This window comes from Microcebus murinus, chromosome 8 (assembly GCF_040939455.1).
Source record: "Microcebus murinus isolate Inina chromosome 8, M.murinus_Inina_mat1.0, whole genome shotgun sequence".
In the NCBI taxonomy this organism is placed as follows: domain Eukaryota; kingdom Metazoa; phylum Chordata; class Mammalia; order Primates; family Cheirogaleidae; genus Microcebus; species Microcebus murinus.
The window spans coordinates 54764490-54825437 of NC_134111.1; the positions used below are offsets into that span (position 1 = coordinate 54764490).

A 60948-nucleotide genomic window follows, 5' to 3' on the forward strand; every position below is an offset into this window, starting at 1 on the left:
ACCACTAATGAGGTTTTGATCCTTTTGAAAGTTCTGAATATTTTCAAAAATTTTGGTTTATCAAATGCTTCTCTAGCAGAGCTAGGACTACAATTAGAAATTCAGTATTTACATTTGAGTGAGTGAAAATAGAGAAGAAAAAGATATACATAGAAACAGGCACATAGTTTAAGAAAGTGATAGTCTATTTCCCAGCTCTATCCAGACTGCAACATTGCGCCTACAAAGTGTTTATTTTAAGCTCTTGCCATAAAATCTAGCTAACCTAAGATAAAATGTCAGGGAGTATAAAAATGTAGCAATTGTTACTATTTGTTTCCTGTTTGTTCTGCTTTTATCTTTCATCTTCTTTGTTGTTGATAAACAAGATTGATTTTTAACATCTGGGAGCCTTACTCAGACAACTGAGGTAAAACTAATCCATCGATTGGCTCTCCTGCATCAAATCATATTCATATTCTCTCTCTTCCTCTTCCCCTACCCCCTCTCAATGATTTTAAACAGATAAAGCCTGAAGATAGTTATGCTAAAAAGTCATATAGATTTGAAGTCTGCCATGTTGGGCACAGTGCCTCAATCTGCCAGTTACGTGAAAAAGGAAAATGGAGTAAATGTGCTAAGAGAAAGGAAAAGGAGATACCAGTTGAACCAAGTGAGGATGGAAAAAGGGAGATTCCTTGGTCGCTGACAGCTTCACAGTTTACAGCCTCATTTCCCATGAAGTCTGAATATATTTTATTTTATTTTTTTATTTATTTACAGACAGAGTCTTGCTCTGTCGCCTGGGCTAGAGTGAAGTGGTGTCATCATAGCTCACTGCAACCTCAAACTCCTGGGCTCAAAGGATCCTCCTGCCTCAGCCTCCTGAGTAGCCAGGGCTACACAGGTGTGGGCCACCACCCCTGGCTAACTTTTCTATTTTTAGTAGAAACGGGGTCTCACTTTTGCTCAGGCTGGTCTAGAACCCCTGACCTTAAGCAATCCTCTTACCTTGGCCTCCCAGAGTGCTAGGATTATATGCGTGAGGTACCTCACCTGATTTTATGAGATCTTTATTATCTATTATCCTCATCCCCTTTATTTGAACTAATTTGGGTAGATTTCTGTTCCTCACTAACAAAAAGAGCTGACACTAAAATGGCTGGGAATATACTCCAGGGACTGTCTGTAGAGCTGGAATGATCTATGACAGCCAGTGAGGTCCTTTCAAGCAGAACTTGGAAGGACTTCATGGAAATGTCTAAGTTCTTGGTTCACAATGCTCTATGTTGCTAGTTTACTGGAAACAATAAAATGAGTGCCTAACCTGTACTTAACTGACCTAAAATGCTTTCTGAGAGATACACTGGAAACTGAGGGAGACTGGGGGGTCTAATTCAGTGGAGCAGTGGGTACCCACTGGACATGTGCTCACCCGTCCTTATCAGCCATACCTTATAACTCTATTTTACCTTTCAGTAAATAGCAGCACTCATTGAAAGAAAGTCAGTTTTCTAAATTTTAGAAACTTTTAGAAATCTGATACAGTTCTAATTTTAGCAGTTAAATCAGAATGTGGCCACTTTATTACTTATTAGCACTGGATTAAGGAATGTATAATTTCAAAATTGAGAAATCAAGATCATTTTTTAGCCAAAAAAAGAAAAAAATCAAAATTATTTCAAATTTGGGAATCAAAATTTGAAACAACTCTCACTGAGATACATCGGATCAAATGTTTTGAATGTTTTGAACGTGGTAGCACACGTTTGAGGGAGTTGATGCTAAATGATTTTTTATTAGGATGTGTGGGTCCCTGCCTAGGTGTATTTAAACCTCTCTTCTCCCTGCTCCCCAACAAAAAGCAATTTTATTGCTCTATTATTTAATAATAATACTTTAAGCTTTTGAAATTGACTTGTACCTAATACTAATGGTTAATACTTAAATTCAAATTTCAAATAATATTAAAGAAGTAATATATACATTTTACTTTCAGAGCTAACTCAAACTGCTTTAAATCTAACCTATTGCACATTAGAATATTTATAATTATTCTTTTCACATGGTTCATATGACATCATCTGATTTAAGGGACACTTCAGCAATAAATAATTAATTTGCTAGAAAAGGGTATAATAGGAATATAATAATATGTAGATAATTAAAATAATAAAAATTGAAGAAATCTGAGATAGCAACTGAAAAGAATCTGGTTTTACTTGAATACTACATCTTTAATAGACCATGGTAGTATTTGGACTGAACAGAATTCACAGTTGATATTGTAAGCTTGAAGTAAACACACAGAATATGCTCGTTAGTGTGGACTGAACAAGCTACAGGAAGTAACAAGGCCAGAAATGTATTCTCATTGTAAGTTCAACATGGTTAATCCTACCAAATGGAGATTGCTGCCTGCATCTTTCAAAAACTAAAAAAAAAAAAAAAAAAGAGAGTTCAGAGTTCTATCTACTTTGCCTCTCTTATTACCTAAGATTTCTTACTTGTGATGCAGTGATCCTGCTCTGGTCTCATAGGTTTACTCACAAGAACAATCTGAATTGCACTTTGTTTTTTACTTGCCATTTTGTGACTGTCATAATTGTTATAAGGGACTAACGCAAAGCATAGCTCTGTTATATAAACAACAAAATAACATTGTTGGATTTAATATTGCTCAACTGTGAAAATAATTCATTAACTCAGTCTTCACCCCATTTGTGTCTGTCATTTCCTACAAATTGAAGGTTATTTCCATTGCATGAACTGGTAACACAACTGAAAGCCAGGCATATTTATTTATCCATTACCTTTTGAAAGGATTATAGATAATCATCAACTACATCATGCTACACCTACACCTACAAAGAATTAATAAATGCCTATTTTCTGAACCTAAGTAGAGTCTTTTATAGTTCCATTTTTTTCAGCCACTTTGTCCACTTTGTTCTGAGTCATAATAATAATGTTCATACATAATAGCTAACTTTGAGTTTTAAAGTTTTTCATTTTTTAAGTTTTGAGTTTTTAATTAATATGATTAATTTAATATTTATAAGAACCTTATAAAAACTTTGTGAAAAAACAAAATAGAACCACTAGTTAGAAATCTGACATAAGAGAGATACAATATACAGGTCTGTAGGGACAAAGTAGACAGAATGCCAAATGTCTTTTTTTTTTTAAAGACTGGGACAATTTCATTTGGTAGGACCAACCATGTTGACTTTTACAATGATAAGATATTTCTGGTCTTGTTTATATTGTGTAGTTGTACAGTATAAGGGAGCTACTAGTAGTATCTCTTTTCATATATAATGACTAAGTAACTTGTTCCAAGTTACAGAGGTATCAAGGGATAGTGCTAAGGTTCAAATCTGGGCAGTCTGGCTCCCAAATCCTTGCTGTAAACCACTGTTATGTAGCTCCTGTGCCCATATGGCATAAATTAAAGGCCAGAGCAAAGTAGAGTCCTCTCTAAAACTGAGAGCAGCAGAGCTGTGTATATCCACAAGTGCACACCTTCATCTGCTGCTATTCACCAGAGCCACATCCTTCAGCAGGCGACAGGTCCAGGTCCCTTATTAGAGGGTCTGGTTAAGGGCTTTTCTGACTCCCCATAGCCCTACCCTCTGACTCTTCAGGCAATGTGATGAATACAGACACCCATTAAGGCTCCCTTTTCCTTTGGGTCTCATTTTCTGAAGGAAGAAGTCCATTTCCTACATAGTCTATGGTAAAGATAGGACAGGACTAGTCTTAGCCAACATTATAGGATGGAGAACATTTCTTTGTTACTTTCTCAGCTAGCAAAAGCCATTTCTCAGCCTCTTGATGTACTCAGAACCTAACCTCCTATTGACACTCGATACCTCACATTGAGCTGCCTTTGGGCTGTCCACTGTGGCCTTCCACACAGTACTGCCCTCTATCTTCAGCTCGTTCTCCAAATTGCCTTTCTTTCTGTGGAAGAAAGTGCTAGTTATTTTGTATGCCCTATCTTCCATAACAATAGAACACCCATTTGCTGGCAACCTTGTAGTTGGTCATTGCCATGTGACTAAGTTTTACCCAATGGGATATAAACATATTGATGGGGTTCAGGACACACTTCCCCAAAATATAGCACCATGACATTTGAGGAAAAAGCAGAAAGGTCACTCTCACCATTTCCTGTCCTTCTTCCCTGAAGTAGGCCATAGGATCCTCTTTGAGAGGTACCCTCCAATGTTCAGAGAAAAGGGAACGCTCTTATCTCTGAAGACACAGAGACACAGAGAAGAATCTGAATGAACAAACCTTGCTAAGTTTCCCCCAGATTATCACCACCACTAGATCATACTGTCTTTGTCCAATCATAATTCTATAATTATTCACCTCTTTATCAAACCTAAGCATTAAAAAAACCTACCAGTTTATCTGTTTCTTTTGTCTTCACTTTCTTCTGAGGTCTCCTCTGTCACATAACACATATATTGAATAAATGTGGATGCTTTTCTCTTGTTGATCAATCTTTTGTTATGGAAGCCTCAGCCATGAACCTAGCAACAGGTGAGGAAAAAAATATTTTCTCCCCTACAATATATTGTATGTATAATTTACTGGAAATGTCCTTAAAGGAAGGTAATGTACCCTTCCTTCCCCCATCCTCTTTCCTGCTGGCTGGAATGTAGATTTAATTTCTGGTATGAAACACAGCAGATAGCAAGACACGAGGAGCCTAAGTCTCTAAACATCATGGAATGCCACACCAGACTCAGACTGACAACCTATCTCATAGACTAAAATGACTTCCGGAATATGACAGAGAGACAAACTCCTACCTTGTTTAAGCTACTATTATATGGATATTTTTGTTACTTACAAGCAAATTTAACCTAACTATTCCCTCCTTCTACTACTGATCAGCAAAACTTGTGACTTTGCTGAAACAATAACTAGCATATTTTGTTTTCTTAGCTGAATAGCTATAAATAAAAGCACTTTACTTGGTACATGGTTTTTTCCATTTATATTTAATGATTTGGGGGCTGGAGAAGTAATTTCTTAGCAGCTCATAGGAAGATTCCTCTTACACAGAGGGAGTGTTTACTTGATCAGAGCTCTATAAAAAAAATTTGGGGTATGGAATGGATATTAGATATTAGAAAAATATTAATTTTCTCAGGTGTGATAGTGATAATGTGATTATATAAGAGAATGTTCTTATTTTTAGGTTATGCTGGCTAAAGTATTAAGGTAAAAGTGTCATGATGTTTGCAATGTGTTTCCATAAAGATAGATAAAGTGTATATGCCACAATGTCAATTGTTGAATCTAGTTGGAGGGTATAAAGGTGATTTCTATATAATTCTTTCAGCTTTTCTGAAATTTAAAAATACTTCTGTATTTTATTTTATTTTATTTTATTTTGAGATAGAGTTTCTCTCTGTTGCCCGGGCCGTGGCATCAGGCTAGCTCACAGCAACCTCAAACTCCTGGGCTCAAACAATCCTTCTGCCTCAGCCTCTCGAGTAGCTGGGACTACAGGCATGCGCCACCATGCCTGGCTAATTTTTTCTATATATTTTCAGTTGTCCAATTAATTTATTTCTATTTTTAGTAGAGACAGGGGTCTCACTCTTGCTCAGGCTGGTTTGGAACTCGTGACCTTGAGCAGTCCTCCCGCCTCAGCCTCCCAGAGAGCTAGGATTAAAAGTGTGAGCCATCGCGCTAGATGTGTATTTTAAAAATATTCTATAATAAAAATATAGGGAAGAATATCCCTAATAGGATGAAAGACCTCTTAGTCAATTCAGATGTTAGTCTCATTTATTTCAATCAGACTACTTTCTTCCTTATGTAGGGGTTGAAAGGTGTGATACCTTTTCCTCACCCTGTTATAGGAGTGTTGTCTGTAAAGGTCACAGCTGACACTCCTATAACAAAAGACAAATTAGTAAGAGAAAAGCATAACTAATTTATATAATTAAAGTTTTACATGGAAGTCATTTGTAAAGGACCTAATAAAAAGATTTTAGCCTTTTCAGACTTCCATATTGAGATTTGTCTGAAAGAGAGTGTAATCATTGTGAATGATTCACCAATACTTCTTTTTTTTTTTTTTTTTTTTTTTTGAGACAGAGTCTCGCTTTGTTGCCCAGGTTAGAGTGAGTGCCATGGCGTCAGCCTAGCTCACAGCAACCTCAAACTCCTGGGCTCAAGCAATCCTTCTGCCTCAGCCTCCCGAGTAGCTGGGACTACAGGCATGCGCCACCATGCCCGGCTAATTTTTTCTATATATTAGTTGGCCAATTAATTTCTTTCTATGTATAGTAGAGACGGGGTCTCACTCTTGCTCAGGCTGGTTTTGAACTCCTGACCTCGAGCAATCCGCCTGCCTCGGCCTCCCAGAGTGCTAGGATTACAGGCGTGAGCCACCGCACCCGGCCTCCAATACTTCTTGAATCAAATTACTTCCTTAAGCTCTAAATCGCCCACCCATGGGGTGTGTGTGTTGGGTGGTGGGAGTGATACATCTCATAATCTCAACACACTAATCAGACTTGATCATGACTTTAGACTCCTGGGAGGCATGTACAAATTCCCCAGGAAAAGTGGCCACTCCTCAGAGAACAATGGGTTTGTTTCACAAAGTCCCTCAGGAGGTTCCATACCTTATATTACAAAAACTTATGGAAACAGAGGGGAGAGGAAATAAAAGAGGGAAGGATCCAGAAGGAAGCAGAAACAGCACTGAAGGGAAGAATCAACATCCTTAATAAAGACAAAAGAGGAAAAGGTCAAAAAGGAGGGATAAGCAGTAATGTGAATCCTTGGTTTAGGTAGGATTAGCGTTGAGAATAGGAAAATTAACTTGATAGTTAAATAAACACTTGTGATATTGGAGAAAGAATTTCCATAACCTGTAGCAGAAACTAGATTACGAACACACAAGAAAGAGTGGCTGATGATGAAGTGGAGGTAAATCACAAGATGGCAAATGCATAAATTTCTCCAAAGAGACCAAGAGCCTGGTCTAGACAGGGCACTACACTGAACACCAGCTGGCTTCATGAGTACATGACCTCTGCATTCACACAGGACCCTGCACTCAGAAGTTTCCTGGGTTGGCTTAATGCTCTGATGTTCCTGTCTTGAAATTCTTAATTATTTTTGAACACGGAGTCCTGCTCTTCATTTTGCAATAAGCCCCACAAATTATGCAGTAGGTCTATAGGGCACTGAAGAGGACACAAAATATTTCATTCAAAAATAAATAAATGAATCGCCTACTACAGAGGCAGGCACTATTGTAGTCCCTGGAAATACAATTAAAAATGTTGTGAACAAGGCCATGCGTGGTGGCTCACGCCTGTAATCCTAGCACTTTGGGAGGCCGAGGCGGGCGGATTGCTCAAGATCAGGAGTTCGAAACCAGCCTGAGCGAGACCCCCATCTCTACCAAAAATAGAAATAAATTAATTGACCAACTAAAAATATATATACAAAAAATTAGCCGGCATGGTGGTGCATGCCTGTGGTCCCAGCTACTCGGGAGGCTGAGGCAGTAGGATCGCTGAGCCCCGGAGATTGAGGTTGCTGTGAGCTAGGCTGACGCCATGGCACTCACTCTAGCCTGGGCAACAAAGTGAGACTCTGTCTAAAAAAAATAAATAAATAAAAATAAAAATAAAAATGTTGTGAACAAAACAGATATGTGATAGAAAATCTTTTAAAAAAGGTTGTTACCCTCAAGAATATTAAATGTAAATACAGCTATGACATTACACTTCAGCACCTTAGTCATAGGACCTATATCATATTGGTCAATTTATTCAACTTACCTAAGCCTTAGGCTATTTATCTAAAAAATAATAATAATAATAATAGAACCTCCTACCTAAGGTAGTTAGGGGAATTAAATGAGATCAGAAACATAAGGTAGTTAGCCCAGTACAAGGTACCTGGTAAGTATTCAATAATGTGACTATGATGAATTTCCAACACCTAGCATTGCCTGGCACATATTAAATAGTAAGAGTTCAATAAATGCCTTTGTTAAGTAGGGGGAAAAGGAAATTTCAGATTAGTTAGTTAGAAATATGCTTGCAGGCTGGGTGTAGTGGCTCATGCCTGTAATCCTAGCACTCTGGGAGGCCAAGGTGGGCGGGCGGATTGCTCGAGGTCAGGAGTTCGAAACCAGCCTAAGCAAGAGCGAGACCCGTCTCTACTATAAATAGAAAGAAATTAATTGACCAACTAATATATATAGAAAAAATTAGCCAGGCATGGTGGCGCATGCCTGTAGTCCCAGCTACTCAGGAGGCTGAGGCAGAAGGATTGTTTGAGCCCAGGAGTTTGAGGTTGCTGTGAGCTAGGCTGATGCCATGGCACTCACTCTAGCCTGGGCAACAAAGCGAGACTCTGTCTCAAAAAAAAAAAGAAATACACTCGCAAAAGTTAAATAACTATGCTTGTTTCATATATAATTAAAGAATTGATTAGGCCAAGAAGAAAATGTAAAAGGATAAATACTAAGTTGTTGACTTTGGTCAAATCTGTATAACAGGATTGGGGGGGCGGATTTTTATTTTGTCTTGTGTTTTCCTTTACATACTTATTTAAAAACTTAAGATTTTAGAAAATAAAGCTATTGGCATATTCTGAATAAAGTAGCAGATAACAAAGCTTATAATTTATTATAATTCCTCACTCCTAAGGATTACCTTCTTCCAGTCCAAAATATTTTCATTCAATTTCCATTCTCTTTCTTTCAGTTCTAACTCTGCCATAATTTGCTTAATCTTGGAAAAGTCAATTCCTAACTCTGCAAAACAGCTTTCTTATTGATATAATGAAGCACACAATCCAGACAGTGCTTCCCAATGGCCAACCTAGGAATGCTGGTATCCTGAATAGCAGTGAGAAATTGACCTTTTCTGTATTGGGACAGTTAAGAGGAGGTAGGGCAGCCAGAGCCCTTTGGGCCAGTAAATCTTTTTTTTTTTTTTTTTGCAACAGAGTTTCACTTTGTTGCCCAGGCTAGAGCGAGTGCCTTGGCATCAGCCTAGCTCACAGCAACCTCAAACTCTTGGGCGCAAGCGATCCTCCTGCCTCAGCCTCCCGAATAGCTAGGACTACAGACATGTGCCACCAGGCCCGGCTAATTTTTTCTATGTATTTTTAGTTGGCCAATTAATTTCTTTCTATTTTTAGTAGAGACGGAGTCTCGCTCTTGCTCAGGCTGGTTTCGAACTCCTGACCTTGAGCGATCCTCCTGCCTCAACCTCCCAGAGTGCTAGGATTACAGGCGTGAGCCACCTTGCCTGGCCTGGGCCAGTAAATATTGTCATGAGCAGCCTATTAGGGTTCCTCAGGCAGCCTATGCAGAGTGGTCTGAAGTGTATGCCAAACAAGCAGCAAGCACATAACAGTTGTGCCGTCTGTGCAAAGCCAAATACAAGCCTGCCATGTGGGCAATTACATGCAAAGTACCCCACTGCCTATAAAGAACCAGAGACCCTGGAGCCAAAGCATGAGTTTGTGATCCAGGTGCCCAAGGCATACAGCACACGACCTCTGGGGTAGTCTGTTAAGGAGTGACAGAGGAAACTGGGCAGAATGGGGTTTCTGGTGAGCTCAGCTCCATGCAGTACCCTTAATATCTGTCTTAACATACAGCCATTGTTACCATTCCTTTGCAGCCAGTGCCCTTTAATGGCATCCAGGCTAGCTGTTGACAGTACATGTTCCAAAAGCTAGAGTTTCAATGTGGAAATCTTGATATAAAAATGTATTATTGGGTTTGAAATCTATTTGCATTATCACATGAAATTACAACATTACATTTGTCAATAAAAGAAAAAGAAGAGTTGTTAGATTCTTTAAACATAATTACAATGTAAATTTTGAATGGTTGTATAAAATGGTTTTAAATATTTTATCACCCACTTATGTGAATCAGAGTCCCTCAGTGATAATGACTATTCAGAACATGAGGAGTTCACCATTAAAAAGTCTAGATCAGAAACTGCATAAAGCCATTTCAACCATAAAACCTAATATCAAAATATATTCACAGGAATAAGTTCAAGTCGATCATTAAAAAACATGGAACATTTTTAAAGTTTTATGCAAATTTAATGTTTAACATCTTCCCTAATACTTTGTAGTTTTATTTTTATCAAAATTATGTACTTTAGAAAATGTTACGAATTTTTTAACCATCATTTAGATGCCTCCAAATCTCTTCTAGTTTACCCTAGTGGGATGCACAAAAATTATTATTTTCTGTATGTTATGACATGAAAGAAGTTGAGCCTGATATAGATTATAAAGTCTGTCTGTCACCCATCCCCCTACCCCCTTTCTCTCCTCCCCACCCCCCATATATACTCCTCTTGTTTCAAAAAGACAGTCAGGGATACAAGTGTAGATAGCAGCCCATGCTCAAGTCTATGTCCTACAAGGTCAAGGACTGGAGTGGGGATGTTATTAATAGTATGAGGTACCATAAGGCCACAGAGCTGGAGGGTAAACTTAGACAAAAGCATAAAAAATAACTCACGTCTAAAAACCACATATAGTCGGTAAGAACAACAAATCTGGATCAATCCAAAGGGAGGAATCCACATTTTATTGAAAGACAAAAAGATTTGAATGAAGGGACCGATGTATCATGTGCCTGAAGGAAGGACTTAGTATCCCATCCGATGCTATTTCTCAAATTAACATAAAAATTTAATATAATTCAAAGAAGAAAGAATAAGGCCAAAAGTTATGGATTATAATAACTTGTTTAGAAAACACCTAGACAAACATGCTCCAAAGTGAAGCCAGGTGATCATTCTTCATCACACTTGCAAGGTTTCATACAGTACCTTTGTGTGAATACCATTTTTCTAAAGTCTTCCTCCCCTCAAAGTCTTGGCTGGGCACAGTGGCTCACACCTGTAATCCTAGCTCTTTGGGAGGCCGACCAGGCGGATCACTCAAGGTCAGGAGTTTGAAACCAGCTCTGAGCAAGAGCAAGACCCCGTCGCTACTGAAAAAATAGAAAGAAATTAATTGGCCAACTAAAATTATATAGAAAAAATTAGCCAAGCATGGTGGCGCATGCCTGTAGTCCCAGCTACTTGGGAGGCTGAGGCAGGAGGATCGCTTGAGCCCAGGAGTGTGAGGTTGCTGTGAGCTAGGCTGATGCCACAGCACTCTAGCTCGAGCAACAGTGGGACTGTCTCAAAAAAAAAAAGAGTAAAGTCTTTAACTTTGTATTTTTATATGTACCCAGAATTGATCAAGTTTGTCAGGACTATATCATAGTTATCAGATTCACAAAAAAATCTTGATATTAAGAAGACACTAAGGCTATAAATTTTTCTAATGTCTCAAGTCTGTTGTTGGCTATCAGGAGTACCTGATAAGCAGAATCCATAAATAAAAGTTTGCTTGTGATAATGGAATCAGCAACAAGAGGAGGCTAGTTTGAACATTATCTCAACCAAATTACCTTAAGGCCTGGTAACTGGTTTCTGCCTCACAACAGAGTATCCTTTGTTCATGTTTCCAAAATTTCCTCCTTGGACAATGGTAGATAAATATCAACAAATTATTTTTTAAGGCTTAATTCACTTTATCTTTCTTGTATAAAAACCCTACCTAACAAATTCTTACTCTTTGTACTCCCGTTTTCCAAACTCCAAGATGACTACTCCCCATTTGTTAACACAAACTTTTTTCAAACAATTTACTATATAACTGATAGGATTTCTAATCTTTTCAAGAGAGGGCGAGTTCAATTCTAAAGGAGTTGGTCAAATGGATTGCTAAAGAAAATATAAAGCATTTCCTAGCAGTGAAGGTAGACCTGTCAATTGAGGTTATTTTTATAACTTTGTTTAAATATGGGTCCACAGATTATGTATTGCTGTCATGGGTGTTGGAAGATCACCCAATACTATCCCTATTTTCATTTAAAAAACTAAAACTAAAGCCCAGTAAAGTCAAATGATTTCAAATCACTTGACTAGGCTGAGAAAGGATTAGATCTCTAGTTTTTAACTCTGATTCATTCCGTTCATTATACTTCGCAACACAATTGGACACAGGTGATCACATTAAAGTAAAAGTCACTAGGGAACAGGCAGAAATAATCTGGCGACCCCACTTTTTGAAAAAAAAAAATTTTTTAGACTAGTCAAATGCAGTAGCGAGAAAGGGGGGAAAGTAGAACAAGGAGTTCAATCTGTAACTGTGTATAATCAAGTGAGATAACTATCTTCAGAAAAGCCGGCGACCCCACTTTTTAAAAGCACATACAAATCACTCAATTCCTTAAATTCTGTCCGCCAAACAGATGTTGCAGCTTTCCACGCTAACAAGAAAGAAGAGCATTAGAAAATAGTCCCGATATGTAATATTTATTTCTGGAGATCAGTGAGTACCTAATGAACTGACCTCCACCAGTCCCGCCTCAGGTTGTTAAGGGTAACAATTCAGTGTGTCAGCCGCGTTTTGAGGCCCAAGGTGCCCACGATTCACACTAGTCGGTGTCGCAGGGATTTCCAGTACGTGCCCTCTCAGATGGGCGCCAGTCAGACACCGGTCCCTGGCATTTGGGAACGAGAGAGGTGATCCGAGGGGCCTAGAGGGCTTTCTTGCAACCTTAAATTACAAGAAGGGACAGTGTGGTTTTATTTTAAACACCGGAATGGAATGAATTCGTAAATGGAGACCTTGAGGCCTGCGTGGCGGAGGGGAATAGGCGAGAGAAGAAAGGGAAAAGCCTTTCTCTCCGGTGACGCGCGGTCACGAGGCGTTTTCCCGACGTGGGCGCTCACCATTGGTCCAGCCCAAGTCGGCGTCGCGTCAGCCACCCTGGCGCGAACGGCGGCAAGGGCGGTGCTGCACTGGAAGTTGGCGAGACGCGCGCGCTCCCGCAGCCTGCCGCGCCTCCGCCTCCGCCCGCCAACCTGCTGCTCGTCCAGTCTCTCTTCGCGCCCGCTGGGCCCCGCCCCTTTCCCAACTCGCCCCTCCCCCACCACGCCGGCGGCGCGCGGAAAGCGCGTCACGTGACGAGTGGCCCCGCCTCTTCCTCTCGGTCCCATATTGAACTCGAGTTGGAAGAGGCGAGTCCGGTCTCAAAATGGAGGTAAAACCGCCGTCCGGTCGCCCCCAGCCCGACTCCGGCCGTCGCCGCCGCCGCCGGGGGGAGGAGGTATTAGGGGGAGAGTGGGGGGTTGATGGGTAGTGGCCGGCGTGGGGGGCCTGGCTCGGTGGGAGCGGGGAGGCCGGGTGGACTGGGTTGGCCGTCCCGCGCTCTGCGTTCAGACGGGCGGTGGGGGGGAGGGGGAGCGGGCCTCGGAGGCCTCCTCGGGGTCCCTCGCCCGTCTCGCCTTCACCTTCGGCTGCCCAGGTGGCCCCTCGGAGGCGCGGCGTGGCTGGGGAGGCCTCGAGAGGGGAGCTGGCCCGCCGGTTGCGCGGTCTCGGAAGCGAGGCCGAGGGCGGCATGGCGGGCCTCGGCGGGAGCGGTTGGGAGGAGGCGGTGGGGGAGGGGAGGGGACGAGCAGGCACATCCGGGCGAGCGAGCAGGCGGGCGGCGGCCACATTGACATTGATCCGCTGCCGCGTTACGAAATGGCGCATTGGTCCGCAATGGCCGCCGCCTCGCTCCGCCGCCGGGAGATGCCTGGGATTGGAGGGAAGAGGGAGGAGGCGGCCCAGCAGAAAATGCTGCAAATGGCCTCGAAGCCCGGAGCGTTGAAGTTCTGCCGGCGGGTTTCTAAGCCTTTACACATCTCTTCAGCGACGAGAATTCATTAATTCTCTGGCCTATTCTTTTTTCCTCAGCATCCAGTTGGAAATGCAAGATTTTTCAAAAGTTTGTTGCTTTAAAATACTTTATTATCTGTTATTCTTGCTAAAGTACTTAGAATTATACTTCTCAAATCAGCATGTGAGTGAGGTACTTTAGTATTTCAGAATTTGAGTGTAGGAACTTAAATTTTTTTGATCTGTTTTCCCACCCTTTGGGTCGGCTCTGGTTGTAGTTTTCTGGATTTTTTGCTTTAGAGGAGTGCAACCACAGTTTGTGGATTGTCAATCAAATGACTATCCAATACTTTAAAAGATGAGACTAAATGATTTAATGCTTTAGGCTATTAATCATTTAACATTTTTTTTTTAGCTTGTGACAGTCTCTTCACTTTAAATGCCTTAACATCTCTACTTCTAGAAGATACAGGAAAACATTACAATGTAAATGTGAGACCCTTTGTCTAAGGACTTTGGATGAGCCAAATCTTAATGCATGCATTAAATGACAGTTCATGAAATTTGTTAAAAAGCTTTTGACTAAAGTATAAAACATTTTCAGGCCACATTTTATTTTTTTTTAAATCTCAATTTGTTTTATTGTGCTCTGTTCCTTTCTGGTCAGGCAATATATGCTATACCTAATGTAGGTCCTGCTTGCCAAATTGTAACTCTAAAAATGTGTTGGTTTTGTAGCACATAACAAACATCGGTTACAGAAGGCTAATAAATGGTGGGCTTTTTTTTTCTTTTTGCGGTAGGGAAGGATGCTTTAGCTTAGGACTATTTTAACATTAATTTTCTTGAAACTGGTAGCTTTCTCTGAATTTGCCACTTGAAACTTTTAAGTTGTATTTCATCACAGTTTTGTGATTTTAAAATTCAACATTTTTGGGGATGTAGAATGAGAAGACTTGAAATAGCATGGATGGAACATTGCTTCTCCAACACTTTAGCAACTTCTGAAATCTACACTTTTAGTTACAGCTTAAAAATGAAGGGATTTTTGATTATGGAGTTGTCTTGTACTTCAGTGTAGCTGAAGTGACATTGGCATTTGAGAGGCTGCTTATAGGTTTCCTTGGCACCATTTAGTTGATTTAATGTAACAGTCCATTTGTCTAGTTAAATTTTTTTTAACTGGACAAAGTGTTAAAGTTACAGAAATTTGATGAAAAACTCTTTGTGATAGGTTAAGGTTTGTGGGTCTTTTCTTAGAGATTCATCCACTATAAGAAATAACTAAAATGTATTGGGTCTTTTTCTCAGGGCCATGATCCAAAGGAACCAGAGCAGTTGAGAAAACTGTTTATTGGTGGTCTGAGCTTTGAAACTACAGATGATAGCTTAAGAGAACATTTTGAGAAATGGGGCACACTCACAGATTGTGTGGTAAGTTACTAAGGGAACAAAAAATTTCTTAGGAAGGGGCTGTAGAGGACCTGTGGAAGTGTTTCAGTGCTTTAAAATTTTTATCTTGTAGGTAATGAGAGACCCCCAAACAAAACGTTCTAGGGGCTTTGGTTTTGTGACTTACTCTTGTGTTGAAGAGGTGGATGCAGCAATGTGTGCTCGACCACACAAGGTTGATGGGCGTGTTGTGGAACCAAAGAGAGCTGTTTCTAGAGAGGTATTTTGATTATATGTTGTGTAATATGTGAAACTGTTGTGAAAGTTTGGGGGGGGGATTTTTTTGACTCCTAATGTATTTTATTTGCAGGATTCTGTAAAGCCTGGTGCCCATCTAACAGTGAAGAAAATTTTTGTTGGTGGTATTAAAGAAGATACAGAAGAATATAATTTGAGAGACTACTTTGAAAAGTATGGAAAGATTGAAACCATAGAAGTTATGGAAGACAGGCAGAGTGGAAAAAAGAGAGGATTTGCTTTTGTAACTTTCGATGATCATGATACTGTTGATAAAATTGTTGGTAAGTAGCAATTGTGAATGAGAAAGCAGAGGTGGTTCTCTGTTTTCATCAAAATTTGCTTAACTGCTTATAATTTTGTGTTGTGCCTAATAGAATATAAAATGTACAGTTATTTTCATAAAGTGTCTTCACTTATTTAACTAGCATTCAGTTCAAGAAATAAACATCCCAGAACACTCACTCATCCCCACTCACAGTCACTACCTTGATAACATTTTAAAGAGTTACGTAATGACAAAGGATTTCATTTATATATGCTTTTCCAAACATAAAATAACTGTTTGTTTGTTTGTTTGATTAAAAAAAATTTAGTTCAGAAATACCACACTATTAATGGGCATAATTGTGAAGTGAAAAAGGCCCTTTCAAAACAAGAGATGCAGTCTGCTGGATCGCAAAGAGGTGAGTAGGACCATACACATATACACAATAGATGTGAGTAGTGTTTGTAAAATTCTTTAAAATTTTCCTTGCCTGTCTTAAAGGTCGGGGAGGTGGATCTGGCAACTTTATGGGTCGTGGAGGAAACTTTGGAGGTGGTGGAGGTAATTTTGGCCGTGGTGGAAACTTTGGTGGAAGAGGTAGGATGTTTATCTTATTTCTGAGTATGTGAGTACCTAAAATTTAATTATAAGTTGAATAAATAATTTTAATTCATATCTTCTCTTCAGGAGGCTATGGTGGTGGAGGTGGTGGCAGCAGAGGTAGTTATGGAGGAGGTGATGGTGGATACAATGGATTTGGAGGTGATGGTAGGTGGTTTTTGTTTTAATTGATATTTGGTACTTTGTTTCTTTAACTTACTGAAAATTATTTGTTATATTTTTCTAATTTCAGTCAAAGCTTGAATGGCTTGATGATTAAAGTATACTTCCAAAGTAGTACCATAGATAAGTAGGCCTCTTCTCCCCTAAAGATTGAACATTAGCTAATCATTTTGGGCCAGTAAAGTTTGTTGGACTAGCAGTTGAGCTAGAATGAAGTCTGAGACTATTTAGTAAATTTAAAAAAAAAAACGAAAACAATGATTTTTTTCCATTTTGATATTAAGTGATGTTTAAGCATTTATCTTAATTCTTAGTAGCCCAGATTCTTGCTGTTCTGTTAACCCGATATTACCAGTTTCAAAGTATTAAAATTAACTTACTGGCTTATTTGCCAGTGACTTATGTTAATAAAAACTTAGAATTCAATAATTTGATCCTCTGTATACCTATGATTTTGTGTGGCCTCTTTTTTTTATTTGTTTGTTTGGGTTTTTTTAGGTGGCAACTATGGCGGTGGTCCTGGTTATAGTAGTAGAGGGGGCTATGGTGGTGGACCAGGATATGGAAACCAAGGTGGTGGATATGGCGGTGGTGGAGGAGGATATGATGGTTACAATGAAGGAGGAAATTTTGGAGGTGGTAAGCTTTTACTCGTTCTATTTAAATGTTAAATAATTCAGTGTTGCTAAGAATTTCATTATAGATGTTCGAAAAAGTGTTAAAAGTTAGTATTTGATCAAATTTTATCTTCTATAATATTTAAGTGGTAGGTAATAAAACTGAATTTTCTTAGCTTTACTGGCTTTTTATTTTTAGTAAATTGATAAAAATGTACTCAAATATTTATTATATATAGTTAAGATGGGAATTATCCAGTATACATATAAAGGATCAGTAATGTTTTTATCGCGAGAATTTTACTTAACTCTTAAGCACTCCCCCCCCTTTTCTTTTTTGAGACACTGTTTTTACTCTGTTGCCTGGGCTAGAGTGTGGTGGAGGGATCGCATCTTAACTTGCAACCTCAAACTCCTGGGCTCCTTCTCCGTTGGTATTTTTTTGGATTTGTGTGGTTTTTGAGACTGTTTCAGCTTTGTCACCCAGGGTGCAGTGGTGTCATCGTAGCTCACTGCAACCTAAACTGCTTAGGTTCAAGTGATCCTCCTGCCTCAGCCTCCCAGAAAGTAGCTGGGACTACAGACACAAGTTATCACAACTGGCTAATTCTTTGTGTTTTAAACGTTATACTGCATCAGAATCATAATGAATGAAACATTGACAATTTTGATGGTGTTAATGGTAGGAAGGAAGGAACATGTGCATACAGGGCATAGCATTTAAATAGACAATACTGATGTTTATTCTTTTTGTTTTGTTTTGAGACAGACTTTCACTCTGTTGCCCAGGCTTTTGAGTGAGTGCCATGGCGTCAGCCTGGCTCACAGCAACCTCAAACTCCTGGGCTCAAGCAGTCCTGCTTCAGTCTCAGCCTCCTGAGTAGCTGGGACTACAGGCATGTGCCACCATGCCCGGCTTACTTTTTCTATATATTTTTAGTTGTCCAGTTAATTTGTTTCTATTTTTGTTAGAGATGGGATCTCGCTCTTGCTCAGGCTGGTTTCGAACTCCTAACCTTGAGCCATCCACCTCCCAGAGTGCTAGGATTACAGGCGTGAGCCACCGTGCCCAGCATGCTCTTTTGGTCATTGTTTTTTCCTTTCATTTCTTCCTCTCCTACCTATGCCTTAGGTCTGCTGGGGGCATCTGGGTTAGTGGTGGGGAAGGAGTTGGGTAGGTATAAAATTTTTTTTAAAAGGGTTGCATATTAGTGTGGTAGAGCATGCTACTATGATTGTTGAAAGATAATAGTTAACATGTTAAAAGAAGAAAATAATTATTGTATAGGTAAACCGCAAAATGTCTGTGATTTCAGGTAACTATGGTGGTGGTGGGAACTATAATGATTTTGGAAATTATAGTGGACAACAGCAATCAAATTATGGACCCATGAAAGGGGGCAGTTTTGGTGGAAGAAGCTCGGGCAGTCCATATGGTGGTAAATAACTTTTTTTTTTAACTGAAATTCTTTAGAATGTTTTAACTTAAAAAATTTCTATATACTTTAAAAATATTGTGTATATTTTTAGGTGGTTATGGATCTGGTGGTGGAAGTGGTGGATATGGTAGCAGAAGGTTCTAAAAACAGCAGAAAAGGGTAGGTATCTTTAAATTTTTATCATGATGATAAAAAAAATGTGGAAATGTTCACTGAGTGTAATAATTTTTTTATCCTGTATTATTCAACAGGCTACAGTTCTTAGCAGGAGAGAGAGCGAGGAGTTGTCAGGAAAGCTGCAGGTTACTTTGAGACAGTCGTCCCAAATGCATTAGAGGAACTGTAAAAATCTGCCACAGAAGGAACGATGATCCATAGTCAGAAAAGTTACTGCAGCTTAAACAGGAAACCCTTCTTGTTCAGGACTGTCATAGCCACAGTTTGCAAAAAGTGCAGCTATTGATTAATGCAATGTAGTGTCAATTAGATGTACATTCCTGAGGTCTTTTATCTGTTGTAGCTTTGTCTTTTTCTTTTTCTTTTCATTACATCAGGTATATTGCCCTGTAAATTGTGGTAGTGGTACCAGGAATAAAAAATTAAGGAATTTTTAACTTTTCAATATTTGTGTAGTTCAGTTTTTCTACATTTTAGTACAGAAACTTTAACAAAATGCAGTTTTGAAGGTGTTTCCTTGTGAGTTAACAAGTAAAGAAGATCATTGTTAATTACTATTTTGTATGAATTTTGCTAAAGTTAACTGTAAAGAAACACCTGCTGACTTGCAATTTAAGGGGAATCTATTCTCCCCATTTCCAAACCATGATATGAATGGGCGCTGACATGTGGAGAGAATAGATATTTGTATGTTTGCAATGTGTGTTTTAGATAAATAGGATTGGGTATTTAAATTAGCATATTTGTGAATTTAATAGCATTAAGATTACCATCCAATGAAAATCTCAAAATTTCTATTTGGTTTTTGTGCATTTTCTTCCAAAATGTAATCATATGGTTTTAGTGTGTTAGATTTGCTGAGTCCTAGCTGTGTTTAGAACATCTTCATTCTACATTTACCTTGGTCACGTTTGAACTGCTGCCATAGTTTTTGGGTATAAAGAATGTCTACTGCCCACTATTTAAATTCTGGGAAGGGATAGTGGGCGTTTTCCCTCTTCCTCCTACTTTATGAAGACAGTTCTTAAGAACGTTTCAAAATAGAGGACCACTAAGCCTGCTATGTCGGAGGAAATTAGTGGGTACTTTTTTTTTTTCCTTTTTAAAAGCACAAGAGGCCCATAAATATCTTATTTTCCTTGGTTTAATTTTTTTTTTTCTCTATACACACTTTCAGAGCAAGAGAATAAAAATCATGCGTTATTTAAACCCTTAACTGGCTGGCATGCTTTCTGGTTTGTACCCTATACATTTTGCTGGAGGAAACCAAGAACAGTCCTAGGTATAATTGTTTAAAATAACTTACTGCAGCAGAAATGTAGCATAGTTGCTTAGTACACTTGGGTGATCTGGAGTTCCTAAATTCCCAACGAACACATTGTTACTTCTTGTGTATATTTCAACCTAAATCATGTTGATGTGAGTTATCAATTTGTTTGGAAGGCCCTGGTTGAGAAGTTTTAGATAATAAGGTCATATATATATAAATATAAACCAATGTCTACTGTTTTGCGCCAGCTAGTGCTTACAATTTCATTCGAGCCCTAAGTATGTGCCCTGCTGTTATTCTTTCTTTGGCAGTTGAACGTTGAATTCGAGATTTCTTATTTTTGTTTTAAGAAGTACTAAGCAAAACAAGCAATAAAAAGGGGAATGGGGCGTGCTAGTGTTTGAATATGCTCTCTTGTTGCTTCTAATTCTGTGCCTCTGTGCATTATTAATATTTGGATGCATGCAATGCCAGCATGGAAATTGGTCTTCACACATACTGCAGTTTTCCAGAAACACTCACAAACCAATAAATGTAACAGACATTCCATTTGTTAATGGGCATATATGTGAATAAGCAGTGTAGAAAATAGGCTAATATTAGAAAATGGTTAAGTACTTAAAACAACTTCAAGTGTGGTTATATAAATGGACACTGTCAATGTTCATAACTTCAACCTGGGTACCTGGTCAAAATGCTTGGGGAAACATTTTATTAAAATTAAGCTAAATTGTCTCAAGTTCTTTTATTCTTATAATAAAGGTTGAAGGAATGGGGGAGATTAACATTTCCTGTTTTTATGTTTGTGAAATTGTTTGACACAACCTTGACAGTATCCTTTAAGTGGCATATGAGGTTAATTGTACTGTTAACCAACTTTCTGTGTTCTGGAACTAGTTTAATAGTAAAAACATTTTCAGTAAGTTGATGTTTGCAACCTATAAGCAGGTAAAATCTGTGTATGTGACCTGTTTATAAGTTGTATTAGCTTAGCTCTTGTGAACAGTGTGGAAAAGTAAGCCATGAGGAGAGCGATATAACCAGCTTTAAAGGACCTAAGATGTGCTTTTTAAGCACTGTGGATCAAAGGAAACTCACTAAGACAGGACTTCCGCAGCCTTTTGAGTATGGACAAGTCAGCATAAATAAAGAATGACAAGGCAGCAGCAAGAGCTTCAACTACAGAGAAGTGAAGGCATAAGATACTATGGTGATAGTGAGCAACTTTCCAAAAGCTAGTTAAATCTGCTTATTACAACTGAAATATCGAAGAAAGTCTAGCAGGAAGGAGCTCTTCGCCTTTTGGAACATCAATGAGAGATAGTTGCCACAGTCACTAGGTCTAGCATTTAGACCTGCAAGGAAGGGCAATAAGCATTAGGTAAGGCTTGAATTTGAATTTTTTCACTAATTAAAGAGTAATTTTTTGTAAAGCAAGGTAAGAGTAATCTTTTTGATTTGCAGGTTGAATGAGAACCCTACTTGCCTAAATGAGGAATGTCTTTCCTACCATCTTAAATACGAAGGTTTCTGGCTGGGTAAGGTTTGTAGTTCACAGTAAAACCTGATGACACTATTTGTTTCCCTACAAGTCTATATTACATATTTTAAAACTTTGTCCCTCTAGTAGGTACATTGGCAGAAATCTTCAGATGAAAACTATCTTGGTACCATGTCCAACACATTTTAAACCTTAGTTTCAAGAATTCCCCTGCAGTAGCCATGGGTGTTCATCTTGAGTCAGATGTGGCCCCTTCATGTGTACAATTTGTTAGTATCTTCAGAGTAAAGTCAGTTTTTGGTAAGAGAAAGCAGCCTCAGCTTTTTTGAAAACAGTTTTTGTAATAATAAGCATGACTTGTAAAGACTCATGAAGTTGCCAGTTCTAGTACTAGGAATGATACCTTCAAATGAATTTCAGAATTGTCAAATGATAAAGATATAAAAAATGGTCTTCATTCAAGTGGTCTCGTGTAAAAGTATACTTGCATATAAATTCAGGGAATTAGTTGGACAAATAGAATAAATTTTTATTTTGGTTACTATTGACCAGAAGCACTGCAGGCCTGATTACGTTAGTGCTCCTTTTTAAAAAGACACCTTTTCCCAAAGAATGCTCAACTATTCAGATTAGTTGCTGATTATTTTTAAGGGCTGTTTTTGCTGTCCCAAAAGGGCTTATTAAAGATTGAGTTTAATGTTGATTTATTTTTTTAAAAAAAAATACACTTCAGGGGATAGATACTCAAAATACAAGCTAGTTTCTAAATTATAAATAAATCAATTTCTACATGAACAGGAGTAGTCAGTTTGGCAGACTTTATTCTCAGAAAATGGTTGGCTTTCTTTCTAAATCGGGACTGAATTTCTACACATCATAAAGTGAAGTGTTGAATAAGGTAACAGCCTTTTAATGATAAATTTCCTTGGCAACATGGTTTTTAAGTAAAGCAAATTTCCTAAGATAGGAAACATTTTCTTTTTCTAAAGGCATTGTTCTTATCAGTCTTTCTAATTTTTTATGAAATAAAATTATTTTACTTAAATGTAGTTTTATTGTCATTTCTGAAAAATACAACGTTCTCTTAAGTTTATAGCACCAGTAAGGCAAAGTAAGGAAATTGTTATAGTGGTAAATGCTTGAGGTAGATTTTTTTAACTGATGTTAATTAAACCAATTTGTAGATTACTGCTTCTAATAACTACATTTGTAAAACTAAATTTTCACACATGTCCTAAAAAATATTTATGTGGTAATAAAGTCCGTTTGTTAAGGAAATAATTGAAATAGGCTTGGTTTCAAGAATTCCGGTATAAGTCACAATTTCAAACACGTCTGATAATGACAATATCACTTGGAGTTCCAGTAATAAGTGTCACAAAGTAGTGAATAAGCATGCTAATGTGCAGGGGTAATAAGGTTTATTAGCCTACCTAAATATTTTTAATTACTTTTAAATTTCCGTCTGTTTTATCTGGTTTTTAAGACTTCAGAGGTGGTCTGTAATGGGTTCAAATGTTTCATTTGTAGTATAATGAAATGTTTACAGAAAGATAACTTTTTCATTAAAATATTTTTAGAAATGTGTGTGTTGTTTTGTCACTTCACAATGTTCATGTGACGCTATCAGTGGATATTTCAGCCTACTTTACTAGTAAGTAATAAAACATCAGGAAACTTGGAATGAGCCTTTATCAATTATTTAAAAAGTTGTGGATTTTATTCAATAAAAACAGCCATGGGAAATAGACGTGGAAGAAGATATTTTTAAAAGTTTATTGCCACTTAACATTGTTTAAAAGGACTTAGGTCTTGAAGGGCAGAATACTTTGGTGATTTATGTGAGGAATCTATGAACTTTGAAGAGGAAAAGAACAGGATGATTAGGCAAGTGAATTAGTGAAGGCAGCTTGGGAAAAGTGAAGGGGAGTTCCACACAAGTATCCAGAGAGGCAGTGGACTAATTGAACATACAATTGTATAGTGAGGGTGAGTTGGGGAAAAACTTACATGAAATTAAGCGGTCCTAAAACTACACTGTTGCACTTCAACCCAAATAAAAAGGATGTGATAAATGTCATCGTTTAGCTTGATAAACTTGTGGTGTAGGTCTTTGATAATTTAAATGTATTTTCTTCAATAAAATTATTTTTATGGTACATTTGGATTTCTAGCTTTAATATTTTTCAAGTGAAATGCTTCAAGTTGAAGCAGGTGAGAATTCTTGGATAGCTGATACTGACTGGATTGCAACACAAATTTTGTGATTCAAACACTGGCTTTTGAACTCCTGCCCTCATACTTCAGATTCACAAAGTGCTGGGATTATAGGTGTGAGCCACTACACCTGTCCCTCAAACCCTGGTTTTCATAGTGTTACATGGTGGTTCCATACTCTGTGCAGTTAAGTAATCTTAATTGTCATATAATTTAATTTTAATGCTTGGGTGCCAAAATAATACAGGATGAGTGGACTTTTTCCCACACAATAAGTATATTTTCTAAATATATGTTGAAAATGCGTTATTACAAACTGTAAAACATTCAGGGAATGAGATAAAATTTGAATTTTCATGTACCTATTGTACACATTGATTAAATTTTATTTGGGGGAGAGTCTCTTGTTGCCCTGGCTAGAGTGCTGTGGTGTCATCCTAACTCACAGCAACCTCAAACTCTGAGGGCTCAAGGGATCCTCCTACCTCAGTTCTGAGGAGGTGGGACTACAGGCATGTGCCACTACATTTTGTAGTTTACTTTTGTAAAAGTGGCATTCTGTTGTATATTGGGTTGGTTTAACTTTGAATTGAATATGCTATCAGGAGTACGTTGGTTAATAAAAAAATAGGGAATTCAATATGCAGTGCTAAGGTTTGGGGCAAGTAGGATAGTAATAGGTAAATCATTTTTGCTTATGTTTTCAAAGACCTTAAGGTCAGGTAATGGCAAGGGTGCACATTGAACTGTATGTTCATGCGGTAGAGGTTAAATGGATAGTTGCAAAAGCTAGCTAGGAAGTAAGAATTTGGCCATACTATTCAACTTCTAGAATTTATTAGTAAAATAGTAAATGTGGATAAGTAATGTTATGCACGAGGGTGTTGACAGCTTTAACTTCAAATATATGAAGCAGTTAAATATTTCACTACATCCATATATAGCTATTATATAGTTCCTTTAGCACTTAAAGGGCTTGTAATAGTCACAGAAAAGAATTCTGTCAATTGTTAAGCTATGTCTGGAGGTTAAAGTACTAGACAGGTTTTTTTGAGACAGTCTCTGTTGCCTGGGCTAGAGTGCCTTGGCGTCAGCCTAGCTCACAGCAACCTCAAACTCCTGGGCTTGAGCGATCCTACTGCCTCAGCCTCCCGAGTAGCTGGGACTACAGGCATGTGCCACCATGCTGGGCTAATTTTTTCTATATATTTTTAGTTGCTCAATTAATTTCTATTTTTAGTAGAGACCAGGGTCTTGCTCTTGCTCAGGCTGGTTTCAAACTCCTGACCTTGAGTGATCCACCTGCCTCGGCCTCCCAGAGTGCTAGGATTTACAGGCGTGAGCCACTGCGCCTAGCCAACTAGACAGTTTTTCAATGCATTGTATTACTTTGTATTCTTTCAACAAATGCTGAGAAAACCTAAATCCTTTAACATACATATAGTAAAATAATTCTGATGAGTTCTGTAGTTTGAGTTAACCTCAGCTGTGTTCTCTTAGGTTCTCATTTAATAGATACTAAAGGAAAATGTAATTAGGTTTTTGTTAGTCTGATTCTTATATACCAGGTTTTGCCTGTCAGAAACTTAAATACAGAATTTTTGTGAGCTCAGACAAGATACTTGTTAACTTTAATGTCATTGGTAATGCCAGTGGACCCCTTAAAATGTTAGTGATTTTATATGTATGAAATAGGTAGAATTACTTAAATATTATGTGAAAAGGGTTATCAGACTTAAGGTTTGTGACTTAAAACATGCTTTAAACATTGATCTAGTGACTTCTAACTTTGAAGTTGTGATGCATAAATGATAGTCTGACATTTGCAATAGTGGTCTAATTTGTGCTTTAAATATCGTGGTTTGTTTCCTAGAATATCAATGGCAGTGTTCAATTTCATTAAGTGTTACTGAAAAAGAGGTGACTTTGTCAGAATTCTCAGATCTAAATTCTACCTAAGAACTCCTGTTTATAAACTAATTTATTTTTTGTAAAGTGGGTATAGCACTCCACCTTCAATCTAGAAATTAAATTCAATAATGGGCTTAAAGAGCTTAACATAGTACCTGTGTCTCCTGGTCCCTAAAGATAGTATGTTTGATAATGTGATGGATACTGTCTTAAGAATATACCGAATCATACCTAAAATTTTAATGGGTGATAAGGAAGTGATATCAGTGTTGAATGTTTTCTTTTCCCCCCACATAGATTTGGGATATTATAGTCTTTAAATTTTTGTTTTTTTAGTTCCAAATATTAATAGCTTCTGCCAGGCGTGGTGGCTCATGCCTGTAATCCTAGCACTCTGGGAGGCCGAGGCGGGCGGATTGCTCAAGGTCAGGAGTTCGAAACCAGCCTGAGCAAGACCCCGTTGACCAACTAAAAATATATATACAAAAAAATTAGCTGGGCATAGTGGCGCATGCCTGTAGTCCCAGCTACTCGGGAGGCTGAGGCAGGAGGATCGCTTGAGCCCAGGAGTTTGAAGTTGCTGTGAGCTAGGCTGACACCACAGCACTCACTCTAGCCTGGTCAACAAAGTGAGACTCTGTCTCAAAAAAAACCCAAAAAATTAATAGCTTCAACTGAAACTGGTCTGATAACTGTCTTCAAAATGTGAGAACTATTGTGCATATGTTCTCAGGCTTCATCACAAATTTTGGTAAGGCGATTACATTTGAGCAGATCCCCTTCAAAAACAAGCTTGAGAAATCTTGGCAAGAAGATAAGAGTTGTTTTTTTTTTTATAACAATCCACACAATTAAGATTTCTAATATAGTGTTTGACATTAATACTTCAATGTAAAAGACATGTGTACATAATTTTAAACTACAGAATTAAACTCAGAAACTGAGTGCAAGTAAGGTTTAACAGTTGGGCAGCCAAATTTAATCCAAGGACAGTTATAAGGTTCTTAATTCAAATGCATATTGAGAAATGAAAACATGTTTTTTTTTTTGTCATGGGTAAGTTAGGATTTGTTATAATTTAAAATTGTACATTTATAATTCTACATAAAGTAATATGCTTAGTACCTCAGTGGAGTACTTTTAGGTACTGTACGGTTCTATGATCAGTTATCTTGTATGAATTGGGCAAAATATTTTGAAGTATGACTAACTCAAAAGTATGTAGGTAAAATCTGTTCTTGTCTGCCCAGCAATGCTCTTCCCACTTGAGTATTAGCTGATTCCAGGTGTTTCCTATGGGGATTGCTGCTGGGCTTGTTATGAACTCTCACTTTAAGACTTGGGAATGTTTTGAGATTGGAAAAGTGATGTCTTCTGCCAGGATCCTCCATCACTACCACCACCACTGGAGGAATTTCCTGGATATCATGGGAAAAATACTTGGGACACAGAATCTTCACATTTGAATCCCTGAATCCATTAGACCTTGGAGTTATTTTCAACCTTGAGATTTCCAGTTATGTGAGTCAAAATCGCTTAAGGTAATACGACTGGTTTCTCCTCACTTGTAACTAAAAAGCATTCTAATAGAAGGCTAAAGAAAATTGACAAAATACCTAATCTTTTAGAGTGTTTACTAAGAGCTAGGCAGTGCTTTTTTGTGGATCGACTTGAGTACTAGTATGCTTTACAGATAAGGAAACATGCCTAAAAGAGGCCATTCTAGGAATTGGCAGCAGCAAGCCCAAGCAGTCTAGTTCTAGGGCCAGCAGACCACTATACTCTATTGCTCCTAATGGATTAATGTGACTCTTCAGTGAATAATTCACATGTGCTTGTTCTAAACATACTTGAACACTAAGGTGAATACCCATCATTTCCCCACTTTAAAAAGGCAAAGCAAAACATGAACAAATGACAAAAAGCTGCTTAGATGAATATCATGAGCTAATAACTGAATGGTTTATTGGGAAACATGCAGATTTTCAAAAAATTTTGAGTGCCTTGTTTTTATACCTTCTATTTACATATCCAGTAGATCTCACAGTATGTCCTAAAGTGAACAGACTTCCCACCAGGACCTCCCTCCTAGATCCAGTCTTCACTGTCCCTGCCTGGGCAATTCAATCCTTAAAGATATTCAATGCCTTGATTCTCACTTCCATTCTAGTATCCCTTGAAACATGCACAATCCAATGCCTCTGACTATCTCTGGTATCACCCTAGACAAGCCATTATATTGCATGAGCCTCCCAATTGGTCTCCTTGTTTCTATCCTTTCCCTCTAGTTTATTCTCAACACACAAGTCAGAGGGAACTTTAAGTTGTATCTCTGAGGCATTTTATAACAAGCTGGTGCTCATACATATTTAAAGTTCATACATATATTTTTTAGCTTAACCTAGTATATGATTAACTTCAGTGATTTTTTTTTTTTTACTGCTATATAGAGATCCTTTTGTCTGGATGACTTAAGACCATAATTTGTCAATGGGCATCTCTTGTTTTTCCTTTATTGGCAGTAGGGAAATATTAATGTTTCCAATTTTGTCATTTTAGATTGAAACTCATCTCTGTAATAGATGAAGGCAGATTTGGTAGGATTTAAAAAACTTTTAAGGTTTCATGTGCTTCATTGGCTTGCAAAACAACAGCCTGCAAATCCTGCAACAGCAATGGCCAATCCAACTGTTAACCGCTGGACTGGCTATGGTTCAGCTCCCCCTGCCTCTGATGGGCGGGTTCAGCCACTGGCCTTTACCAGAAAGTGCCACAGTAACTGCCAGCAGGCACAGACCCCAGAGGGAACTTTAAAAAACCAGTCAGGTGCTACCCTTAACACCACCAGCAGCTTCCCGCTTCACTTAATGTAGGCTTGTAAGGCTGTGCCATGCCCCAAACCCTATCCTTCCTGACTTATTCTCCCCCTCCCTTTGTTCAGCCACATTGTCTTTTTTTTCTTAAACATGCCTTAGCCTTTGGATTTGCTGTGTCCTGTCTGCAGTGCTCTTAACTATCAAGATGGCTTGCACACTTTCTAATGTTGCCACCTCAATAAGGCTCTTTCTTCCTAATTGTAAACTTATTTTAAGTTGTGATGCTTTTTACTGATCTGCCCAATCCTTCTAAGGATGTAGTATGCTTGCTATCTCCCCTTCATTAGAATACAAGTTCCAGGAGGACAGGAATATTGAGTTTTGTCCTTTGTACATCAAACAATGCCTAGTGTATAGTAGGCATTGCATCTATTGACTTGAAAAAACAAATCAATGTTTTCATGTCAACGTATAACATTTTCTTGGGTTAATAGAGGTACCTGCTGTTGAAGAAGAGATAAAATATCTTCTTGATATACTTTATTTCTCTATAACTGGACCAGAAATTTAATATAAAATGCTTTTCATATTTTTAAAGAAAACATTCTGAAAATGCAAAACATCTAAACATGTTAAATTTTCTTTGGAAAATACTACTGTGCGAATAAACTCAAAGGAATCTCGAAGAATTAATTTAACAGTCATAATATTCCTTTATTAGTACCAGCTCTTGAAATTGCTTTTTTTTGCCAGAGCTAAACAATTTAATATAAAAAGTCATTTTTTGTTCATACAGTATTTATAAAAAAGTACATAGTGGTTAGTTTTGCAACAATTTGCTTTTAGCCAGATGTCATACCATTGTATAAATTCTATGAATGTAACAAATGAGATAAGAACAGTATAAATAAAAAGTTTTTGTAGTATTTACACTTATACAGAAACTAGCCCAAATGGTGTCCTAAGAAATTAAGTTTATAGTTAAAGTGAAACTACTGATTCAACATACTGATAGTTTAATGCCTTTTAAAGTTTCATATTATTTTCTATACTAGTTTTGGCTATAATTTTGCATAGAATTATTTGTAATGTATATTTCTCCATTTCACATCACAGTAGGAGCTTTTAGTATAAGAGCACAAAAGAACACTAGCTCAGAAAAGGTTAAATCCTCCCAAATCTAGTTTTTCTTAACATCTGGCTTCTTACTTTTGGGGACAAGGAATACATTGCCATCTCTTGTTTGCTGCAGGGAATATTCACTAGGAGAGTAAGGTTTTCCATCTTCATCACGTAGCATGCTGAAGACTTCAAGATATAAGGTGGTGAGTTGTTTTTTCAGTAGATGAAGGCTTTTGTCATTTTCTCCTTTTTCTTTGAGCAGTTTTTGTTTCTCATCTTTTAAATGATCTAAATCTTGCTCTAGTTCTACTATATTTTCCAGTTTTCTTTTTCTGCAATTTTGAGCAGCCACTTTATTCTTACCCCTCCTACGTATATCTCGAATTAATGCTAGTTGAGCTTCATTGCAGTGCTCTTTGGACATCATTTCATTGAAGTCATCAACAGGGAGGTTAATGATTTTTTCTACAGGGAATGGGATATGGAGAGCTTTTGCTCTAAGCTCATCTCTCGTGAGATGAGCCTCCAAGCGGCTTGAATGTTTATCTTTTGTGAATGGGGTTTTCCGATGACCAGGGCTTACAGGCAATTCTTTCTTTGGTGTATTTTCACACTGGGCATCATGCACTAGAGCACTATGCCCCCAAGACGGTGATAGGGGTTGTGCTATATCCCCAGACGAATGTACTGGCTGTGTTTTAGGACCACTCTGCTTGACACTTCCAGGGGCACTATCTAGCTCTTCTATTTCAGAATCACTGAAGCTAAGCGGTGTGTCTCCATAGATGGATGATTCCACTGAGTGTTCTGGTGATGCCATGCTAGGACTTTTGTTCAGTGAAATGCCAGAGTCAGAATCATTGAATTCTGCTGTGCTTTCAGGGTGGTTTTGGTTGAAAGCTTTACAAAGTGATAGATCAGAAACATCAATGGGCCCACTTAGAAGTTCAGAAAGTGAATGGCTTAAAGTAGCAGATGAGGGCATGCCGTTGCTGATACTGGGTTCTGCTATGAAAGCAGAATAAAATTCATCACCAAAATCTGTGTTTACTGTGGCATTTGAATTTAATGAGTTCACTGTCAACTGGCTGGGGTCTTCTGTGGAAAGGATACTGCTGAAGGAATCCTCAAAATCATTAAGAAAATGTGGACTGCAGTTACCTACTTCTTTTTCCAGTGAGGGGATAGATGAGTAAAAATGATAATTGTCAATTTCTGTCAGTTTGGCTTCTGGACTTGGAACCATGGGAGTCTCAACCAGCTTGTCATTTTCAATATTAAGACACTGCATGGAAAAGAAGTTTATACTATATGAATCAAGTTTATATTTTTAATAGTTATGATAATCTATCTCTGATGATAAATTTAGGTAAACTCTGCTTACCCCCCATTCTCTCTATGCTTTTCTCTTCTAAATTCAGAGATAAATCCCACTTCCAACAGATATTTATATATTTTCAGAGTTCCTAGATCAAACTTTAGGTTTATAAAGTTCTATCCTCAAGGTACCCAGCCCATTTAACTAGTGTGGATGGCTCTCATAACTAATTTAAAGGCACCCTCCAATCCTTTCTATAAGTTGGTAGCATGTAAATAATAGATAATCAGAATGACTAATTCAAAAGGCACTGAATATAAAATAGCAGCTTCAGTATTACATTAGATCTTAGTTACCTGTAATTCTGGAATGGATAATAGTTCCTCCCAAACTTGCTCAATGTCTTGCTGCATATTGTCTAAATCCACGGCTATCTGAGCAACAGATGTTTCAGATGACTGAGTCTGATTAGAAGCAGTGAAGACTGGGCTCTCGATGTGGCCGGGAATATCAGGAACAAGTGACTGAAACGTAGCCGAAGAAACCTGAAATTGACAAGGCATTTATCCATATGAGTCTGCTACCAACAGTGGATGAGTGAGCTCTAAGGCCCCATAACACATTTTAAAGTGCAGTCAGCTACTGTTCTATATTTCTCTGCGTATTGACCATTATGGCCCCTATTTGTATACAATGAAACAAATCTTTTTTTTCCAACCAACTGACTCTAAGTTTACTCTTTTCTGGCTTAACTGTTTTATCCTATGCATTTGAAGGTAAATAACTTCAAAATGACAACTTTTAGGATTTAATTTATTTATCTAGTATAGTGCTTCAAATACATCAGATTTATTAAAATTGTTAATTGAACAAGTCTTGCTCTTTAACCCCCCCCAACAATTTTAGATACCTATAATGAATTATTGGTTTCCATGGTTATGCTGATCCATGTTTCTGGCTATACAAAAGTAAAGGGGTTTGATTTTGTATTGTATGAGGGTCCTTTTTTTAATTGTAAAGTTATCTACAGGCCAAGGTTTCCTTGATAAAAAATTTCCTAAGTTTTTAAATTTTCTTTTAAATGGAGACACATTAAAGGGACTTATATAGGATATGTTTGATGTAGTTTTGCTGTTAATCAAATGTTTTATACCTCATTGTCATCTACAAATGGGAATGTCTCTGCCAAAAGCTGCATGCAGTCATCGAAGTACAAAGCATCTGGTTTGGGAATGTGGGCAACCTGGATAAAAGAGAAAGACATAAAGGAAGAAAAAATTTGTTAAATGTTCCATTGCTAAGCTAAAGACTCATTATTTATGTTTGTAAAATGTTTAAAAAATCTAGTTAATCTAGTTAATATTTCTCTTATTTTAGAAATGAATTTGGTACATGGTCTCAAACCAGACTACTTACTACCTGGGTTCAAATCTTAGCTCCCACAATTTTTTGAGTGATCTGGGAAAATTATTTAATCTTTGAGAGCTTCAACTGCTCGTCTGTAGATAAAATGGGGATAATGGTACTTAATCCATAGAGTAGTTGTATTAAGAATCAGTCACTGTATGTTAAGTTTTCAAAACAGTGCCTGCCACAGACCATAGCAATCCCTAGTCCTAGTGCCACTGCCGCCACTGCTTTTGCTGCTGTTTGATCCTTACAGGATGTTTCTATAGTTTGCAAAGCTCTTTCATGTAATTTATATCCTCCCAATCCTTATGATAACTCCCAGGTAAGTAGGTCAGGTATTGAACTCATCAGGAGGCTGAGGTTGGGAAGTAGACTTGACAAGGTAAGTAAAACACATAGTGAAAGCCAAAGCTGCAACTCAAATCTAGATATTTTAATCCCTGGGTCAATATTCCCTAAAACACAACCATACACTTTCCCAAGAACTGAGCACTCTGTACCTGGGAATAGTTGGCAGATCCACTGGTTTCTGACTGGATGTGTTGGGCTGGCTGAATTGGGAGGAATTCACCTGTCTCTTCATCTAGTTGTAACTGAGCGAAAAAGGCTTTCTCTTGCTCCTTTTGGAGTTGTTCTTGTCTTTCTTGTTCAAGTTTTTTCTGTTTTTCCAGCTCATACTCCTTCCGTCGCTGACTGAAATCAAATACTTCTCGACTTACCCCAAGATCTATATCCTGCCTCCAAAGTATGTCAATCAAATCCATGTCCTATGTTTAAAACAAAAAGGGAAGGAGAGAGACCACCGTTAAACTGGTTTTAAATGGCAGATACCACATAAATTAATTCACTTTCTGCCATCCTTCATGGTGAAGAGTGGGGAGATGACAAAATCTGAATGAGAAAACAGATCTAATGTTCTAGAAGAGCACAGTTAATTCCATTCAATGAATCTATTCATTAAGAACAACAAACAACCTACAAACACAGCCATCCATTCTAATGACTTACAACTTGGATCATTAATGATTGGGTGATGGTAGAGGTCACTAAAGGGCAAAGTTATAAATGCTGCACATTAATGTGTTTGAATTAAAAGAAATTCCACAGTTGTTTAATGGAATATAGAAATTAGAGCAAGCACTTCAAGCCACTGACTTCTTACTAGAAATGGAGTTTGGAAAACATTATTGAATACATGGAATTTTCATTAAATTTGCTCAGCAAATATCCAGTTTTTAGAGGGAACCCTCCCCCCAAGTTAAACTATCAATCTAGCAGTTGTGAAATGTCACTATTCTTTTTTTTAAATAGAGTCTTGCTCTGTCACCCAGAGTGGAGTGCAGTGCAGCATGATCACAGCTCGCTGCAGCTTTGAACTCTTGGGCTCAAGCAATCCTCCTGACTCAGCATCCCGAGTAGTTGGGACTACAGGTGCCCACCACCAGGCCTGGCTAATTTTTTAAAAAATCTTTTTTGTAGAGATTGGTTCTCACTATATTGCCTAGGCTAGCCTTAAACTCCAGGCCTCCCAAAGTATTGGGAGAATAGGCATGACGTACTGAGCCCAGCCTCACCACTCTTTTGATCTTTCCTACACTGGATTATCTGCTCACCATCATTTGTTGCTATTCTTGTCTCTGTGGCTCACCTATTAAATACTTTTCTTCTGACTTGAGTTTTAGTTCCTGAGGCATGAACAAGTTGGGGAAGAGAAGGGTTGTCTATTGCCTACCAAAGAGTTGGGAAAGGGATAGAGTACCCCACCAGGTCCCTTCTTGAGAAATCATCAGTAACCCTCTGTAAAAAAAACAAAACAAAAACATCATTCCAGGGAAGGATTGAAGGCATGTTTTAAAATACAGCAAGAAATCTTCCCAAGAGAGAATGGATTTGATTTAGTAAAAGACACATGGGGATAGAATTTACATGACCCAGCCAGGCTTAGGAACCATACCCAGATTTTCCTAACCAAACATGTGCTGAAAGTTATTTTTCTGACTTTCAACTTTAGTTTTTGGAAGAATCTGAACAGGAAATTTAAATCAGTCTCCGTTTGACAAATTATACTGAAAATAAAATGAAATTGAGACTGGGAAAACCAAGACATGGGGGGAATGCAAGCAGGGGCCTGAAGGCCAGTGGATACAGTATGCACAGACATCACATTTGGAAGATCTAGGGCTCCACTACTTTCAGCCTCCCAAGGACAAACAACATGGTAGTGGTTTCAGTTGAGGAGTCCTCCTACTTTTTTACCCAAAAGAGGAGGCCACCCAGCCTGGAGCCAGCACAGCTGGCTGGATGGCACAGGCAACCTCTACGCTTGACTAAAGGTTAGTGTTGGAATCTTAAATGTAAAGAAACCCTGCTCATGAGTTCATCCTTATTCTACCCTTGAACAATATATAGTGTAAAACATACGAAGTAGGTATAGTTAAAGCAGCACCTGCAACTCTCTGAACTTGCTGGGGCATACCTAATTGTTTGAAAGCCAATATGTGTATTAATGGCTTTCTATATGCCAGGCACCGTTCTAAGTACTTTACATATACAAACTAATGCTCAAACTTATAAAAATAAAATGTCCCTATTTTAGAGGTAGGAATACTGAGGTTTAGGAAGAAGATACACTACTAGAAAGTAGCTGAACAAGGATACAAACCCAGCAGCTTTACTGGGGGTTTATGCTTTTTGGATCTCTAGTCTACACACAAAATCTAATCATTAGCTACTGGTTCCTAAATTGGGTAGGATATAAAAATCTGTTGTACTACCGTTATCCCCTGGTATTTGAGGGGGATTGGTTCCAGGACACCCGCCCCCCCTCAGACACCAACATCTGAGGTGTTGCCTTAACATCTTAGTGGTGTGAAGTGGCCAGTTTACAAAAGCACATGGCACCTGGATCGATTTCCTGGCCAAGAGCAACAAAACAGCAACCACAGATCATTCAGTCATGCACAGCTATCTTCTCTGGGGGTTCCCCACTAAAATAAGCATGAAAATCATTTGTTTCCATTTTAATGGACATGCTTACCCAAAGGTCATTACGTGAAAGAGAAAGGTCTCAGGTGTAGAGAAACTACTTTAAAATTCTGATTAGGTTGGGCCATTTTTCAGTGAATCTAGATATGGCAGCATAGACTTTCAAATTAGAGCTATCTGACCAAGATATTAAGGAAATGTTCAAAATTAAAGGATGATCCTGCAATCTTAACTGAACTCTAGTTTCTCTCTGTAAAATAGGCAGTACTTGTTCCTGCCCCCCCTCAAGAACTGATGTGGAGATCTTTAGAAGGTCAATAAAAGAAACCCAAACACATGTCCCTGTACCTGGGGACCACTTAAGACACATCCCTGCCTAAATTACCCCAGAATGCCTGGGCCTGGGGCTTCTTTCTCCTTGTTAAGAGATCCCAGAATAAAAACCAGTTATCTAGGACAGGTGCAATGGCTCATGCCTGTAATCCTAGCACTCTGGAAGGCCAAGGCAGAAGTACTGCTTGAGGCCAAGAGTTCAAGAATAGCCTGAGCAAGAGCGAGAGCAAGAGCCCGGCTCTACAAAAAAAGAAAGAGAGAGAGAGAGAGAGAGAGATATCAGCTGGGTTGGTGGTGCACGACCACAGTCCCAGCTACTTAGGAGGATGAGGCAGCAGGATCACTTGGGCCCAGGAGTTTGAGACTGCAGTGAGCTATGATGACTCCACTGCACTCTGCCCCGGTAAAAGAGTGAGACCCTGTCTTAAACAAACAAATAAACAAACAGTATCTGTTGTGACTTTTTCACACAAGAACTGAAACAGCACCAAAGCAATTTGTTTTGCAAACATCTGCTCACAAATCTGACTTCCAAAGTACCCCTAGAACCACCCCCCCACCGTGAACTGGAGGACAATCTCTAATGTAATTTACTCTAAAATTATCAGTGGCAATCATGCCAAGAATTGAGATTGATTTTTCCTCCTTTCCCTTCCCACTGATGATAATGTCTGAGAGGTTCTGATAGTTTTAGCTGTACAATGGTTAATTATTCCATACTACCCAAACATACAGATGTTGATAGATCAAATAAAAGACATGTGAAAAATATCTCTCTATAAATGTAAGACATGTAATGTTGTTAGATATATTAGTATAGTATGGGCTCTACTACTTGCTATAGGGAAGACCAGACTCCAGGCCATGGATGATAATAATGAAGTTATGGACCTAACTGGTGGGAGCCTAAAATAACACTGGGACTATCTAGACAGAAAGAATAAGCTAATTAACCTTTTTCAAAATCATGGACAGCTTCATTGAGGCAATGAAGCTGCTTGGTTCTTCCTCAGGGTGGTCTGAAATAGATTATCAGCCATGTGTAACATGGTATAAATAAAAGATTTTGATTTTAGAGAGATTCTGAATTATTTATAAGGCACCTTAATAAGAAGCAAATTAGAAGATGGAGATTTATTGAACGTTATGGGTAGTGGTTTTGTTGTTACTGTTGGTGACTATGATGGTAATACAGTGGGTACATACACTTTTACATATGCTTTCTTTTTCCTTGAGACAGGTTCTCACTTTGTCACCTAGGCTAGAGTGCAGTGGCACAATCATAGTCCTCTGCAGCCTTAAACTACTGGGCTCTAGTGATCCACCTGTCTCAGACTCCCAAGTAGCTAGGACTACAGGAACATGCCGCTACACCTGGGTAATTTTCCTATTTTTTGCAAAGAGGGTCTAAGACCACTGTGATGCTCAGGCTGGTCTTGAAATCTTGGCCTCAAGTGATCCTCCCACCTCTCCTCCTAACTCAGGCCCGTAAAGTGCTAGAATTACAGGGGTGAGCCACCTCCCATTCAATTGCCACTCAGTTCCTGCTGTGACTATCCTTCAATGCACAGCTCCAAAATAATTCAGTATGTTTTTTTTTTTTTTTTTTTTTTTTTTTTTTTTTTGAGACAGAGTCTCACTTTGTTGTCCAGGCTAGAGTGAGTGCCGTGGCGTCAGCCTAGCTCACAGCAACCTCAAACTCCTGGGCTCGAGTGATCCTTCTGCCTCAGCCTCCCGAGTAGCTGGGACTACAGGCATGCGCCACTATGCCCGGCTAATTTTTTTTTTTATATATATATATATCAGTTGGCCAATTAATTTCTTTCTGTTTATAGTAGAGACGGGGTCTCGCTCTTACTCAGGCTGGTTTCGAACTCCTGACCTTGAGCAATCCGCCCGCCTCGGCCTCCCAAGAGCTAGGATTACAGGCGTGAGCCACAGCGCCCGGCCAATTCAGTATGTTTTTGTTTTTAATTTCCCATAACATGGTCAGAGAAGGACACTTTGATGGATCCTTATAAACAAACAAGAAAAACATGAAGCATTATTTGGATCAGCCCTTGAGCATCCTGTTCTTATTATCTGATCTGAAACTGCTGGACCATGGGAGACTGGGCAGCTTCTGCAGCCCTACCTTACTATCTCCAACAGGAATGCCACCAAATGGTGTTTTAAATGGCAACACCTAGCCGGGTGCGGTGGCTCACGCCTATAATCCTAGCACTCTGGGAGGATGAGGTGGGCAGATGGCTAAAGATCTGGAGTTCGAAATCAGCCTGAACAAGAGCGAGACCCCATCTCTAATAAAATAGAAACAAGTTAATTGGCCAACTAAAATATATAGAAAAAATTAGCTGGGCATGGTGGCGCATGCCTATAGTCCAGGCTACTCAGGAGGCTGAGGCAGGAGGATCGCTTGAGCCCAGGAGTTTGAGGTTGCTGTGAGCTAGGCTGATGCCACTGCACGCTAGCCAGGGCTACAGAGTGAGACTCTGTCTAAAATAAAATAAAATAAATGGCAACATCTAATTGTTCTTAATTAAGCTGATGATCAAATAATAGGACCAAAACAGGTTTCAAAGTGTTCTGAGAGGTTTTCCTATGTATTTTTTTGTTTTGTTTTCTTTTTTCTAAATTTATTTTCTTCACTATTTCCTATGTATTTTAAAGTTTATATTGATGTAGAATTTATTCTTGCTATGAGAGGTCTCCAAAAGAAAAGAACTGCTTTAAAAAAATAAAAGAGCTTAGTTTTAAACAACTATTTTGTATTCACCAAAACACATTCTGATCAAGATTAGCATGCAGCAACAATGGGTTTCTTGTTGTGGCCTTAATATGCCATACTCTTGTGTCACTCAGATTTTCACGTTTCAGAAGGAAAAATCCTGCAGAGATTTGACATTGTATGAAACATTCAAAGCTGTATGTTGAAAAAGAATAGAAGTCTGTTAACCTAAGACTCACTGTTGGGGAGGCCTGCAGACTCCGTGCTGTGTTCTGTGCTAACCTAACAGGCAGCGAGCATTTCCTGAGCATTTCCTCTCAGGAGCCGTGTGACTGGGCACATGACTGATTCCACAAACGACCCACTCTCTGCAAAGCTCACACATCATGGAAGAGGAAAAAATAGTCCGGGTGGAGCCCATAACAAACAAGAACATGACACTGGACAGTAGGGAAGGGAAGTACGTAAGGAAGAACTAAAACTGCTCTTCTGCACATAAATGCAAGGCTTTGAGGAAGTGCAGCTGCCTGACCCCTGCAAGTTCCCCTAGGAGGAAGGCCACAGTGCAAAATATCAAATAAGTAGGGTTTGGGGAGGCAGATGAAAGAGGTGGATGGTTTGTGTAGCACTTCGACAAGTATTTCCTTACAGCTGGTTTTTCCCAAGAGCAAAGCAACACTGGCTGTGAGCCTTCACGTGGCATGTGGAACAAATGCTATCTGCCATTTAGTGTCTGAATTTTCTTGCTCTTGTCCTTTAGTGATTCCTGAATGTGTTCCAAATTATGTTGCTAGCTTGGCTTAGACAAAAGAAGACAATTTAATAAGAAACAAATGTTGGACAATTCATGTTATATCACCATCTGGCCTAACAGAAATATTCATGTTTAAAATGTATATTTCATCATTTGCCATCTGGGTAATCTGTTACACATTTTATGGGAAATCTGAAGTTGGACAATTAACTCATACCACTTTAAAACAAACATCTTTGTACCAGGATAAACAAAGAAGAAAGGCCTCCAGCACAGAATCCATGCTAAATATGTCGTTTGCAAGCCAATTTTAGTGCCTTAAACAAACCAGCACTTATCATGTTCAGATGATCCCAAAAAAATCAGAAAAGGTAAAAGCAAAGATAATATGATCCCTGTCCTAAATTAAAGCTATTCAATACACTGAGACTTTGGAAAAGTATTTGAAATGAAAAATAAAATAATTTCTTTTACACACTCAAATGTATAAATGATGCTTGCACCTCCCCACCTCTACCTTTCGCTCCTTCCCTCTCCCACCCTCTATTTTGCCCTGAAAGTGAAAGAAAGGTAGTGGGAGGTTTCCTTCTAAAGATAAATTTCACCAATAAACTGTTAAAAAGTAAATTGTACATATTACTAACTTTGTAAACAGAAAATGAAAACTGATCCTTGTTTCTAATTTTATAATAAGGTTAAGATGTCTTAAGTTATTTCTTTATAAAACCATGTATTTCCATTAATAATAAATCTTATTTCAAAGTTTACTCCCAGGAGATCTGTCCTTCATCCAAATATTAGTTATTAGCATTTGGAATCTAAGTTATATCTGCTTATATTTTTCTTTCATACATTTCATTCTGCGTATTACGTCCAGGGGATTGTATTATTTACCTAAAAGCTAAATCTGGTTTAATGTTTTTTTCCATAGAAGCTGCCCAAATATTTTTGAACAAAACCGGATGGACTATGAATCATATCCTACCATCTAGATGAATATAAACCAATTAAGAACTATAGGACACTACAAAAACAATTGAGAGCAGGCTTCAATTTTGAAGAATTGATAAAATTACAACAAAGATCTCCCTGATTTACAAGGCTCTACTTTGCAATCATAATTCCTTACTAAAGTAAATGACACCAAGCAGATGTGTTTTTAACACATTAAATGCCATGTGAGTTGTATTTAACTCACACTAGTTTTGAGCCCAGAACCTCGTGAAGCATATGTAACTCACACATCTCTTCACCTTCAGAGCCAAGAGAACTATATTTCATGTTGCATATAACTCATGCACAGAAAACAATAAAAAATAACACATTTTTTGTTAAATTATAAAGGACCACTGTTTTTGAGTTTTATTCTGTTTTCGTAATTAAACCCCGTGGCCCCAAGTAAAAAAAATTTTTTCTAGTGTGGTAGTCAATGTGTTAAAATACATCTTGCCGATAACTATGACATTTCATAAATATCTGGTTACTTCTCTATGGTTTCTTTCCATGCTGAATTACAAGAATATAGGTAATGCAATGCCAGTTGTTTCATCAGTGAGAATTCTAAATAAGGCAGATGATACGGCGTTCTTTACGGTTTGCCCATGTTCAAGTACGTTTAGTTTTACTGGACTGATGTACTAACTCTTAATTGTGTCGTGATAATAACTGTAAAGTAGGTGATTAAAAATACAGAATCACAGAATGCTAGAGTTGAAAGGGGCCTTACAGTGATCCAAGCCAAGTATAAATGTTGCCAGGTTTATTTCTACAGCACCATTTAAAAAAATAATTGGCCTAGTGACATGTATACATCAGCAGAAACTTGAAAGGTAGAAATAGTTACCACTAACCCAAGGGTTTCTTCTAGAAAAATCTTATTAAGGATTATTTCCCTAATTTTGAACAACTACAGATTTTTACAGTTTACAAATTCCCAAATACACACTAAAAAGCAAGTTATTCAACAAGTTAAAACGGTAGATCACAAATTTACCATTACTTGGACCATAGAACCATCTTTCTATCATTTTATCTTTCTACTAGAAAGCACACCAGTTTCTTCAGCCTGGTAAGTTACTATGTACAGACATTTTCATGGCCTGCTTCCTGTTCACAAACAAGTTTCTCAGCAATGACTCAATCTGAGAAATATGATCCAGCCGGTTTACTGGAACTTTCACCCATTATACTAGTCTGTAAACTGCAAAGCATGATGCAAAGAGAAAGCAACCTGGAAAGTGAAGAGAGCAAGAACTTGGATGATTTTCTCGAAGGGCACACGCATAGGTCAAAAAGGGATCAGAAAGGACACTCAATTTCCAAAACGGGAGGTGATCTCACCTACTACAAAAAGTACATGGTTCCGACTTTTCCATGAGAGGCTTCCTACCTGTGTTCCAAAAGTTATTTTTCAGTAGATTATATTTGAGCAGGATACTGCAGCTAGGCGTCAAAGGACTACTTTGCTGACAGAATAGCTTGGTTTGACAAGCAAACTTTAGGATATATTCTTCTAATCTCTTGCTCATTTCTGAACAAGCCATGTATGTATTCAGTTCTAAACGCTGTCAAAGGACCATTTCACCCTTTTGATTAGGTTTTCTACTATTAGAATGATCCAACACTCCCAATCCCAATACTGACAACAGAACCTTCAGGAACATTGGATCCAACTCTCTAACCTACTTTACCTAGCCCACATGGAATTAACTAGGTGTGAACTAACCAGGTGGCTCAGATATCCACCTTGAGGTCAAACAGCTTTGCCGCCCTTCCTGGTGTACCTTCTTCCTACGGGGGAGTCCCCCGTGAGGGCGGGTGTGCGTGCTCCAGCACGCCACACCTCAAGGGCTCTGCACAGACACTTCTGCCACTTCCAAACTCCCCAAGTTATCCTTCATCCTCTTTCTGATCTGGCACTTATAAAAAGAAATCAGTTCAATCTTTGGAGTCCTTTTCAGATTTAACTACCTGCAATTAGCTAAAAATAAGAATCAGGACAGTTAGTCACCTGGGTTTGGGGGCTGAATACTAAATGCTGTTTTTTGCTACCAGCCAGAGACCTTGTGTACCTTAGGTGGTGGGTATGAATTTTAGATATATGTATAATATTATATAAAGGCTATAAACACTTAGCTTTTTTTTTTTAAACAACAGAACCTATTAAAACAGAACAAGGAATCTGTTTCTTTTTTTTTTTTCTTTTTTTTTTTAAAACTTTAGTGCAACTTCAGGAATCTGTTTTTGTAGTGTGGACTTTCTTGAGTGTGAAATATTTCTTGATAACAGTAAGTTACTAATGGCTAAAACATCATTCTACCAGAATGATGATAGATATAAAGGTGGTGGGCAAGACCAAGATCAGTGTACACATTACCCTAAATGGATCATTAATCCATGTACCGATCTAATACTTATGTATAGATCACCTCTCAGGTGCCAGGAACTGTGCTAGGTGCCAGGGATACAGAGATGAGTAAGAGGCAGTCTCTAATCTTAGTTATAAGACAGTGTGATGAGAAGCATGTAGAAGCCCAGGTGACATGGAGGAGGTACCATTAAATATGCACAGAAAGACCTCACAGAGGAGGTGACAACTGCCATAAAGCATAGGAGGCATGACTGTATGAACATCCTACCCGTACGCAAGGGTTAAACCTGCCTTCCAAAAGCCTTGCCCAAGTGAGCACTTGAAAGTGAAGAAGTTATAGAGGTGGTGAGAACACAAAAAATAAACACATCTTCACTCTTCTTTATTCATTTGTGGTCTCCCTTCTCGGTGGTGACAATGATTTCCCTCGAGCCCCCACCCCATCCCCCAGGCTCAGATTCTCCAGCTCAAGGGACTCCTCTCACGCAAAGAGACTTCCTAGAGGTTTCCTCCTCTCATTTCAACTTTTCGGTCAATGTGAGTCATCTGTCTCAGCCAAGATGGGAATTACCGTAATGCCACGTTGTTACGGCATGCTACAACTGCAAGGGAGCAGAGGAATTACCCAGACAGCCTCTTTCATTTTACAAATACGGAAACAGGTCTAGGGGGTGAAATAATCTGTATGAGGTCAGAGGTCAAAGGATTCTAAAACTACCTATGGTCTACTTTTCTAATTTTACAACTCTTGCTAAGTTATTTAGTAAAGGGGAAAAGATATATCCTTGCTTCACTTTAATTTTTCTAATTTTTTAAATTTATATATATTTTTTAACCAGGCAGGGAGCATGGCTGAGCTTTCGCCGCCCGCTTGCCTAAATTTTTTAAATTAGCATCTCTTGCTCTAGGCCTGCTGGCCTCACAGGTACCTAACAGCTTCTATTACAGCTGGTGTTTGAGCACTTGATGGTTTACAGCAGTGTTCATGGGCAGTCTTTCACTTGAGCTTCACAACAGCAGCATGAGGGAGGTGAGCCAGGTATTGTGATCTTCATTTCTAGATGAACGCATTGAGGCTTTGGGGATCAAGCAAACCTGCCCCAAATCACATGTTCGGCAAGTAGCAGAGCCAGGGCTTCCAAGTTTGCCCTCTGGACACTCAGACCTGCCCGACCTAGACGACTTAGAGGCAAATCAGGCCAACTTACTTGCACAGAAGAGTTTAGCACTGAAATCGATCTTCCCATAAAGCCAATGTTTACCCCCTACTTTATGTGTCTTATGGGATTTTCTTACAATGGTCTGACTAGATTATAAACTCCTTTAGGGCATGAAAATGGCTTTTAAAAAATGTTAATAGGTAACACATGTATATGGTATAAAATATAAAAGTTGCCAAAGTAACCTCCCAGTTACCCTCCTCCAAGGCAACCACTGGTATCAAGGGTTTTTTGTGTTTTCTTATGAAGATAAATCAATTAAATACATACATTTAGACACACAAAGTAGCATATAATCATAGTGTTCCACAATTATTTACCTCTATTTAATACATTTTGGAGATGGTTCTGCATCAGGGCATAGAGATGTCTCATTATTTTAAATGACTGGACAGTATTTCATTACACAGATATACATTAATAATATGCTATTTGATAATATAATTATTTAATCAGTCCCCTTGACTTTTGTTTCTAATCTTTTTGCTATTAGAATTAATACTATAATGAATATCCTCAGACATAAATCATTTCCTAAACATGAGGATATCTGTGGGATATTTAGAAGTGGAGTTGCTTGGTCAAAGAGTATATATGTATTTTTAATTATGACAGATACTGCCAAATAGCCCTGACAGAGGCTGTGCCTTTTACACTCCCAGCGGCAATGAATGCGGAGTGCCCATTTCCCCACACCTGTGTCCTTCACATCCGGCATCATATTGGCATAGGGGACCCACTCAACAAATACACATTAGTCATTTGTCTCCTATATTAATTCCAGAATCATTTCAAATTTGGGCCCTTCCACTATCTTTTAACAATAAAACTGGGGCTAAAGAAAGGAATATAAACTTCAGCCTCCCAGAAGTGTTGGCCAGCAAACAGCATTTCTTTAAAAAGACCACCAATGTAAGGCCAGCCATGCTCCAGCCAAGCTAACCCTGGTTTGTGCCTTGGGAGCTGGCAGCACAGTTCGCAGAGGCAAGAAAGGGGCAAGAAATGTGGAGGCCAGGGTACCCACAGTTTTAAGACAGAAGTTGGTCAAAATCTCGATGGGGGAACTCAAGCATAACAGGCTAAATAAGCAACCATAGCTTTTCTTATTGACAAGGTAGACTTTCAAAAGAAAAAGCAAATTGAGCCAGGCTGACCCATCTATGGCTCCTTAAAGACCAGGAAAAAGCAATCTTTCTAAGCCTGTGTCATTTAGGAACAAGTGTTTCTTGGCCATTAAAGTATTTAATACATTTAGAACACTCAGCTAAGGAGGGCTGATGGTGATCTTTAGAGCCACAATCCAATCCCCAGGTTTATAAATGAGGACCCTGAGGCCTGAGATGCTAAAAGGGCAACCGGCCCTAGGTCTCACGTGACCGGGCAGAATCCAGAAGCAGTCAGCTGGACAACCTAACACAACTTAGATTTCAAGCTAGATTTTCCTATAACAATGTCTATTACTTAAAAACTCATTAAATATTAGGAATTACTTGGAAAACAGATCCTCACAAAACGATTATGTGTTATTCAAGCCTATTACCAAATTCAGGGCCCATGAAACTGTTATTAGAAAACCACCCAGTGTGTGTCCTGTACTCTTCTTTAGAGGACTTTCCTTCCCCTGCCAGCAAGCTCTGAATACTGTGTGGTCTTCTAGGACTGTTCCCCTGCTTAGCACATAGGAATAAGAGCCTCCCAGTTCATCTCCAGGCAGATCATCTCCGCTGCCTACCCTCCAGTGTTACACCTCCTAGAGCAAAAGCGGCTCAAAATTAGTGTGGATGCCCGAGTACCCCCAAATCATGGAGCGAAGGTCACGTACCCACTGAACGCACATTTCTGGCTGACTCATCCAAGGGCTCCCCAAGACCTAAGTAGGACCCAAGAAAATAGTTCTCTACTCTTTGGAAAGAGAAAGCCCTGGAAGATGCCAGCCCTTACAGCTGTCATGTTTTAAGGGCACAAACCACTTTCACTTCCATCATTATGTCATTTAATTCTCACACTACTCAGTGTGAAGATCAGTGGGATGAAGAAATCAAGTTGAAGGTTAAGTGACAAAGGTCACACAGCTCATCCACTGCATTAGTGGCAGATGCAGCACTCCTCCAAATCTGATGAACACACCCATAAATCAAACTGCTGTTTAATAAATTGGAATGCCTCCCTTTCCTGCCTCATACTCCTCAAAAAGAAAATTAAAATTCTGGTTTGCTCTAAAGGTGTTCATTGTAGTTGGTGGTGGTGTCTTCCTTTAAATCAGTTTCTCGCGACACTTGTAAGAAAACAATACCATAAAACAGGCCTAAACTTTTAAATGATCTCAGACAACCTTAACTAAATAATAAACACATGAAGTCAAGCTCTGAGTCTTTTCTTCAAGGACAAAAGCTGTGGGTCTAGTTTAAAATCTCTGGCTTTGGGAAAAAGACTTCTTAAAATGTGAAAACCAGCTGTAGGGAATTTTCCAAAGTAAATGCTCATACAAAGTGTGGGAATTATTTTTACCTTATACTATTCCCCATGAACATACTGTTATACCGCCCAACAAAAATACATGTCAACCCAGAAAGACTATTTCCTTAGTAGAAAATAAAATAAAATAAAATGAAATACATGTCAAACACGTAACCGATCACACTGCCCACTGGTAGGCAGGACACAAAAATTCTTTTTCATTACCACCTAAAATATTTGCTTTTTTTTTGGAGACAGGGTCTCGCTCTGTTCCTGGGGCTAGAATGCAGTGAGTGGTGTCGTCATAGCTCACAGCAACCTCAAACTCCTGAGCTAAAGTGATTCTCCTGCCTGAGCCTCCTGAGTAGCTGGGACTACAGATACATGCTACCATACCTGGCTAAGTTTTTTTTTTTTTGTAGAGATGGGGTCTTGCTATTGCCCAGGCTGGTCTCCTGGGCTCAAAGGATCCTCCTCCCTCGGCCTCCTAAAGTGCTAGGATTACAGGCATGAGCCACTGCCCTGGCCCAGTAATTGCTTTTTAAAGACATTTTCTTCAGTCTGGATCTGGTAGAAGTTTAAGTTCTTTGCAGTTCTGATGTCTACTATGTTTTCAATGCCAAGTAAACCCAGGATCTAAAGCAAAGGCTTAAAGAACACTGGGTCTATCCAAATGTGACCATCTGGAAACAGGTCACATCATTTTATAGCAACCTTTGGCCTCGGTTTCATCTGCAAAAGGACAGGACTCGGTTAGGTGACCCCTAAGATCCTTTCCCTAAATGCTTCTGATTCTATTAAGTCCAAAATATTAATATAAGTCTGAAAACTAATTTTGAATTTCAAAAAATGGGCTAATTTTAGCTACTTGTAAGATGCTCTAAAACTGCAGTCCCCAACCCCTGGGGCCCTGGCTGGTACAGCTACACAGTAGGAGGTGAGCTAGCAAACCTTCATCTGTATTTACAGCTGCTCCCCATCACTTGTATCACCACCTCCTTTCAGGCATTAGATTCTCATAGGAGCGCATGCGAGGGATCTAGGCTGTGTGCTCCCTATGGGAATCAAATGCCTGATCTGAGGTGGAGCTGAGGCAGTGATGCGAGTGCTGGGGAGCAGCTGCAAATGCAGATTATTATTAGCAGAGAGCTTTGACTACACAATAAATGTCATGTGTGTAAAGCATCCAAAAACCACCTCTCCCACCCAACCAATCCAGTAAAAAAATTGTTTTCCATGAAACTGGTCCCTGATGCCAAAAAGGTTGGGCATCACTGCTGTAAAGCATCCTTGCCTAATAGAAATACCACACTAGGCCAGGCGTGGTGGATCAGGTCTGTAAATCCCAACACTTTGGGAAACTGAGGTAGAAGTATCTTTGAGGCCAGAAGTTCGAGACCAGCCTGAGCAATATAGAAAGACCCTGTCTCTACAAAAAATTAAAAAATTAGCTGGGTGTGGTGGTACGCACCTGTGAGACTAAGGTGGGAATATCACTTGAGCCCAGGAGTTAAAGGCTGCAGTGAGCTATGATCACACCACTACGAACAGAGCATGACCCTGAATCTAAAAAAAAAAGGAAAGAAAACAAAGAGGAAGAACATGCAAGCCACACAGGTAATTTTAAATTTTTAGTAGCCTAGCCTCCCTTAAAAAAAGAAACAGGTGAGTTTAATTTTAACAATATATTTATTCAACCCAATATATCCAAAAATATTTTAATCTGTAACCAAAATTTTAAAAATTAGATATTAGAAGTGACACTTTCAACACACACTATAACAAATCTTTCTCAACATGATTATATGAAATATAATCCTGCCAAAACAAAGGTATATTTAAAAGAAAACTATTTTATACTATTTCTGTTCTTAAATTTAAATCAAAATTCAACAAAATTAAAAATTCAATTCCTCAGTTGCACCAACCATATCTCAAACACTCAAAAGTCAAGAGGTCAAATGTGACCATGTTATTGGACGGGGCAGCTCTACAAGAGCCTACAACATGAGTCCTCCATACTCCTGAGCGGTGAATTCTACTGAACCAAACTCTTCTGTTTTGCAAATTACACACTGAATATACTGTGAACGGTAAACCTTTCAAACTACACTAGGTAGTATTTCTATTATTAGCAATTATTTGTAAAAAGCTACCTGAAAGAACTGAAAGAGCTGGTGTGAGTCTGAATTACTAAGAGGGCTCATGATGACTAAATGGGTCATTTTGATTTTATTCAGCAATGTTATGATCCAGCCTCCAAACAATTACCATGTTTATTGCAAAGGTCATCTAAAGAACTGATAAAAACAAGGGGCCTTAGGAGATGGCACAATCTGTTTCAACTAAAACTATAAATTAACCCAGAGTTCAGAAATTATATTTCAACTGCTTTCAGGTGCATAACCCTGAAAATGCACAGTACCCACCCTTTTTGCCAATTGCCAGGCAGCAATCTGAACTTCTTAAAAAAGAAATTATCCTTAGTGTATAGATCATACTTCATTCTTTTAAAATCAATACAGGAATCTTTTCCTTAACATAAATCTTTCCAATGAACCCACTAAATAACTGTGTAGGGACAGTGGTTACCTGGTAAGCCTTCACATTAAGATTTGAGAATGAAAGATCACAGTGTCACGATTCCAAATCCAGATAAAGCTAGGTATGCCACAGTCTAAATAATAACAATAATGGTCACCATTTATCACGTACTCTGTGTGTGCTCCACACTATTAGCTTTTGTATCCATTATCTTACTCAAACCCCAGTCCCCCATGTGGATAGTAGTATTATCATTGCCATTTAGCAGTAAGGAAACAGAAGCAGAGAGGTGAAGTACTTTTGCCTGAACACCCCCATCTGATAAATGGTGACAGGGAGATCCAACTCAGGTTTACTTATAGGACCAGAACTCTTAGCACTAAATGACACAGGCTCTCACTTCAGAATAACCTAGGCCTCCTCAAGGAGGCCGCGCGGTGAAATGGAAACCGCGCTGGCTGGGGAAGCCACGAAATACCAACGGGGGCCTCTGTGCGCACGGGCTGTTCAGGGTAACGGAGTCTTCGCCACCTAACCTCACGGTGCTGCTCCTGTAATGGAAAAGCCAAGACAATACCTGACCTTGAAGAAGTGTTTTTCATATGAAAAAAAAAGCATGTGAATGCTCCTTAAAAATATAAACGACAACCCAAGGATGGATATTAATATATTCAACTCCTGTTGTGGATGTCAAATGACCATGAGAAGCATTTACGTATTAGGCTTCTCGGTCTATATAAAAAATAGAAGGTGAGGTCATAACTTGTTTATGCATCAGACATTTGTGTGGTGACAACAGAGGGTAGTTAAATGTAAAAAATGTTCAGCATTGGCCGGGCGTGGTGGCTCACGCCTGTAATCCTAGCTCTCTGGGAGGCCAAGGCGGGTGGATTGCTCGAGGTCAGGAGTTCGAAACCAGCCTGAGCAAGAGCGAGACCCTGTCTCTATTATAAATAGAAAGAAATTAATTGGCCAACTAAGATATATAGAAAAAATTAGCCGGGCATGGTGGTGCATGCCTGTAGTCCCAGCTACTTGGGAGACTGAGGCAGAAGGATTGCTTGAGCCCAGGAGTTTGAGGTTGCTGTGAGCTAGGCTGATGCCATGGCACTCACTCTAGCCTGGGCAACAAAGTGAGATTCTGTCTCAAAAAAAAAAAAAAAAAATGTTCAGCATGGTCATCTCCCTCAAGAGTGTTAAAGGTTTTCTTTCCCTCCACCATTCTGCCTTTTTTTTCCCAGCCAAAGTTAGTTAGGGGTAGTTACTACAAAAGAAATATTTTCAAACTATTAAAAGAAGGGATGTGGGGGATAGGAAGAGGCCAAGGCCACACAGGCTGGCTCAGTTCATGTTTGGATTTAGCCCTCTTCCACGAATGCACTTCTACTCCCCAAACTCCTGTCCACATAACCTGCCTGAGGACACTGGGTCTCTAGGCCCAGAACCCCAAGTAAGAACTTCTGCCACAGGAGAGGGAGTAGGTCTGGAAGGGAGTTCTATGAGAGGGTTCAACAATCCTCATAAGCACAAGGAACCCAGCGGACAGGCCGGTGGGGTTCCCCAGAGGAGCCGGGGTAGTGTGGGGAGCCTCTGCTGTTACAGGGTGCAGGTAAGGCCCCTATGCCGCCCTGAGGAAGAATCCAGTCTTAAAGCAAAACAGCAATTTCTGGCTGGTTCTTCCTCTTCTTTCACCAATGGAATGAACACACTGGTGGATGAGATTCTGTCAAAACATAGAAACAACAGTGCGTGCAAGCTTGAGCACAAGAGGTTTCATGGTGGGCCCAACAGAAGAGGAAAATCTACTCGCTTCCTTTAAAAGGGAGGCTTTAAAAATTCTTTTTAAATATTTAGCAAAGGAACAATTTAGAGTGACAATGAGAGCTCTTCAATACGTGTGCCCAAGCCAAACCGACTAAGGCATAACAACGCTCACACCCTCACCTCGGTAGGAGCACCCCTACCGTCTCCCTGCCTCCGACCTGCCCATCTTCCAGTTCACCCGCCAAATAACTTCCTTTCACTCCCAGACCATGTGCCTTGCCCTTTCCAAAACTTTCCATGGTTTCCAGATGCCCCGTATACATTTTAGACACCACATATGAGCACTGAAGGCCTTCTTCAGCCACACCCAAGTTAACCTTTTCAGCCCCATCAACCCAATACTCTGCCATGGTCCAGCTCATGCCTGCACCGTTCCTTGGGCTTCCAGCTGGAGCCTGAACCGAATGAAATCTATCAGCTTAAAAAAAAAGTCTAGTTATTAACAAAATGCCAGCTCCTCCAGGATGTCCCCTCTGAACACCCCTGCTGGTAGTCACATTTTCTCATCTGCACTGTCATGGCCCTGTCTATATCACAGACTAGCCTGTATTAAATACCACGTTACTAGAGGGCAGTTAATGGACTCACTCACACATTTACCGAGCAACTACTAAGTAAGCACCATGGATGGTGCTAGACATCAGAACTACCAAAAAAGAATAAAATACAGTACTTACCCTAGAGGAACTCATACAGTAGGCAGAGGAGACAGAGACATTAACGAATTTATACTAATTATGACATGAAACACACCCTCTAATTCAGGTGTACAAAGAGCAAAAGGAATCAACTAGGAGGGGCAATTTGAAAAGCAAATGTCCTCCAATGAGGACATTTGCTGCATTATCTTGGAAGATTAAAACAGCTTTATGCCCTGAAAGTTCTCTAGGGTGTGTAGATACCTAATAAATATTTGTGGAATGAATAAGTGCACATTATTTAGGCCAGAATTCAATATTTTCATTGTATATCTAAGGTATCTGGAGTTAAAGAGTTCAAATACATATGTACCAAAGGTATCATGTTTTATATCATTTATGACCCAACTACCAGTCACAGAAAAATTATTTAACTTCACTTCCAGTAACAACATTTCAAAATTATTCTTTGGGTACTCTACTAAAGTAAAGTATTATATCTTAAGAACTATTATTAACACACACCCCTTCAAGTTAATGATAAAACTGATTTTTTTAAAGAGAACAAACATGAAAATATCCATTAAAGAATTCTGCAATCTGGATAACATAATCAATGTACTAAGTGCTGATTATGTGTATTTTCTTAGAGGATACTAGTTATTTTTCTCAGGCTGATGGTTAGAAAAAGGACAAGTAGACAAACTCACCTTGCCCCATATTCTAGACTTTTTTTTAAAGGCATTAACTATTGCCATATGATCTCAACCTATTCAGCTATTCTACAGCTTCCCTTACTCTCTTACCTCAGTACCTGACTTCTTCAAAAAAGACCCAGTAGAAAAGCTAATAAAGACCCAGGTAGATATGGCATATGACTTAGTTTTATCTTTTTAGGACCAATTCCTTGCAGCTGTAGGCCTGAGAATTGGCAAATACCAGGGGTAACATTACCGTATGAAATAATACTGCCGAATTGAGGGATCTGGACATGTCACTCTACCTCAGCAAATAAAAGGTACCTAGACCCTACCCTTTCTATAGATTTCATTACTTTCTATGACTTTTCTCCCATTACCCTTTTGTTGAAAATAAAAGTTCTAAACAGGTTGCCATCTGGAGGAATGGTGGGCTTCCCACAAAGACCAAGGAAGTAATATTCCGAGATTTCCTGAGAACGAGCAGTAATATATAAATAAATCCTGATCTCATATTGTCTCTGGAACACAGTTTTCCACTGGGGCTGGCACCCCCCTTGGAGCACTTGGAATTGTATGAAGGAGGGGAAGGAGGCTGGTAGGCACAATGACACTAAATATCCTGTAATGTGGAACAGTCCTCTATTCCGAAAAGAAGTCCATCCTACGTGCCAACAGCACCCCCTCTGGTCATCACTGGATGAGCTCCTTAAGTAGGGACACCGTTTTATTAATCTTTGTAAAAGAGTCCTTCATTCTTTGGCAGCTAACAAAACGTCTGTGGTCAGTAGACAAGGAAAAAAAAAAAGAAGGGAAGGAAGGAGAAAAACAGGCAAGGAAGAGTACAGATACGGACATTCAAAATTCCTGTTCTGCCGCTTGCAAGTGGTGCAGCCCTGGCCAAATGACTGAACCTCTTTGAATAGTTTCCTCAGCCATCAAAATGGAGAGAATACTCCCATCTCCATAGATGTATTGTCAAGATCAAGTAAGAGAACATGTCTAGGGGCTGGTATGGTACTAGCTGGTTTTCAGTGAATGTTAATTTCTTTTCCCTTTTCTTCCCCGTGAAATTGCGAGTTTTGTCTGTATTTAGATGTCGTGTTATACCAAAGGCTGGTTCTCTTTACAACATAGGAAGTGACTGGTAACATGAACTGAAATGAAAGACTAATTGTTTCCTCAGTCTCCAATTATCTTTGCCAGCACACACACAATCACTGAAGCTTTATAGCACAATTGCACTGTTATCAGGTGCACTTTGGAAACCTGCAGCACCGGGTGAGTCGCCTATTCCTGGAGCCCCAGACTTCCGAGAGGACATTACTGGAGCTGGTCTTTGCAAGCTCCGCCTGGCAACCCTGAGTGAGGAGGCCATTATAAGCACGGAAGTGCCCACTCTCCTCTGGGTCTGTCCCCACCCTGTCTGCAAGGTGGGTACAAAGGGCAGAGGCTAAGCCAGCTTCGGAAGGCGCCACACCACACAGTCGAAGCTCTCAAGTGGGACGGCAGTGCCGCAGCACGCGTGCACACAGAACATGCAAACGGTTTCCAAATGTGTAAACCAGAAAGCCAGTTGGGTAAGCACAGTAGTAGCCACTGTGGTCAGGATATAAAGTTGGACTTTTATCAGGCAGATACAGAGAGCCAAAAGATGAAGTTGCCAAAAGGTGCCTTGAGATTTAAATCTTTTGTTTAATTTGAATGAAGGAAGCCAAGGCCCAGGGATGCAGAGCTCGGATGTTCCTAGAGAAAGGCAGTTTCTGTCCTGGCCGCCAGGCTCTCCAACACCCATCCAGAGCTCTGAGCATCCCATCCTCACTGCCTTTTCTATATGCTATTCCCAAATAATCTAGATCGCAGGTTATCATGGTCCACATTCCTAAAAACATAGAACAATTCTAATGACCCACTTGGGGAAAGCCCTTTGATAACAAAGTTATCATGCACATCTTCACAAAGGATTCGAAGAGATCAAGTTATATTTACTGAATTTCAAACATTCACCAGGCATCTTGAAACACAGTTCCCAGATCTCAGTGTTAATTGTAAGGCTGTGACGGACAGTGATCAAATATAAAAACACTTCCTTTCCTGTTTTAAATAAGATGTCCTAACCAGATTTTCTAAATCATTATATAGATACCAATGGGTAGTAAGCACTGAGGTAGGTCCCCTAGGGCACTCACTGGCTCTCCAACCTGACTGCACATTGGAGTCTCTTCAGAAGCTTTAAAAGATAGTGATGCTTGGGCCCTGCCCCCAGAGATTTTGATTTCATGAGGGATGCACTCTGGACATCAGCATTTTAAATACTGAGTGTGAGTCTAATATACAACAAAGTTTGAGAATCACTGCTGTAGGAAACAAAAAGAAATAGAAAAAGTAGAAACAACTCAAATGTTAATCAACTGGTGAGTGGATAAATGTGGTATATCCACGCAATGGAATAGTATCCAGCCATAAAAAAGAATGAAGTACCCATACGTGTTACAACATGGTTGAACCTCAAAAATGTGCTACATGAAAGAAGCCAGTCACAAAAGGTCATACAGTGTGTAATTCCATTCACAGGAAATGTCCAGAATAGGTAAATCCATAGATACAGAAAATAAGTGAATAGTTACCAAGAGATAAGGGAGTTAGGGGGAAGTGACTGCTAATGGGTACGGGGTTTCTTTTAGGGGTGATGAAAACTGATTATAGTGATGGCTGCATAACTATGAATACACTTTTAACCACTGAATTGGTTTAACTGGGTGAACTGCATGGTATGTGAATTATAGCTCACTTAAAAATACACATATATCTCTAAATTGAATGCCCAGCTCCTAAGGAGCTTAGAATTTAGCGGTAGAGGAAAAAAACATAGATATACAGGTAAGACAAGTATCAAAAAAGATTTTAAAAGGCCATTAAATTTCCTAACTCATACAGAAAATAAAACTTATAAACTTAGAAGAAGGCATCAAAGCCAAAGTGATCAATATTTTTCTTTTCTTACCCCATCATTTTTCTTCTCTGATCTAGCCTCAATTTCCAAGCTTAGGAAAAAGGAAGGGCTATTTAGTATAGCTAAAAAATTTTTTTAAAATTCTTCAGAATACAGGCTGGTGATGGATTGTAATAACTATCAAGAGTCATTTATCAAAAAATAAAAAAATAAAAAAATAAAAAAAATGCCAGATGATTGCAGTCACTTAAAAAAAGAGTCATTTATCAATAGGGTCTTTCAAAAATGACTCAGTTCTTTAAATCCTACTTATGTCCTGGATTTGCCTTTACCATAACCACAGTTTGGGCCAAATAAACTTACATGCTCTCATACATGAAAAGACTTTCAAATACGAGGATTTATAACACAAAAGTATTACAGCACATATGCTATAAAAGAAGATTGATTCAAAGTGCTTCCAATCCTAAAAGTTCTTAAAATACTTAATAACAATAATAGTTAAAAGGTGTTTATTGTGGTACAGGGCTGACACATAGAAAACACAAACTTTAAGCAGGGCAAGATTTTGTTTAAGAGTCTTGTTTTGTACAGCTCAAAGTCCTCATGCAAAAAAAAAAAGAGTCTTGTTTTGGTTTCTGGAAGAGAGGTTACTGTAATATAAGAATGTTAAGTTTGGGAATTTACATATTACATATGTGAACATATTTTTGTTTGCATTTACAAAAAACATACCATTATCAATTGATGAAGACTTGGCCTGTACCTTAGCCCTCTTAATAAAAGTTTGTTGGCCTTACTTAAAATGCATGTGGCTCCAGAATCAAGGACCAAAGAGGGAGGGGGGAAAATAAATAAATAAAAAGCAGGTGGCAGTAAAATTTCAGTAACTCCTAGAAATCAAAACTCCTGGATTATCAAAATATAAACTCTAGTCTCCATTTACAGTAAACATAAACATACATTTTTGTAGTCATAGATGAAAACAAGCAAGTTAAATGTTACATCTAGTAAACCTGTCCTTCCCAACTCCAGTGTGCAACAAATTTCAGTCAACTTTCAGAAGTGGCTGTGCCAGGCATTTAAAGACCTTGGGATTTACTCAGACCAACTTTTAGGCAAATCATCTACAGTGTGAACTAAAATAAAATCTTAAGGCTCACCCCCACACCAGTTGACTGAATGCACCCCCTTTTGGCCAAAGGAATATCCTAAAACTAAATTGGCTGCCAGGAGGAGGGAGGTCAGACATGCCCCAACATGCCTGCCTCCCTCCCTTCCTAGGGACATCCTTTGTAACCCATTAACATGCCTAAGGGTACACGAGACAAACCTGCAGGTCCTCAATTTACACAACAAATATATATCAGTTGGCAACAAAGCTTCGTATCTTTAGCCAATTACAAGTCAGAATCTTTAAACTCACCAATAACATGTAAGCCCCCCCTTTGAGAAGGCCCACCTTTTCAGGCCAAACCAATGTATGCCTCCCACGTATTGATTTATGACTTTACCAGTCTCCCTGAAATGTATAAAGCCAAACTATAACCCAGCCATAGCGAGTCCACTTGCCCAAGGCTTGTTGGGCATGGCTCTGGGTCATGATCCTCAAATTTGGCTCAGAATAAATTTTTTAAAAATTATTTTACAGAGTTTGGCTTTTTTCCTTTTAACAACAGGATCCTAAAAGTCCTGCAGCATACTTAATTCAGACAAATACGACAATCATTCTGAAAACAATTTGTTTAACAATAAGGACTACGAAATAAAGTATTTAATTTTGAAATGTACTATTATGAAACCCCAACCAAGCTTCAACTAGATAGACAAGCCCTTATGCTTGCTTCAATTCACAAGTGCCAAAACAGGGGATTAGTGTTTAATTTGGGCCAACAGGTTTCTGCTAGCTATTTTCAACTCAAATTCTCCCCATTCTACCTACTTTCTTTCAATCTGGTTTAACCCTGTCTGTCACGCTCTTCACCATATCCTCATTACCAAACATTTTAAATCATTCCTTCAAAATCTAAAAAGAGCCCATGGAACATGAGAATGTACCAACTAACAAGGTAAGCAAATGCAAAGACTCTATCTAGTAGCTATAAAACTTAAATAAGGAAAAAGGAAAACGGTCCCTGAAAAATGTGAGGCAGTATCCTGGACACTGCTGAAATCCCTAGAGTTTTAAAAACTATTATTATATTAAGAAACAGTCCTGCCTCTCTAAATTAAACCCATTTAGGCTTCTGTGTCTTTCTTAAAAGGACCAGAGGGTAATTCCATTGTTAGGTTGTATTTATTCTTCCCATAGTTAACAAGGTCCACCTCCTCCCTCACATACAGTTACTATAATAAATATATTGCTAAGTAGAAATTTTACAGACACTAATCTTTTAAATTCCTGCCTCTTCTTCTCCTAGTTTTCCCCAATTCATCCACTTTTTTAAAAGTCTGAGCTTTTCCTCTTGTTTAAAGTTTAACTAGTCTTGGTCCAATTTGGAAGTGGTGATTAGGAGCCCCCAGGGGTCAGACTACTCAGATTTGAATACAACCTCATCCTCAACAGTTGGATCTCCTTACCAGGACTCTAGGCTTCTTTCTAAGCCTCTGGGCTAACCTGGAAAAGGGGGATAATAGTATTTCCTGTGAGATACCTATGAAATAATGCATGTGAAGCAATCACATTGCCTGATACTCAGAGAAATGCCCAATAACCTATCTATTATATTATCATCTTAGTGTCAAATTCTTCCCACATATTGAAAAGTTAACCCAGGATCAAGGAAAAATTAAAGAAGAAATATGCAAACTCCCTTTTAAATGTCTTCAGTCAGGACAGAAGAAAATGTGCTTATAGTACATAGGGTTCCTTTCCTCATGCAGCTTTGTTAAGTGTAAAAACAAATATTAATAAAAATGATGTATTTGGCTTTCAACTCTTCCTTGTACTCCTAAAGATAGTGTTTGTAAAGCATTATTTATAAGCATCCGAGTTACAAAGATTTCAAAATGATCCAAGTTATTTTTAATGCAGAAAGACTTATGTGAGTTGTACATTCATCCTCTTACATGCTGCTTCCATAATTTCTCAAGAGATTTTTTTCACATATCCAAAAAGTCAAGTTGTTCTTTGCTTAATATTTGTTCAGGAGATGAAGCCTGTCCTATTTTTCTTTGTGTTTGACTTTTAAAAAATAATCTGTCTAGTCTGAGATCAACTTTATCCCTCATCTACAAAAATACTTTTATCTCTCCAAGACACACTGGAAAAGAGTAATGGATAGTTCCTTCCACATAACGGAGATAAAGACGCTAAGGCTCAACACATACTGTGCACAGACGATGAAAAACTGTATCCTCATGCCACTTCACACGTGCAGAGTTTCTTTGACAAAAGGTCAAGAACACTTTTGACTCTGTTTAAATCTCTCTTGACTATAAACAATGATTTAATATGAATCATAGACATGAAATTTATTCTAAATTCTACTTGTTTTTCTTTCATAGTTTTCAAATATGCAAATTGATGACTGATTAAAAGGTGGAAAAGCAGATATTTTTAGCAACTGAAAAATTCACACGTAAAGATGTACATATGTTTTACACACTTTTATATATGGAATGTTATGTTACACAGTAAAGAAGAAAAATTAAAGAATAGAGGGCTCTAGACTACAATTCTGGAAATTAGGAAAACTAAAGTTCATTTGCATCATATATCCTTTGGCCAAACAAGCATTCTTACAGATAACTCTTGAACAGCAGCTAAATCAGAAAGTACAATTTACTTTTCTTCATAGTAGTGGGAACTAGAATACAATCCCAATCATTAATGGGTAAAGTTCAAGACAAACGACTTTAAAGGGGGAAAAAAGCACAATTAATACATTGTCAGTAACTTAAAACCGTACATCAGATATTTGGTAGCCTAAAACTTTAAGCATAAACATATTTACTGTACCTATCAAGTTACACATTTCCTTGAACCAAATGTTTTTATCCTAAAAACGCAATTACAGAAAAATTTACAAATATAAATATCTACTCCTTTAAACGTTCTTACAAAGTATGAACAGAAACTTCTTTTCACTTTGATAACAACTTACAGAACTTACTAGCAAAGTATTATGAAACCCGTGTCCCACCCTCGGCCCTTGCAAAAGAGGCATGCTAAGAAATTGAGGCAAATTCTCAACACAGAAAGTTAAGTACCCAAGGGAGAAATAATAGCTGAAAGCAAAAAAATTTAGTAACAGACTAAAAGGAACAGAAATTCTAATCTACACTCGCAAGTCTTACCCTTGACAGCACAGAACAGAATATCCTGTCTTACACATTTTGGAAAGGCAACTCTGAAACGCTAAATCCAAAGACAAAGCCGCCCTGGGGAAAATAACAATTGCGCAACAGATCAACAGCTCCAACATGTCCCTTGGCCCCAGCGCGGCGAGGTTTGCACGCTATAAAGCAGGAAAGGGCCAACCGAGGGCCGCCGAGACAGCCAACCGGCCACTGTCGCGGAGGCCGAGGCGGCGCACGCGGCGTGCGCCAGCAGGAAGCACCCCGCCCGGAACTACAAGTCCGCTAGCCTCGCCCGCACTTCCCGCCGCGTTGCTAGGGGCCAATCCCGGGTCCCCGAGCCCGAACCTCTTCCCAGGCCCGAGGAAGCGCGCGGGACGCGGGCAGGCCGCCGCACGTCGGGGCACTCGAGGGCGCTAGGCACTTCGTGACCTCCTCCCTACCCCCGGAGGCTGGGCTTTCGATAAACCCCATGGCTGCCAAAGAGTGCTCGGAGTGTCTGGTGACTACGCAAAGCAGCACCTCTAGACGGCCCTCCACAGCCCGCGCCCGCAGAGCTCTTGGGGCTGGGTCGGGTGCAGCGGCAGGGAAGGGGCTGCGGGTCCCAGCCCAGAGGAGACCTCAGCTCCCCCAAGAATGGCCCCGTGACTAGGCACATTTTTGCCAGCTCCGAGGCGGGGGAGCAGCGCAATCCGGGAAGGGCTGGGCCGCGCCGGCTCAGACCGACAGCGTCCGCCCCCTCCTGCCCGGCCGCCTGGGGGGCGGCTCAAACTCCGGGGTTCCCGCCTCCCTGCTCTGGGGCCCGGGGACGCACAGAAGAGACGCCCCCTCGCCCCGCGCGCGCGGGCGAAGCCCCCAAATCCCGACCCAGCCGCCCCCGGGCCCGCGGTCGGCCTGACCGACTGGCATGTCCCTACTCCCCTCGCTGCCCCTTGGGTCCCCGCCGCCCCTCCCCGCCCAGCCCCAGCGCAAGCGCGGCGGCTCCAGCGCGCCGCCGCTGCAGTCCTGGCTCCGGCCGGACGGCAGACGCCGGCTGCGGCTGTCCCTCCCGGGCGGCGGTCTCTTAGCTCCCCTGTCCCCGTCCTGGCACCACCGCAGGACCCCGAAGTCCCGGGCAGCACCTGCTGGGACGGCAGTCCCGGCGGCGGCAGCTCCAAGTCCATCATGCTGAGGTGGGGACCGTGTGTCGGGCTCCTCGACGGCAGTCCTGCCCTGGTTGCCGAGGCGCGGCGCGGACGGGGAGGCACTGGTGGCGGCGGCAGCGGCTCCTCCGGGCTCCCCGGCACTCGCTGCTCGGCAACACCGCCGGAGTCGCCGCCGGGCTCTGGCCCGCTCCGCCTCCCGCCCCATAGGGCGGGGCAAGAGCCTGGGCCTTCCTTCCCCGCCGGCCGAGCGGGCCGAGCCGCCGAAAACCCCCCACCCCCGCCGCGGCTGACGCAAGAAGCTCGCGGCCTGGGGGCGGGACGGGGCTGCGGCCTGGGGTGCCGGCGGGTCGGGTGCCGAGAGGTGGCCCCCTTAGCTCCCCGGCCCCCGCGCTCAGTTTACCCTCCCCCGCAAGTAAGGGCAGCGCTCTCGCCCGAGAGATTAAGAGTCAGCTGGGAAGGTCGCTCGAGTCCGGGCGCTTCGTAACAGTTTGAACAGTGGGAGCAAACACACCCGAGGACCGGGCAGAGGCGTTGGTATCGCAGCTGCGCCTCCCAGGTTTGGAGTGGCAGAACTTTGCTCCGCTTTATCTCGCCCTGCCGCCCAAGAGCGGCGCCAGCTTGGGGGTGGGGATGGGGGCGGCTGGGGCTAAAGGTTTGGACCCAGGCCCTGCGCACCGCCGAGTGCCCTCTCTCCCTCGGTCCCTTCCGGGGCTGGGGCCCGTGGCCCC

The 60948-nt window shown here is 39.7% G+C and overlaps 2 protein-coding genes across 6 annotated transcripts; one reads left to right on the forward strand and one right to left on the reverse strand.

The window, feature by feature from the left end:
• Positions 1 to 13026: 13026 nt before the first annotated feature.
• Positions 13027 to 30681, forward strand: HNRNPA3 (heterogeneous nuclear ribonucleoprotein A3). Of its 3 annotated transcripts, none has more exons than XM_076005667.1 (11): positions 13027 to 13180; positions 15046 to 15168; positions 15260 to 15406; positions 15497 to 15707; positions 16020 to 16109; positions 16193 to 16288; positions 16379 to 16459; positions 16973 to 17113; positions 18408 to 18530; positions 18622 to 18689; positions 21442 to 30681. In XM_076005667.1, the coding sequence occupies exons 1-10, from the start codon at positions 13109 to 13111 to the stop codon at positions 18672 to 18674; spliced, it is 1137 nt and encodes a 378-aa protein (XP_075861782.1). In that variant the 5' UTR covers positions 13027 to 13108; the 3' UTR covers positions 18675 to 18689; positions 21442 to 30681. The 3 variants fall into 3 exon arrangements, with proteins under 3 accessions (XP_075861782.1, XP_075861781.1, XP_075861783.1); XM_076005666.1 differs by lacking the exon at positions 21442 to 30681 and adding an exon at positions 18782 to 19144 and having other exon boundaries at positions 13041 to 13180; XM_076005668.1 differs by lacking the exon at positions 21442 to 30681 and adding an exon at positions 18782 to 19144 and having other exon boundaries at positions 13041 to 13180; positions 16973 to 17110.
• Positions 29112 to 60450, reverse strand: NFE2L2 (NFE2 like bZIP transcription factor 2). 3 transcript variants are annotated; one of them, XM_012785893.2, is made up of 5 exons: positions 60197 to 60450; positions 32773 to 33039; positions 32016 to 32105; positions 31219 to 31407; positions 29112 to 30829 (listed from the first exon to the last, which is right to left on the reverse strand). In XM_012785893.2, the coding sequence occupies exons 1-5, from the start codon at positions 60239 to 60241 to the stop codon at positions 29603 to 29605; spliced, it is 1818 nt and encodes a 605-aa protein (XP_012641347.1). In that variant the 5' UTR covers positions 60242 to 60450; the 3' UTR covers positions 29112 to 29602. The 3 variants fall into 3 exon arrangements, with proteins under 3 accessions (XP_012641347.1, XP_012641348.1, XP_012641349.1); XM_012785894.3 differs by lacking the exon at positions 60197 to 60450 and adding an exon at positions 59076 to 59715; XM_012785895.3 differs by lacking the exon at positions 60197 to 60450 and adding an exon at positions 33921 to 35750.
• Positions 60451 to 60948: the final 498 nt, after the last annotated feature.

What these genes read in the sequence shown, in the direction of transcription:
- HNRNPA3 (XM_076005667.1), top strand. Translation starts at nt 13,109, where the DNA reads ATGGAGGTAAAACCGCCGTCCGGTCGCCCCCAGCCCGACTCCGGCCGT. An exon ending in GCCGCCGCCGGGGGGAGGAG is followed by an intron (nt 13,181 to 15,045) that starts GTATTAGGGGGA and finishes TCTTTTTCTCAG; the next exon opens with GGCCATGATCCAAAGGAACC. An exon ending in GCACACTCACAGATTGTGTG is followed by an intron (nt 15,169 to 15,259) that starts GTAAGTTACTAA and finishes TTTATCTTGTAG; the next exon opens with GTAATGAGAGACCCCCAAAC.
- NFE2L2 (XM_012785893.2), bottom strand. Translation starts at nt 60,241, where the DNA reads ATGATGGACTTGGAGCTGCCGCCGCCGGGACTGCCGTCCCAGCAG. An exon ending in GATCTGCCAACTATTCCCAG is followed by an intron (nt 32,106 to 32,772) that starts GTACAGAGTGCT and finishes TCTTTTATCCAG; the next exon opens with GTTGCCCACATTCCCAAACC. An exon ending in TATCCATTCCAGAATTACAG is followed by an intron (nt 30,830 to 31,218) that starts GTAACTAAGATC and finishes TTTTCCATGCAG; the next exon opens with TGTCTTAATATTGAAAATGA.